Here is a 58,051-nt window from a genome sequence, read left to right as displayed (position 1 = left end):
CCGAAATGATAAAATGAGCAGCAAATGGCCCGAGCAAAATGCGAAAATGCACCGAAGTCCTGTTTGGGCTAGCAGCGTCACGTTGTGTATGCAATACAACTACAGCAAGAGTTCAGAAATCCCCACCTCTTTCCACTTTAGCTTAGCGGACGCTGGAAAGGAGACGACCTTCTCTCCAGCGTCTGTTCTGTGAACTCTAAACCTGTTATAATTCCCTTAGCAGCAGACGTATGTCTTTGTTAACGAAAAAAAAAAAATAAACAACGGGCGTCTTCCATCGCCCAGGCACCTGGCTCACGTTTACGCTTCCAACCACCCTCGAATGGAAGCCGGGGAGTCATGCGGCAGCGACGATTTCCACGGAGACGGTGGAATAACCAATGGAGCAGCGTGGTACGCCGTTGCTGGAGGTAGGGCGTTGCTCCTTTGCATGGGAAACGCTACATCCATCGAATTCGTTGATTACCATAATTAACCTGTCGATCCATCGACCTTGTTGACTGTAATAGTCATTAATTCCGCCCGGTTTGAACTGGGGCGTTTCGGATAAAACACAGGTTTGAGCTGTATACAACCGGATGTACAAGGTCCGAGTTTTCGCTACGGACCTTGTACAGTACCAAAATCTGTAGCTTTCACACCGGATAAACCACGGAGATAAACCGCTGCTTTCTCGAACAAAGATTTTAAACGGGCACGAGCATTTTAGAAAACTGAAGTAGCGAGTAGATACGAACAAAGTGAACCGCGTCTTTCGTTTCGCAAAAACAAACGACGCATTCCCGAAAGCCCAGTCTCCACCAGAACGCAGTTGAAACCAAATTCTAAGATTGCAAGCAATTCTAAAAAATTCAAAAAAAAAAAAGAAAAGAAGAAAAGGGTACCTATTTTTAGAAGTAGGTGCTCCGCGCGTTGCGGGTCCACTGTTATTCCATCACGAAAACTTTTAGAAAATCACTAATAACTTTTTATTCGGGTAACGATAGGTTCTCAGACTTTAGCATCTGACCCCAACCGCGCTACATTTGAGTGGAGAATGCGCGTTCAGCGATGCATACTTAATTTTTGCGAACGCAACGAAAGTTAAATATTTAATATGTTGTTCAAGATTATGTCTTTCTTCTTGAAATGTGAAAACAAAATTAAAAGCTAATAATCTCAATCTCGGAGTAACTGAATTTATGCAGCAGAGCTGTTTATAAATTAAATTGATGCAATACAGAGAAACATCGTAACATATTTTAGATTCTGGAGATCAACATTCTTAGTAACTGCATGAGAATGTACCTATAGACCTAAAAGTGGAATAAATATGGGTTCTAAAATAGTGTACAACCTCGAACCTATCTCATAAAAAGTAATCTAAAAAATAAAAATAAAAGATTAGGAGAACAATGTTCTGCATTTGTTTTTATGAAGTTCACTGTACACAACTGCTTTCCAGGGATGCAAGATTTCAACTACCTGGCATCCAACGACTTCGAGATTACGGTAGAGCTTGGGTGTTCGAAGTACCCTCCTCCTTCCAAATTGGAAACCGAGTGGCAAGATAACAAGCAGTCGCTGTTGAGTCTCACGTGGCAGGTGAGAGATTCCCACATCTTCCTCTCTTCTATACTCTCTCTCACTGTTGCACGCAGCATAGTGAAATGGTGTTTAGGTATTCTTAAACAAACCCCTCCCCAGGCCTAAACTTCGTCCTTTAAGCATATTAGAAATTAAGCAGAAACCTATATGTCATCTAGCGCAATGTCCGACAAGCGCTATTTGGGTGTAAACAAATTAGTAGTATAATAAAGCCAGTGAACGAAATGCAATTAAACTTTACACAAAGATGTCTTTAGGTGGTGCATTTATCATACTCAAATTTCTTGAGTGTAAAAATCGAAAAAAAAACAAAAAAACAAGCTTAAAAAAAATTATGGTTAGGGAGGAAACAAAAACAATAAACCATCTGGTTGATGCCAACACAGATGGTACCACTTTTGGGTGCTCGTCTCAAAGAAGCCTTCAATGTTTTGTTAGATGTTGTGCCATCTGTGAATAGCAAAGTCAATATAATTAAAAATATCCTATTATATCTTTTCGTGTCCTATACCCGCTTCTTGCCGTTCTGAAGTCCTAGTTGTCTCTCAACTTTTTTGTTGTATTTTTAACTGACATCCTATCCTGTTCATATTTCCCGGTGTTGGCCAAGTGTCTTCCATTGCACCCCCTACTCAAATACTATTTTGCTGCTTGCTTCCCTGCCTTCAAAGGATGTACAGTACTGCACTACCAAGTCAGTTGTGGCACCATGACCCCCTGACCCCTACATACCTGCCAAAACTCGATCGCTCTACCCTTTATCATTGGCTCCCAAATAACCTTAATTGTATTTTTCTCATGCTCTGCAAGTCATTCAGTGCTTTCATTGTTCTATGCTCCCAAATACCTGTACTAATTCATTTTATAAGTGATCTGTGCAGAAGTTGTCTTGTTTATCATTCTCTTTCCCGACCACAGGAAAGATAGCCATTTTGAAAGGATCCATGAAAATATTTTTTTTTCTTAACTAATCTGCATATACAGTAATATGACACATTGGTATGTGGCCAATTAGGTGCTCTTTCAAAGGAAACAGAGGTTGGCATATTGTGAAAAAAAAAAAAAAAGATTTAGATTTGTATTTCTTGAAAACACAATGTACATGCAGAAGGCGTATAAACATCGAAACTTCTACAGATATGCCGAATTAAATGACACATGAAAGTAAATCAGAATATACGAAATGTGTCCCACACCTGCAACTATTACTTCTGAAAGTTAGTGTCTATTTTTGGTTCGCTGGACTGTTAGCCTCCGCAACACGTGTGCTTTTCTATGAAGGAATGCTTATATTGGTGAAACACACATAGTACACCTCACATCCCCAGCAGAATGCTTTCTTTGTGTTCTACCTTGGTTTTGTCATAGCCTTGATTGCAGTGTTTATATTTAGCATTTTTGTCCACCTTTTTGGAAGAAACGTGCATGCAGGCTCAGGACAGCGCTGGAAATTATAGTGATGGTTATCAACAACCGACCCCTCCAACACCATTTAAAGCTTCCCCGGGCTCTTGAGGTCTAAAAAATATGCCACAATTTCGTGGAATTATGTAAATAATCCCATCTTTGTTAGGAAGACTGATGCAAGCAATGGACCTTTTTCGAGTGATGAGCGCTGTCTGGGGGAGTTGTCTGCGAACTACAAATGAAGAGAAGCCCAACATGCCTCCGCCCGTCAAAACACATTGGCATCGTGCCGTTGTATCAGTTTTCAGTACTTATACCCTACACTACCGATACTAAAAAACAAAGCGTCAAAATAGACAAAATACATGTAAAGATAGATGCTGACAATGCTGCTGTCGCCATTTTCGCAGGGCACCGCGACGGTGCTCTGCGAAAATGGCGACAGCGGGAGTGTACGCATGCACAGAAGCTTACTGGAAAAATATCCACTAGCCGTGTTAAGGGGTGTCCAAACAGGACACTACAAAACGCACGACACCGACAAATGGTAAAAATTGAAGCGGACGCGCCCGCTACGCGCCCGCTTCAATTTTCACGATTTGTCGGAGTCGTGCGTTTTGTAGTGTCCTGTTTGGACACCCCTTTAGACAAGTGAAACCACACTCCCGGGACTATTTTTGACAGCCACATGAAGGTCAAACCTACGCTGAAACCGAAACTAGTTCTTCGGCTATTCGGGAGATCGTTGAACATAATTCTCTGCACTAAATTTAATTTCTTGACAGCGTTTGGAAACAATTGATCACCGGTGATCGATGTCCTATGTACACTGTCAGGAAAGAGTTGAATCTCATAGCTCCCAACTTTTTATTGCAGAACTTGAATACCACATTGTCTGCCCATGTTCACTGAATTCTCAGCCACCTTCGCTCAAAGCCATCAAAGCAACATCATCTGCGCTGCTGCACATCATCAGCAATATCATCTGCATCTGTTCCATGCTCTGTCCAATCTTTAATAGCACTTTCACGGTGCAGAAATTGTTTGATTAATGATTTGATGGGTGCCATACACCAACCAGGACATTAAACGAGATCCACTTGTGTGTGCTTTCAGGCACACATTGGAATCAAGGGGATTGTTACAGACAACCTGGCAGGAATGCCGGTCACTGATGCAGCGGTGGAGGTTTTCAACATCACCGGGGGGCAGGGCCAGCCAATCCGCCACAATGTCCTCACAGGTAATATATGCACTTCAACAACCGTGCAGCAGTTTTAAACAAAAGATGCTGCTAAACATCCACATGCTTTTCTTTTTTTCAAGTAAAAAGTAGGTCATTCAAGTATCACTTGTATAAATGAGAACCAGGCTTTCGTGTGGTAGGCACAAGGAGAAATAGTAGAAATTGCTTTACCCTCTAGCATCATTCCCCTGCATTTTGGACCAATAATTGCAGACTACTCAGAGTCACTAGTTGCGTACAGTGCAGGCAAAGGCAATGCCAGCCGAAGAGGGAAAGGGCGAACGTTAGAAAGCCGGGACGGAAGAGGAGGGAAATGGAGGGCGAGGGGAGAAAGGAAGGTTACTAGGAATGTTAGAGAGGAAAGGAGGTTTTTGTCCTACTCCCCAGCCTTTCTAGTGCTTGCCTTTCTCCCCACGCCTGGCGTTGCCTTTGCCTGTACTGCACGCAACTAGTGACATTAAGTATAGGGTGTCTGCTCTAGGATGGTCACAAATGTACTACAAGCAAGGAATGAAACGCAAGGCCTTTGGTACATGCTGCGCTATCTGGAAGTGATAAAACTGTGCAGAGGAAAGAGGTGCTCCAAGGGTGTGGGCCTCAGAAAGCATACATCCTGGCAGCCTCCTCTCCACTCTGCAGTTTTATCAGTCACTAGGTAGTGCAACATGTACCAAAGGCCATGCGTTCCATGCCCTGCTAATCGTACACCAATATTTCACAGACAAAGTTAGAAAACATTCGTGGATTTTCCCCAAAATGAAAATTATAAATCTATCAACAAATATTGTTGAGATGCCCACTTGTCATACGCTATCAGCATTAAAATACTGTAAAGCCTGTCTGCACAACAAGTACCATAGTTACAAGAACCAAGCTTCTGCCTAAACTACAAGCGAACAAATGTTGGCACTACAAGTGCTGTTTATAGCACTTGTAGTGCTATAAATGCAAAGAACTATAAAATGCAAGTCCAGAAAAGTGTGAAACTTCATGTCCGAGTATTTTACCGCCCCTCTTTCTAGACAAGTATGGTGAATACTGGAGACTTCTCATCCCTGGAAACTACACAGTGAGGGTGTCGAAGGATGGCTTCGTGCCCCAAGAGAAGAATGTCACTGTTGTAAATAAGCCGAAAACAGAAGCCATGAGGTTGGACTTTCAACTCAAACCAAAAGTTGCAACTGCAATGGTAAGAAGCCATCAGCACAAAATGGTAACTGCGGGGAGTCTTATTTTCCGGGTGCCCAGTCTCCAACACACACTTGTGCTGCGTAAAACTTTGGCTGCGTGTGCATGCTCGAGTATCGCGAGGCGCCGAAGCATCATTGACATGTTTTTATCACTTTTAATGACAATAATTAACGAGCAACTTAAGAAGCTGCACAACTTGCGGCAGCATTGTGGAGAGCTTTGGGGCCAAGACGGCACTGTCCAATGTGCCTACCCAGATATGCGGATAGGCCAAGAACAAGTTACCAAAGATAGGAAGCCTGCACAGGAGTCGGGACAACTGAGACACCTCGCTGCCATTCTTACCCTGAAAGCAACAACAGTAGTAGTAGCACAACTGGCAACCAGTTTTTTTCTAGAGACAATGCTGAACTGTACTGTGTGCCCAAACCAATTTCTTTGTTAGCCTTTTCCTCAATCATAACACAGGATGAAAGACAATACAGAATGTAAAAAAGGAAGTTTAAGTTTTTGTCTACATATGTCGAACAAGGTTGGTTCAAGTGAATTTCGTTGAATTTCATAAGGTTCCGGCAATCCTTGTAAGCCAAACTCTGCTTTCTGCAAGGTTCATAGATGAATTGTTGCATTCATTTTATTTCTTTTACGAAAGAGTTTGACGCCTTGACATTGCTGATATGTATTGGCACTTGATGGCCCACCCGGGTTAGCAATGTTCTACAAATGATAAAGTTGTAACTTTCTTCCATTTCTAGAAAATGGTTCTCCAGGCTGAAAACTTCCTGAACGAAAATGCCCAAGCAAGGCTCCCCAGTCTTCCGGAATACATGCAGCAGCATGACTAACTGGCAGCTAGCACATCAGAGCTGAGAACTGACATACAGGGAAACAAACAGGATATGCAGTACTTTTATTTTGTTTACCACTGAAAATATTTAACTACTTTGAAAGAATTCAAAACATATTTAACTCAATACAATACAAATTTCACATATCTCTGACCCTTCCAAACTCGTGAAAGACCATTGCCACCTTGCAAGCTCTCGGAGAGCTCGGGCAGAAAACACAATGTACAAAGCACAAGTGGGATCGACACAACCCACAAAAACACCACAAATCTCCCCTCTACGACTGTATTACTATTGTTAGTATATCCGTGCACTGTAATCTACAACTCCCTGCACAAAAATACTACACACACGATGGAAACTTGTGTCATAAAGAGTTGAACAAACTGTCCAGTATTCACAAACAAACAATTCTGTAATACTGCAGAAGAGATTTATTAATAAACATGATTGTTTTGTCACTTTTATGGAGTCTGAAGTTACACAACGAAGCAGCAAAAGATGGAAGGGGGGGGGGGAGAGAGAGAGAGAGAGAGAGAGAGAGAGAGGCTTTAAAAACTTGAATACCATCTCTTGGCATGATACCCAATAAAACTTTTTAACTATTTTTAGAAAAAATTAAAGAGGAAGGAAAAATTTTGTTCATCCCATATATGAAGAGGAAGCTAAAACAAACAAAAATGGATGATTTAAAACTACAAGGCAGAAGTTACACAAAATACAAAAAAAACCAAAAAAAAAACCCCACACCCATAAATCACTAAAAGCCGTTCCTCACAGATGTAGCACGAGGAAGTCATGGATTAAAAATAGATGTTGAAGTCTCGTTTAGTCGTTCAAGTATGGATGATCCAAGCAGTCCTTTGCAGAGATCCGCCTGACCGGGTCATACACCAGCATTTTCTGCAAGTCATGTACAATCGGATTAATTCTCGCTTGCAATTAGCCAGCTGGTACTCTCGCATTTAATCCTCACCCTCATATTTGTGCCGGTTTGAGGGATTTCTGAACCAAAAATATCTTTAAAGGTGGGGTGCAACGATTTTAAGATTAAAACAATTCGCATCTCGTCATTTTTACGTTATTGTATCCAGGAGGATAGAGAAAACATCATTGAAAAAGTTGCGATTCCGCTGCATAATCGCAAAGCAAAAGTCCAGCTTTTTCCCCCACCTGCAGCCACGAGGTGGCAGCCGAAGGAACCATGGCGAGAAGCTAATGTGACCTCACTCGACTCTAAGCTGCAGCCTAACGCCCGCTAATGTCAGCAGAGAGGGAGAGGAAGCGTCCTCCGAGAGAGCACACGGGAACCTACACCGCACCCTGAATTACATCACTAGAAGTGCGACCAGGTGTGACCCTGATGACTGCGAGTTACTTGAGGGGTGCTAGAATGCCAATATTTATCTTTTTTTTTAACACAACTAGGACACGCAAGCCAAAATCTGTTTTCTCTTCTCTACTTCAGTTGTGGAAGTTGCCCTCTGACATCCACAAAATTCCCCAACTTCCACAAATTTTTTACCGAATTCCAGACTCGGCATCCTAATATTTTTGCCGTTTTAACAAGCCTAGTTTGCCTGTACTCCACTCAACATGTTGGCAAGAGCTTTAGGCACGGAAAAAAAACCCTCTACCATAACCATAACTAACATAACTCAATTATATATAATTGAGTGGTGGAAGCACCTTGAACACAGTTTCACTAAAAGGGGTAAACAGCACTCAAAGAACGCACGTATAGGGCTAAATTATGTGCTGCCTACCATAGTGAGAGCAAACCACTAGACGATTTGGTTTTGAAGTGCACGGGGCTTCGCCCTGCACCCCCTGAGCGGGTAACGAATTGGGCCGCAGCCTTGTGTTTTGCTGGCAAGGATGGAGGGATGGAAGAGAAAAGGATTATAGTCACAAAAAGGCGATTAGAAGATTGGTGGAAGTTATCTAGGAAAAATTGAATGATGCACAGCTAACTAGCCCAGCGGGGGGACAGGCGGGACAGAGGAAAATTGGGACTCCCTCCTGCGTGTCTTTTACCAAACGTCTCACCACGGTCCTTTAATGGGCCTGGTGTTGCGGTAATGCACACTAGGTTCGACCAGAGGAAAATTGGCGACTCCCTCGCCGAAGTGAGGCGGTGGGGGGTGGTGTTTTTAGTTTTTTTTTCCCCGATCCCGCAAGGGTCATCCTGGTGATATCCTACACTGCCCGGTGATAGTTGGGGGTAGAAAATTGGCTTAGAAGGGTGGGAGGAATTGTATATTTGTCTTTTTAGACTTCGGCTAGGTGGCGCAAGCTACTGCCTGTTACAAAGGGTACAGCCATTAACATCCATCCATTCATCCATCCATCCATAATGAAGACAAAGATTAAGGAATTAAACAGGACTAGTGCTGTGCCTCACGACCCTCAATCACTCATGGCCCTCACGCCACTCACCAACCTCACTCACTCATGGCCCTCACCGCCCCTCAATCACTCATGGCCCTCACGCACTCATATCCTTCACGCCCCTCACACACTCATGGCCCTCAAGCCAATCAGGTCCGCTCCAGATGGGGCGATTTCGCCCAGAAACTTACGTCGCAACACCAGCAACACGGGCCGCCCGCATTCACACACAGCAACCAATTGCTGCAAGTTGCCATCATCATCATGATATCTTATTTTTCCTGCACTATTTAGACACACAATTACATGCTATAAACATATTTTTACGCATTTAAATCTCATTGAGAATACTAATGCATCTTTCTGAAACAACTGATTTCCAAAAACAACTAATTTCAAACCAGAACCAAGTCTTTTTCTTGTCATCATCACCGGTACGAGGTATCACATGAAAATATTGCATCCCTGATTGGATGCAGCCGCTTCAAAAGTCTTCGAATTGCTCCAAGTTGCTCGCTTGTTTCGAGCCGGACCCGACCTCAGCAATTCGTGTCGATCTAGGGAAAGCTAGGGAACAACCCGCCAGCAACACCAAAATAGCTGAGAAAGTTGCTCCATCTGAAAGGGGCCTCACGCACTCATGGCCCTCACACCCCTCACCGCCCTCATGCCACTCGCACACTCACCGCCCTCCTGCCTCTCACGCACTCATGGCCCTCACACCCCTCACGCTACTCACCACCCTCATGGCCTTCACACCCCTCACACACTCACCACCCTCACTCACCCTCACACTCATGAATTTTCCTGGTTCAGAAACTCACTCACCCTCACCTCACCTGTGAAGGTGAGGGCAGGCCCTCATGAGTGAGGTTTGCCGAGGTATGGAGACCAGGCTAAGTGAAAGAGGCAACTGCTTCTTTGATTACTGGGCAAAGAGCACGGGTGAAAACCTCCTGGGCAATGGGACAGCGGTGAAAGACTCACCTCAAGCAAGTCAATGCCATCATCATCCATATTCTTCAGTAGACTGCGCAGGATGTTCTCCGACCAGTTGGGGAAGGAGGACTTGTAATCTGGCAGCTTGGTCACACCTGGCCACGTGTCCTCGGTCGGAGTGCCCAGAGTCCTAAGGGAGGGCACAAACAGTTACCTAATCCCTCACCTGCGCTAGCACCTGTTAGTCCACTAAGGACAATGAAACTAAAGCTGGATTCAGAGAACAAGATAAGCCTTCTCTCTCACGTTACACAGTGCCCGAATAAATTCTTCAGTCGGGCATTATGCCCGACCGAATGGACATAGCCCATTCGTCACTAGTAAAAAATTCCGCATCTGCTTGTTTTAGTAGAGGCAACCTCCACAGCGTTCAACAGGCAGCATACACACACGACCATCCCTTTACAGCAATGAAAAGCAATCGAGGACAGAAAAAGCTTAAAGGGGCCCTGCAATCATATTTAAGTGTGTACCTTTTTTTGCGGTTTCCACGTCTTTTGGGGTTCGGGCAAGCCAGCAGGCACGGAGAGAGTAACTAAATATCAGTGAGTCACAGTTTAACAGGGCGATGCGGAAACCTCCTCCACCTATGGGGGCAACCCGAGGTGCCGAAAGCGCGCGATATGTGAAGTCTTTGGGCCTGGCGGTCAGAGCCGCTAAAAGCTTCTTTTTGTCGAAATACAAAATTGAAGTGGCGCGAACCGTCTCAATCACTTATGAACATAGTTTTTGTTCACTATTTTAGATCAGAAAAGAAACAAATGCAGTTTAGAAAGTACAGAAACAAGAAATAACCCGTTGAAATACCCGCCACCAAGCGGTGAAAAAGGCGGCGCATACTAGAAAGGTGTAGTGGGATCAGGCACCAACAAGCGGCGAGTGTAGAAGAGTCCCAGATGTATGCGCGGCGCTGCAGTCGTATAGACTGGAGGATCCGACCGTTCCGAGCGTTCCCAAGGCCACAAGCAAAGGTGCTCGCCGAAGGCCTTGGGAACGCTCGGAACCAGTCGGTTTGGCCTTTTGGCGGTATGGCAGCGCTAAGTGGCTCCCGTTGTGAACTGATCTTCACCTCGTATTTGTTGTCGTTTGTGGCCAATGAAGTGTCATGCCGAATTAGTGTTTAATCGCGCAGCAAATGCAATGCAAGCCACCCTGGCTGCCCGCTTCATACAGCCTAGCCAGAACATGCTTTAGTAGCGCCCTCTTTAGCCGTCGACATGGGAGTGCCGCAGCCGAGAGCGCTCGCTGAGCTCATTACTTCTCTAGTTCACGGCCACTCAAGCGACCAAGGACGTCATGAAGCAGGTTATTTTTGCTTGTTTTTGTAATTTTAATTAGCCTTAACTATTAAAATAAAGCGAAATTCGAGAAATTAAAAGTTTCATTAAGTTACTACGTTTAGTGCGCTATGGTACGGTGCAAATTAAAAACCAGTAAAAAAAGTCCTTGCAGGGCCCCTTTAACACCAATTCCTTCTACACAAAAACTACTAAAGCGTTAAAGGAGAAAAGAAAAAACAGCAGACACCCAGTAATTTTAACTACAACAGCGAAAAAAGTGCCACCTGAAGATGCGGAAAAGCTGGTCGATCTCCGAGTCGCCGTGGAAGAGCGGCCTCTTGTTGATCATCTCGACAAAGATGCATGCGATGCTCCAAATGTCGATGGGGGTGGAGTAGCGTGGCGAGCCGAGCAGGACCTCCGGGGCCCGGTACCAGAGCGTGACAATCTCGTGGGTGTACACCCGGATCGGAATGCCGAAAGCCCTGGCCAACCCAAAGTCGGCCAGCTTAATGTTGCCCTTCTGGTCAATGAGAAGGTTCTGCGGCTTCAGATCTCGGTGGAGCACCCGCCGCCGGTGGCAGAACAGGATCCCTTCCAGGATCTGCTTCAGGTAGCTCTGCAGTAAGACACCAAGAGGGATCAGATAACAGGGTGGAGCACAACACAATATTGGGTTCAAAGGGCCCGGGATATTGAACTGGAATGTTCCTCACTTTATGCAAGCTTATTGGCACTAGTGGGACCCAAGTACGCTCGCACACCATGCCGCCGACCAAGAATCTTTTTTGCCACAGTGTAATTTCAAGAATAAAAAAACTTTGTTTCAATCTCTCTCTGGCAAAATGCGACGATGCGGTCATTGAGAATGTGGCATTGCAGTTTATATGGATTCCATACTGTACCCCACTACTGAACTAAACACCGGAGCTAACAATTGAATCTATAATAGATAGGCAGGCGATTGAAGATCAGCTCTGAGCACGGGATGCCCAATAGAGGCCAGTGATTACGAAATCTGTGACGTGGTGGAGAGACCAACCCAGGAGGATAGCAGTAACGGTCCCGGACGTTGGTTTTAGAAGGGCCAAATTACACTTATCGGTTCCGAGTTAAGTGGGGGGCACTAATCCAGGCAGCAGGAGAGACCGGGAGGGTCAGTCATGGCAGACGGCACTAAGGAGATTATGCCGGCCATTGCCGTCGTGTCACATGGGGCTGCCTAAACCAAAATGGCCTCAGAGCGACGACTAACATTGTCCTTTAAAGAGAGATGATAGAACTTGGAAAAATTCCATGAGGTGTGGCTGGCGTACATCATTAAAGTCAACTGGCTAATTCCAGAAATTTTTGTTCTTGTTCTTGAGGGGGGTGGGGTGACAGCCCCTTTAGGATTGGCCACTGGAGGATTTTTACAACAATTGATCCTTACTGGGTATCTCAGTGGGCACATAGCCCAGAAAAAATAAGGCCCATGAAACGAGTAGCTGATGGGTGCTTAGACTACTGACGCCAGCCCTGAAGATGAACAGCTGAAATGAAAGATGCAAGGTGCAATGGGCAAGCCATACCTTGACTGTCTTTGTGTCCATACTTTGGTTCTTGGGAAGCGTGTCAAGATGCTTTTTGAGATCCATCGAAAGAAACTCGAACACCAGGTACACCTTGTTCTCTTGCATTATTACATCCTGTAACCTGAATTAAAAAAGTGCACATCATTAGTTGAGCACAATGAAAACATATGACTGGAGCTTGTCAGGCAAAGGTTTATCTGCCTTTCGTCCGAGTAAAACCAATAGCATGTGCCATAGCAAAAGTAGAAGTCATTTGTTTGTAGTACGCGAAAAAACAAAAAAAAAAAAAACACGAAAAAACAGGATTTACCTTACAATGTTCCGGTGGTTGAGTTCTTTCAAAAGCGTGATTTCCCGAATTGCGGTGGACGGTACACCGTCGTCTTCGCTTTCGAGGCGGATTTTTTTCATGGCTACGATTTGCCCGCTTTTTTTGTTTTTTCCCTTGTAGACTACACCGTACGTTCCTGTAAAAGATACAAAACAGGCTTTAACTCAATACGTCTAACAACAAAACCGTGCACTCGAGTAAAAGAAGCCGAACACCAACCTTCACCGATTTTTTCGACCTTTGTGTAGTCTTCCATCGTCATTCAGGCTAAAAAAAAAAGAAAAGGGAAATTATTTTTTTTAAATGAATTCGGCATGTTTGTAGTTTGTTTGAGAGTTAAGGGCCACCCACACTAGCGAGAAAACGCGCCCGGCGCGCCGATAAATCGGTTAAGCGGGAAGATAAAGGGCGTGTCTCTGCACGCGCTCGTGGCGCTGACTGTGCTTCGGCGACATTTTGTTACTTGCCGCGATCGGCGTGCCACGCGCGTTTTCTCGCTAGTGTGGGCGGCCCTTTACACAGCCAGGGGCGCAAAATACAAAATTGGAAAGAGACAACTCTAACGTAAAAACAAGAATCTGCGTTCAATGCCCTGCGTAGGAGGCACCGTGGTAGGAGCGAAGCACAGGATACTCTTATTTCAGACAAAAAGCAAGGTTTGCAAACGCTTCCCTTTTCCGTTGGGTGCGAGGCTAAAAAAAAAGCATTAAACGTAAATGCAATTTACTTACATTACTGCGCTTGGTGACGACGACGGACTTCGGAAGATTGTGTAGGCAGTGAACTCCTAATCTAACCGTCGCCTTTTTGAAAAGCGGCCAAAGCGGCAGCACATCCAATGCCTCTCGTCGCGGTTACTGGTGGTCACTGGTGGTTGCTTGAGAAATAGGAAAAGCTTTCAGAAAAGCGGCTTCGTTTCAAAATCGTGTAACGTTCCTGACGTCACAAACAACAATGGCTAGATATAAAAACGTAAAACTCACTAGATAAGGAAATAAAAATCTACTCAACTGAGTAAGGGTGTGTCTTGCGCCCCCTATGTAACGGACATAGGCTGGTGAAAGATTTTTGTTTTTGTAAGCACTGAATATAGGAAAAAAAAGAAAAGCTCAGTAATTTCTAAACGCCTTTGAACATATGTATGGCAGGTCGGCGCTTTCACAGGCAGTGTAATGAGCGTCAGGAGAATAAATGAGTGTTAATGTGCTATGCAGAAAGCCAAGTGAGGCGACAGTTGGCACCGCCATTTCTAACAGCATGCTTTTTCATAGAATCTGGGACTGAGAATCTGGTCACTAGAGCACTATATAGCTCCTACGGAGCAGAGTAGCGCAATCCTTTGAACCCCGTGTTTTGCCGACAACATGGCCGACAGAGCGGCTCGGCGCGAGTCACGTGGTACTCAGGGTTCCAGGAGGCGGCCCGCTCTATGGGATAATACATGGAGATCGACATAACGCGGCTGATTAAAAAACTAACGGCGAGTTCATATTTTTCAAAACTAGCCTGTCGTGAAGTTAGTAAAGCGCTAAACACTTTATCAAAGTTTTAATAATATCGGATGCGTGTGCAAATTTTGAGAAGGCAATTTCCAAGGCAATGGCGTTTGGAGCAGACGATTTTTGCTCGCAGCGGAGATGGGCTTTTCGGGTTGGCCAGAGCGGGTCACGTGAATGGTGTGACGTCGCCGTGTCGTCTGCTGCATGACGCCGCTCAGGCAATTTTTAAAAAAAAAGTTACGTCCTTGTATGGCACAAAACTTATCGCATATTATTCCAAAATGTTTCATTATTATGTCAAAAATGATTTCCATTCCGCACATCCCCACAAAACTGAAGAAACAACGATTTTCTCACGTTCTCCATGCATTTCTGACCGCAGTTGGAACCTCCGGGCGTTCGCCGCTAGTCGCCGAAAGACGACGTTCTAGATTGCGCTACTCTGCTCCGAAGGAGCTATATAGTGCTCTAGTCTGTACCAGCGGTGCAATAAAGATTACTTGAAGAATATGGGATAGCTTTCCTGCAACTAAAGAAATCAAATTGTTGGGGTCCATATCAGAAGAGCGAATGACATTTTAGCGAACGGCGACATTTGAGCGAATGGTCGTTTTAGCGAATAACGGGGGCGCGCGTTAACCCATCCGTCGCGCTGCGCTTTACGCCGCTTCGCGGCGAGTCTACGGCAACTCATTACAAAAATATGAACTCACTTGGCCCACCCGAAAACGCCGCTTCGCGGCATCCGACTATTCGCTAAAGTGTCGTTCGATGAAACGTGGGCGTTCGCTAAAACGTCATTCGATCAAGTGAGTGCCTCCCATCTTTCTTTCTTTAACAAACAGAAATATGCAGTGGATTACTTTCCGCGCGTCATCGAAACTTCCATTATTGTGTGTTGTAACTCAGCGTGCGTGAACTACAGGGGCTCTTCTCTAGCTATCATCATCATTATCATTTGTGACGTCACGGGTAGGACAGAAGGAGACAGGCCGCGCATATCTGGGATTCCTCGGCTCGTCAGTTCGCCTCATGCGCTGTTTGCGTAACGCACGGCGAAGCCTGTTTCACGCGTTACATATATTTGGGGTAGTGATCTTTGTGGGACATTTTACCAAAGCTTGAAACTACGGCACGCGTAGTCGTGCTAACAAACACTTTTGGCGCTGAGCCGTTGAATTGCTGGTATGGTGGTGTGCTGTTCTCTACCCCAGCACAAAAAGCTGTATGATATATATAAAAGATGTATGTATATCCAGTGCCTTACCCCACAACATCTACCATGGGAAATAGGGCATATTTTTTTATTATGATTCGGGCAGAAGTAAAATGGGGAAGTAAAACTTGATAACCTCTTACACGCTTCCTCAAAATAACTGTCAGTAAGAGGCAGTGGCTGGCCTTCCGGAGCCCTTTCAATTAAATCCCTGCTTATTCACCAAGTTGACGCGAAATGTCAACTTCGTGAAAAAAAAGTGGGAAAAACCTGTTATGAATTACTACTGTTTGCAAGTTTAAATTTGCGGACCCAAATGTGCATAATGCACGATATGCTTCTCAGCGAGCAATTTTAAATTTGTAAACAATTCTTAGTAAAAATTGGATAGAACAAAATCAATCGCCTGAATTACGGGCCATGTCCGACAATTCAATAATTTATGAAAATTTCTGCTTTTGCAGCATATTCAATGCAGGAAGAGCTAAAAGCCAGTTGCGCATTTGCTTGTCAGCAACTGTTGAGCCACACTTGGATAGAAGCTTCGGTATCGGCAAGCTCAATGTAGCTAGACCAAGTGTGCAGCACCTTGCAACACAACTGTGCATGCATGCACAGCTAAAAAGACAGCACATCATTTACTCTGGCAAATGCAAAACCCTTTTCTACAACAGCCTCCCCAGATTCGAAAATAAAAACAAACGAGAATTAGGCTGTAAATAGCCGTAATGCACGCAGCCCAAGCTGTAAGCTGAAGCTCCAGGCTTGTTTTTATTAATTTTAAAGCTTGTTTACTATAAAAGCAATGAAAGGTAACTCACAAAAACGTCATACATGTTTCTTTAATAAATAGACCGTTTTTAATCAGCACAGATGCAAATTAACCTAGCCACTCTGTGCTTTGACATAGCGCGTAGTGTGCTTCCATCCTACAAGCCCCGTCACAGGAAGATGCCTGCGAAGCAATGCCACTAAAATATCTCGTCACCAATATAAGCATCCCGGTGTCGACCTTCACCTTGCATCATCACCGAGCTACTTATGATCAGACAAAGAAACAAGTGCACATCACAAGACTCCCAGAGTTGCACATCCATTTTATTCAGCTGAATGAATGAAATTGAGGCTTTTAGAAATGCTCATCTTTATTGTATGGCCCAGTTTTATTAGATGCTCATTACCCACTCAGCCTGACTAACAGTATAATATCAACCCCTGAAAAAAAAAAAATATATATATATATCCATATCCCCGACACACACAAAAAAAAAAAAAAAAAAAAAAAAGTATGCTTGTAGCAGTACTGCGTGAGGGGGAAAGGGCAAAAACGAGGAAAGCTGAAGTGGAGAGGCGATACCCCTTTTCGACGTTTTTTCTCGTGCAAGCTATTCCCCCTTGCACTGTCTTTTTTGTGTTCTATCCGGCTATAATTCCATCATTATGCATTGAACTATCCGAGTGGTTTCAGCTAAAGCCCCTTGATCTTTGCCTTACAATGCGCCAATGCACGAGACGCATGCCTCGTACAGCGCTTGAAAGCAAATGGCAGCGGAGCACCCTGTCAAGTGCTGGTTGGCAGTACGAAATGCAAAGCGCAAATTTAATAAAGGGACTTTTCAACTACTTGGGAAGGAAATTGTATGCACCTCTACTATTGGAAAGGAAAGATCCCAGCAGACATCGTAAATAATAAAATACAGGATGTCCCTCAAATAAAAAAATACATGGTTGCTTCATCGCAAAAATAAACTATGCATCGCCTAACGCTCATTCTTCCCCCAATCGAAGTGCTAAAGGTCCAAACCAGACTGCAAATTGTCAGCACTTATTCAGAAGTTATTGATTTTCTTAAAATTTTGAATGGGAAAATGGCAGCCAACAGAGCTCCAATACATGGAGCTCTATGGCGCCAGTTACCGAAAATGGATGAGAACGGGCCCCATTTTCTCGCTGAAAATTTCAGAAAATCACCAACTTTTTAATAAATTAACCGTTAGTGCTAAAACTTTGGCATGTGGTTCGGACCTCTAGTGCTATAATCGGGTAGACAATGAGCAATTGGCGATGCACAGTTTACTTTTGCGGTTAAGAAACGCAACCGCTGTAATACTGCAAAGGAATATCAACAAGCAAAATTGCTAGTCACGTTTATTGAGCTGGAGGTTATAGACTTGTATAAAAGATGGACTTTTAAAATTTGCACACGAGTTGGATATCATATGACATTCGATAAAACTGTTTAAAAACATACCCAAAATTAAGCGAGGGAGCGGTTCAATATAAAGATTGATAGAAGACACTAGGAAATGAAGTACTTGTTTGTTTTTGCATCTAAAAACAATTTCACAATGGACACTTTTTTTTCTTTTTTTGTCGAGCAGAAAAGAAAGATTAATAGAACAAAGTGTGCCATCTGTTTTAAAACCTGAACTGTTTCTGCATTTCTGCTCTTACGAGACAGTTGGACAAAATGTAGTTACTTCACGTTTTCGAAAATATGCACAACTAGGCAGCAGATCTCTTCTTTTTTTCTATTGGCAATTTAAGTCCCAACTTTTCTGGCCTCCTTCCACAGCCTTGCATTTTGGTCACAAGCTGCTGCAAATATCTTGTGCATTGCAAACAAATTGCCGTACCTACTCTCATAAGCACCCGAGCTTTCGCCACACGTTCCTCCAACTTAATGCGCAAAGACGTGAAAATAGGTACAGCCATTCATGCACGACAGCATAAAACATTCACGCCACTTCATCTAAAGCATAAAGCTGCACGAGCAGTTAGGAAAAAGAAAAGCCTACAGAGAATGTCCTCCATAGGGCCACTGCGAGTCTACATCAAATTCTGTCCAATACATATCTCTGGAACACTAAAAAAAAATCTCATACAGACATAAAAAAAAAAATCTCGTACGCAGACAAAAAATACATTAAAATCAGACAAGCATCTTTCACCGACGGGCCCTCAGCGGAGTAGAAGTTGTCAATACTAAAAAATAGGGGGGAAGACCCCTATTGGAGGAGCGGGGCTTTTGCCATTCATTTGGCAAGGTATGGATGTTGTAGGCAGCCCCGTGCAGAAATGCGCTGCAGTGGATTGTAGACCAGCATTTTCTGGAAGGAAACAGAGCAAATTAGATGCCATGCGGCGACAAAAATAATGGGCGTTTGGGAGAATAAAAGAACCATATTTTTTGGCCCGTGTAAAAAAACTATGCATTTCAGAAAACCGTAACTCTGTGAGAATGTAACACTAGCAGTCGTGATAGAACGCAAAGGTTTGAGAACATGGCATTCCCTAAATCATTAAAAAAAAAGGAAGACTAAATTTCCCTACAAGCCGACATCCACTTAGGCCTAATGCTGTCACAACAAGAAACGACACTGTGGGTGCATGCTGCATTTATATCAGTGAATAACACTTGGAAGCAAGAAAGAGTATTATTTTCTTTCTTGCTGACAGGTTATGTTTGCTGAAAAAAATACTACAGGTGCCCACAATGTCATGTCTTATTTTGTCAATACAAGGCTTAGGTGGAAGGCTGCTCATAAAGAAATATTGTCTCTCTTTTATCTTTTGATCCAGGTAACATCTTGTTCTCCAACTTGAGCACTCTATCACCACCGCTAGCGTCACATTCTCACGAAGTTTCAGCCTTCTGCGATGCATAGCTTATATATTTAGGTCGATAAACACAGTCATTTTTTTCTGCCGGACACTGGCGAGAATCTGACCATATCTAAATTTGAAATCTTGGCGGTCTTACCTCAATGAGGTCGATGGCCTTGGTGTCCACATTTCCAAGCAGGCTGTGGAGGATGTTCTCCTTCCAGTTGGGAAATGAGGGCTTGTAGTCTGGCAGCTTGGCCACTCCCGGCCACGTTTCCTCTGTCGGCGTTCCGAGGGTCCTGGAGAGATGCAAGCTGTGAGCACTGGCATCCACTCTACACCCTCTTTTGTTTTCCATTCGCCCTCTGAATTTAAAGCTTACAGTGCCTTCGAACTCAGTAAGTGAAAAACAGTCTGCTTATGTAGCACCGACGTCTAATGATCTTTACCGACTTTTGTGATTTACGCTTTATGAGGTCATGAGGTCTACCCAGAAATTTTCGAGATGTGGACATCTGACAATTTTTCGGTGGTTGGCCTGGAGGCGGCAATTAATGTGTGCAACAACTTTTTGGTTTTGTTTTATTCAATGCAGCAATGATTTTGTTCACCAGGATTTGTATTTGTCTTGAGTCACGGGAGTTTGGCAAACATGACGACATGGGGCATTATGCATTTGCGAAATCTGTGTCATCTCATTCGGGGTTGGCAAAATATTGAGGTAGGCGACACACCATAGAGAAGGACGGCCAGCTGGACTGGCGGGCGACAAAACCACTGCCACCTACAGTGCGGAGAACCCCTGGGATGTCACAAACATTTGTTGAATGTTGAAAATGACTGATCCGAAGCCTCTGAACTTTTGGTAAAATTCAATAAAGTTTGACTTTTGAACACTGTTGCCTGACTTCCACATAAAAATTTCAAATTTATGAAAAAAAAAACTTATTTTAGCAGTAGTTCTTTTATACATTTTAAGGAATAGTAGTGACCAATGTCCGTAGTCATGGTGCATTGGTTTGAAGATGAACCAGTGCATAAGCCTATGTCTTTAAATAAAAATAAACATTATTATTTTTGTAAAATATCAAGCATACACAAAAGTGATGATAAGTGTCCACCCACTGCTTTTGAGATGCTTGAAAACCAAGGACATATCAGCCCACACCAGATTTCTGAGCTCACCTAGCTGACCTGGGTGCTCCATAATCAGTCACTCTTCTCCAAGCATCATGGACCAAAGCAGTGAAGCACACCCTTCATGCCTGTCCCTCCCTTCATTTTTCAAGATTGCCCGCCAATTTTGGGTGGGGAGCTTGCTCAGCATTTTACAGTATTACTATTGCTATTGAGTGAACCAAAAGAAAAGATCTAACCTTAATTTCCAGGCAAAAGAAAGGAAAGCCAAAAACAGTTGCTAATTCGAACCAGCTGCAACATGTAGAAGGTGTCGCATGCACAGCCTGTGCGCTTGAATGCAACTAACCACAAAAATACAACATAAGAAACAACGCTTGGAGAAGCAAAAATCACAACATGCCAAGAACGAAGGGTTTTTGCTCGTGGACAAGTGGCTATCAGAGAAAGGGACGCGAGAGGGTAGCAATGTTGCAGTGAATGGAACAGTTATTCGGCACTTTCCGCATTTTCTTTTGCAAGTAGAGTCCACTTTCCATAGAATTAGAGGCAAGACTCGCAGAATATTAAAACAGGGTCTGCATTCGTGCGCTTCCTGGAAAGTTTGGAAGAGTCGACAGGCACACGGTCAGCACAAAGACGCCGGACATCGACGTGCCTCACGGACATGCCCCGAGATGGAGAAGAAAGACAAGGTAGAGGCAAAAATAAAAAATAAAAAAAAACTCGACAAAAAAAAAATGTTTTTTTTCACAAGTGTTAAAGCGTTAAACGAAACTCCTCTGAAGGGTGACTGCGAAAAAGGTACCTGAAGATGCGGAAGAGCTGGTCAATCTCCGAGTCGCCGTGGAAGAGGGGCTTCCTGTTGACCATCTCAGCGAAGATGCAGGCGATGCTCCAGATGTCGATGGGGGTGGAGTAGCGGGATGCACCGAGCAGCACCTCGGGCGCCCGGTACCACAGGGTGACCACCTCGTGGGTGTAGACGCGCATGGGGATGCCAAAGGCCCTGGCCAGCCCAAAGTCTGCGACCTTGATGTTGCCCCTCTGGTCGATGAGTAAGTTCTGCGGCTTCAGATCCCGGTGCAGCACCCGCCGCTGGTGGCAGAACAGAATCCCCTCCAGGATCTGCTTCAGGTAGCTCTGAGGGAGAGGCACCCCCGTCACAGCGTTTGGGGCTCAATAAAGCAAAGGAAAACCACGGTCACACCGCTCGTAAATCGTACAAACGACGCGGCGTTTGCCCTAGGCGCGAGAGCGGAACCATCTGTGGACGCATCTCACACGCATTCAAAGCGTGCTTGCTTTGTATATGTGTGCTTCCAGCACGTCTCCCGACAGTCTTTGTACAACCAAAGCGACAGGACCGTCGTACGAGAAAGAAACACGCATCATACAGAGTCTGCAGACTTTCTTTTACGATGAATGCGTGACTGCGGCTCAATATGTCGCATAGAAGACAGTCCTCAGACACTGACTTAGGCAGAGTCCTTGTTCATAAGGCACTAATGAATTTCTGACAACCGTAGAAAAGGCAAGGCAGTTATCGGTATCACTCACAGACGCCGTCGAAGATCGGCATCTTGACGCCAGGTCACCCTCTGTGCAAGGAGCGGACTAACTTCAGCCTCTGCGTGTACCCGCTATATCCTCCATTTGGAGCTCGCCGCCGTACCCCCGTGCAAGGGGCAGCCAAACTTGCTTGCCATATATATGAATCGACAAACGCCTATTTCCAGAAAAATATCTGATGAGCGTTTAAAGTTCAAATAACAAGCGAGAAGATAATATAAACTTAAAAGAGGAAACAAAGTGCAGGAAGTTTACCGTAAATAAATTTCCTTTTTGCCTGGGCTGCTAGAAAAACAAATTAAGAAGTCATTGGCGTGAGCCAATGACTTGAGTGGCATGAGCTACCACCCAATTAATGGGGTTCAGCTCCATTTACTTATCTATCCAGCCATGTGTAGGGTAATTTCAGCTCATTGACTGTGATAGTACACCATTGCCTGCTCCAGCCATGTGTAGGGTCATTTCAGCTCGTTGACTGCGATAGTACACCATTGCCTGCTGAGACTATATAGTCTGCTGCAACTCAAGAAGGTAGGGCGAGAGAAAGGAAGGTCAGGGAGGAGGAACACTGGAGAAGAGAGGGGGAAATTTTTTCTTCACTTTAGTGTTCATCTGCTTCTCATCCCGCGCCTTTTCTTTCCCTTGCACCATATTACTGAGTTGCAACGGACTATAGTAAGTTACAGCTCAAGAAGGTAGGGTGAGGGAAAGGAGGGCGGGGAAAAAGAAGCAGACTGAACGCTGGAGAGGAGAAAGAGAAACGTCCTCCTCTCTGCAGAGTTTTATCTGCTTCCTCCTCCCCGGCCTTCCTTTACGTTGCCCTTTTATTCAGTGGTGGTCTATTTACATATTATTTACAAGAGAAGACTGCAGAGATCGGTGGTGAAATACGAGCCCTGCGAACATGTCGCTAGCTCAACCAGGAGCAGTGCGCGAGGCGTGGCCCGTGCTGAGGCCACGCGTCTTGGCTATTGCAAAAATGAAGACGACGAAGTCCCATCGAAACACTTCCCCCTTCTCGATAAAACTAATCAGTTTCTCGAAAACGCACTGGTTTGTTTGTAACGCGCTTGGGGTGTGTTCTGGGTAGAGGAACCGGAACAGACAAGAAGGATGGTCCAGGAGAACTTTCTGATGTCGGTTCAGTATTCGGCATAGCAGAGCCCTGTCCCTTGATGATCGGTGTAGGCTCTGGAAGTGAAAACGCACCAGAGGTGTTCGCTGTTGAGAATTCCGTCTCTGAAGATGCCTGGCCTGAGGCACATACATCTTTTTGTTCATCGGGATCCGAGTCGAAAAGTGGACAACGTGAAATTCGAGAAGATGTTGAACTGCATTGTTCCAAATGTTGGGCTAACCGACTTCGCATGTCGTCAATGTGTCTTCTTTGTATTATCCCATCCTCGTCGCCAGTATTCAGTGGTGGTCTATTTACATGTAATTTACAAGAGAAGACTGCAGAGATCAGTGGTGAGCTACGAGCCCTGCGAACATGTCGCTAGCTCAACCAGGAACAGTGTGTGAGGCGTGGCCCGTGCTGAGGCCACGCGTCTTGGCTATTGCAAAAATGAAGACGACAAAGTCCCATCGTAACACCTACCTTCTTGAGTTGCAACAAACTATAGTAAACAGCTCTGCATCAACAACACCTCAAAATATAGTTATTATGAGGAGTAAAGAATGTCACAAGTGAAATCTATAGCACTGCCTTTCTGGGCATTATACCAGCCGAAATGACCCAACAAAAATAACTGACATCCTTAGCCCCAAAGAGAAGAGTCCCATTGCTTCTCAAAGCAAGTGGGGGGAGAGTAATACCTTCAGCAACTTCTTTTCTACATTCTGGCCCTTGGGAATGGTATCCAGGAACTTCTTCAGGTCCATGGAGAGGAACTCGAACACCAGGTAAAGCTTGCTCTCTTGCATGAGGACATCCTGCAAGCTATCAAAGCAGCGGTCAGTTTTCGCGTTGGCTTGGAAAGATAACGGCCAGAGCCGTGAATGTCCGAGAAATAGGGCACTTGTTGTCACAAATGGAGTGCCAAAGTAACAAACTGAAACAGCAGTACCACACATCTATGGAGACTGAAGAAAGGGGAATAAAAAAAGAACAGCCTTCTAGACTAGAATTTCTCAAACTGCGATCCGTGGACCATAGTTTGAGGTGATATCTGTGGAGATTGCCCGGTCGGTGTTGCGGCAATCGTCAATGAAGCATCAAACACAGTGGAGTCCGAGAAAAATGAAAGCACCAGTACTGAGCAGACTGAGTCTGCCTACTTTGCATGCAAAAGCAGGTGTACTCCATGCAGATACAAGTGTACAACTCTGTGTCTTGAGTTGATGTGCAGAATGACCCCCGAGTGCAGTAGGGAGCCCGAATTTGCAAAAAGGTTAGGGAAACGCAGCTCAAGATAAGTTTTTAATTCGTAGACTAACAAGGCAGAAAACACGTAATTCCCAGTTCATTATTAACCCCTTAAACATTTTGGACAAGCCTAGCTCATCAGTATAAAGACATCTCCAAACCGTTCGCAAAAAGGCTCGAGGTACACCTAAGCACTTCTTACGAGTTGTGAATGCGAAAGCATGCACACACTCTTCCGCTCCCTTCTTTCGTCTGCGACGTGCTTGCATCGACAGTCGAGCGCGCGCGCTGACCTTGGGCGTGGAGCGGTGGAGCCGCAGCCTCACGGGCACACAGTGCCATGGCAGTCGTTGAAACTGACAAGCAGCGGCCAATGGGAGGCTTGTCGACACACGCAAGCCAATGTAACTGAAGCCCATCAGCTTTACTCCGCTCCTTTGGGATCGGGAAAACTAGGTGCTGTTTGGCTAGGCTATTCGCATGGTTTCATAGCTGGGAGCTGGCTTCACTTGGAGGAAGGATTCAAGGTGCTGTTTGGCGCCGCTTCAAAGCTGATGACGTAGGCTCGCTCCAAAGAAATGTTAATGCTTTCGCATTAAAAAAAAACAATTTTTTTTTTTTTTGCGATTATTAATTTGGTTTTGAAAGAAACAAATCTGGTTTTGAAGACAATTACGCAGGTGACAACAATTACGCAGGTGACAATTACGCAGGCAAGGGTCAGAAATTTCGAAAAACTAGAAACGGTTAGGGGCGAATGCAAAATCTTCACACAGGAAAATCGACTAAGGTCAGTTACCTGACAATATTTTGGTGTTTGAGCTCCCTGAGAAGTGCGATCTCGCGGATGGCGGTGGACGGAACACCGTCGTCCTCGTTCTCGAGCCGAATCTTCTTGAGGGCCACGATCTGTCCACTCTTCTTGTTCTTGCCCTTGTAAACGACGCCATACGTACCTGCAACAGTAAACCTAAATAAAAACAAAAGAAGAAAGAAAAAAGGAAAGCCTCGCGCACGACAAAAATTAAGAATGAACAGACCTTCGCCGATTTTTTCCACTTTTGTGTAGTCGTCCATTCCCATTGCGACGCTGAAAACAAACCACGAAAAAATAAAATAAAGCAGTTGAAGTTTAAAGAAGAACAAAAGATGCATAGGATAACCAAAAAAAAAAAAAGAAAATGCCTGGATGAGGGCGAGCGTACACAAGACATCTCCCCAAAATTCGCGAAGCTCGTTGCTCTTCTAACCAGGGGAGCACCCAAGGGGATTGGGGGGGGGGGGGGGGGCACGACGGGGGCGGTTCCCCCCCCCCCTCCCGAACAAAGTCGACCCCCACCCCCCTTCTCGGAGAGCAATTTGACATGGGTGGACCCCCCCTCCCCCTCCCTCTCCTCTCCCCCCCCCCCCCCCCCCCCCTCGGTGCACACGAAACAATGGGAAAATAGTGTCCTTACAAAATTTTCCGCCCTCCGCTCCCCAAAACGGTGTTCTGGATCCGCCCCTGCTTCTAAGGGCGAAGAAGCCCGATATCGGAAAACAGAGAGACAACGCGACTTCCTAAGTTCGAGAAGCCTCGCTAAAATTCCAAAACGTTGCAAAATACAGCATACAAAATGAAAAGAAAAAAAAAAAGACGCACGAAAAAAAAAAAGGGGGGGGGAAAGATGCGCGTTAGCAGACAATGCAAAATTTTTGAAAGCCACAAAACGTGCCTGCACAGAGGGAACACTAGGGCGACCGGGAAACGTATTTTAGGCACCACCTTTGGAATCGCGCTTCTAAGAGCGCGCAAGCATATTACCCGAGTGAAATCAAATTCGGCAAACCGTCGTTCATTCAAAAATAGACGCTTGAATTCCGGCGCCACGCGTCGTTGCTGCTAGCAGGCTACAACTTACTACAACACGGCAAAAATACGCGAGAGAGAGAGCTCGAGATAGATAAGCTACTCACGCTGCTGTGTTCCTGTGAAAATTATAAGGCTAAAGTTATTAAAAATACGAGGGTAGAGCTAACACGCGTACCACTCGACAGCAACCGCCACTTTTCGAACCAAGCGCCCGCTCGTCTGAAATGTTTTCACAAAAATTTTGACTACTAGTATGACTAGATGAATAATATGTATATATATGCTCGGATCCTAGAGCATTGTACTCACTGAGACTTTCACTACCTATTGTGTTTATTGGTATTAGGGGGCAACTACCGCAATCTAGTGAGAAAAATGTAAGGCAATTTTGGTTTGGAAACGTACGTTTTTTTGTTTAGTTGTTTTTGAAAATATAAGTTTCGCAAAATATATGCGTAACCATTAAAACACAAAGACCTCTAAACAAAATTTAACAAATATTGTGTGAATTCAGAATATGACTCTTTTGGACCTTTTGGAGCGTTGGCTGCGTTGCGAAGGCTAATAGCATCCTCGATCATCCGCACCGGTGCGCACCGGGGCACTGAGGTGCGCCCCTTCATCTTCGATCAAGTGCACCGGTGCGCACCGTACGTCCTCGATCAATTCGATCAACGAAGCGCACCCTCCCGGTGCGGCTTTTCGTTGCCCCAACGTGCACCAAGAAAATCGGCGGTGCGCCGGGGGGCAGTCCCATCAGGCATTGCGGCCAGGAGCGGGAATCGAGAAGATGGCGGGAGTAGCAGACGCGCAGACTATCGAGATGGCGATCTTGCAAAAACGAACACGCCTTGCAGCTGCACTAGATGATTTCCTCGGGTCTTCTGACGGCGAGACGACGAGCTTCTCACCATCGCCGCGATTACTGGCGAGTGCTGCGGTGGCAAGGAGCGCCCGAAAAGCACGAACTTCGTGGAAAGCGGCGCGAGGCGTTTTGATGACAGCGAGGTACGGCTATTATCTGGTGTTTCGTTTTCTTGACCTAATAATGATGGCCAACATATACATGTGGAATTGTCACCCGCTTCGTGACCCCATCGACAATCACGTCCACGATGTTTATTTCTGTGGGACCGTCAAATCCGCGAGTAAAAAAATAGAAGAAATTGACAGCAGACGGACACCGTGCGCTGACCTACGCAAAATAAACGAACAAAACGCGAAGTGACGCAAGGTGGAGCTCGCCGCGGTGCACCGGCGCGGCGCAGTTTGTCCTCGATGTTGCACCGACATCGTGCTGCACTGGCTGCACGACTGAGGAGCGCTGTGCACTGTGCTGGTTTCAGGGCGATTTCGGTGCGAGTTGATCGAAGATGCTATAAGCGGAAGCAAGCTCCGTTTCACCTTCAGTCCGAGCGCAGTGGACGCCACGAGCCATCCCAGCCGATCTAGCGCCGGGAGAAAGTCGCGTGACCTGCCGGTGGGGCGGGGCGACACAGGGAGCTCAAGGTCGCATGACACTCCCTCAACGCCGCATTGGCTGGGATGGCTCCTAGCGTCCGCTGTGCTCGGGCGGATAGCCCCATAGGCTTGCCCTCTCGGCGACTAGCGGCGAACGCCCGGAGGTTCCAACTGCGGTCAGAAATGCATGGAGAACGTGAGAAAATCGTTGTTTCTTCAGTATTGTGGGGATGTACGGAATCGCAATCGTTTTTGACATAATAATGGAACATTTTAGAATAATTTGCGCTAAGTTTTGTGCCCCGCAAGGACGTGAGTTTTTTTAAAAAATTGCCTGAGCGGCATCATGCAGCAGACGACACGGCGACGTCACACCATTAACGTGACCCGCTCCGGGTCACGTTGAATGGTGTGCCAATGAAGTTGCTTACACAACTTCATTGGCACAATATGATCCAAGCTTTTGTTACACCATTAAACCCCAATTATCATCCTACACAACTTCCTAGCACAGAACATTTCTCTATCCCCCACCCGAGAATGCGCTTCCTAGTGCATTCTCGGGTGGCCGAGAACCTAGCCGAGAGGCCTAAATTAAATCAAAAAGATTAAATTTTCGGTTTTTATTTTTTAAAAATCCGGCATACTTTTTTCGGTGTTTATTTTAAAATTCAGTTTTCGGTTTTTTCGGTGTATATTTATGTCTACAAACGTTTTTCGGTGAATATTAAAGAAACCCCATCGGACACCGGATCAGATGATCCTTGTAGCTCTGATACTTGTGATCACTCTAAAAACAACGGCACAAATACATTGAAAAACAAAACAGCATCAACATATTATTTGGCAAATCTGTGCAACTGTAAAAAAAGAAACAAGAAAAAACAAGGAAAAGTACAAACAATTGTCAGTGCCCAAAAACACGGAACTTCACCTTCTGTACATCAGGATTATGGGATTTTCCCAGGTTCTCCTCGCTGACCCACGCTCATTCATTCCTGTTAATGACCCTGGGCTTCGAGAATGCCTTTTCAACGTTAACACTGGGCACTGGCAGGCTGGGGAGATGAAGCGCTGCCCGAGCCCAAATCGGCCAGTAAACCAAATGTGGCTACCAAAACAAACGCGATGCGACGTTTTGAAGCACGACATATTTCGTGTACTCTACGAAACTCTGGCAGCAGACCTTGCATGAAGCGAAAAACCTTATAGTAGCCCGCACTTAAACTTTTTTCTTTTTAGGACCAGGAAGGACAGAGATGTCCCGCAAAGGACAACCCAAGACCTCTTTTGTTGCATGTTGAGCCTTGGAAGAGGGCAATCATGAAAAGGTCACACAATGTCCAACCTTGCAACGCCCCCCCCTGCCCCCCCCATCTCGACGCGGCCATAAAAAACTGGCCATTTTCGGCTAAAACAGAAATTTAGAGAATTAATTCGGCATACTTTTATCGGATTACACCGAAAACGCCCAACCTAAAAACTGACCTTTCTCGGTTAAAACCGAATTTCCGAAAGGGATTCAGCGTACTTTTATCGGTTTAAACCGAAAACTCCGAACCCTAAATATAACTAATAAGGTGCTGAGACTACATGTATTTTTGCCTTTTCTTTCGCACTCTGTTTATTTGGCTGTTGCCCGCAGTGGAAATAAACCTTCAGTTGATATTCAGCACTGTCGTCTGTCTAGTCTTTCGTTTCTCCTTGTCTTGATGTGCTGTTTTAAACCAAGGTGCCAAGGAAGCTTTGATCACACCGCGAGCCCGACGAGACGCGTTTGAAGAGTGCGTCTTTTTCCTGCTGTGCTGCGCTTTGGTAAACCTACCGAAGGTCACCTTGGCTCACTTGCCTACTGGCCTGAACCGCCGCCGAACCTCCAAGACTCGTGCGGCGGATCAGGAGAGCACGTCGTCCTGAACACCATCAAACCGCCAAGGATTTCCCAACCGCACGGTGAAGCCTCCGAACAGCACCCTTTGCCCAGGCACTTATTACAGCTGGTAGAAGTGTCTTGGCAAACCCCGAACCTTCAAGCAACGGTGCTTGCGATGTTGAGAAGACTGCGTCGTCCTCCCCCTTGTATATATCATCTCATAATCATCATCACTAGACGTGGCACCGCGGGCCTCCATGGTACGGGCTCTCGCCTTTCCGCGGTGCCACGGCTCTCCTGAGCCAATAAGATTACAATTACGATTACAATGGCACGTGTTCTCAATGGTAATTTTCATAGTTTACAGAAGGTTTTAACACTTCTTCGGCGAATGACGACGAACGAGCAGAAAACATGTATTCAACACGCTGCTGCCCAGCCTCTGCAACAATCCAAACAGTTGATTTTTTTTTTTTTTTTGTCGCAAGATGGTTGCAATGGTTGTTCGTGCCCGTGGTTTCTCGATTTATTTCAGTTTCGTAGTCCAGCAGCAGACGACGTATGGCAGTGAAACTTTTTGAGCGTTCAATAAAAGGATAGTGGTTACAAAGCTTCTTCGAGAGCGACTGCTCTGTTACAGAAGGAGGTTGTTGTTACAAACTTTTATAAAGAAAATATAAAAAAAAAAAGCTCAGACTCGTACCTTAGGTCCAAAGTGTGACATTTGTCAAACTGGTAAAACCCGTCAAGCCCACTGGGGTTCAGCTGTTGTGAAACTACCACTCAACAAACACAAACGTTTTTAATAAAAATAGATCAGTTTTGTTCAGCAAGGTACGCAATAAGTCGCAGTAACGCATTCCTGTTGTGTTCCATTCTGTCCGAAAGGGCACAAAAGTCAGTCGTGAACTCTCCACGATGAAGACGTTGAGCACACACTTGCTGAAGATTATAGAGCACGTGGAGTCCGCAATCGTACGAATTATTCTGCTGCGTGCAGCTAACCTCTGTGACTTGCGCCGACTCCAGGCAAAGTAACGACTTCAGAGCTTCTGCGATGCGTCTGGCATGCACAGAATTTGAACCTTTGCAGGAATCGTAGTGCTCGAATATCTTCTTTTTCGCCTCATACACAAGAAGACTCCAATGGCAGCCACCAGGCAACTCAAATTCTGTGCAGTCGTTCACAGGCAATAGGATCAACGATCGGCATTTAAGTTCCAGCGACTTCAGCTGCTCCGAGACGTCCTGAAGCGCGCCGAGCTTGATGAACTGCACCACGTCAGGGGTGACGAATTCTACTTGGTTACGTTGCCCTTTGTAGACTTCTTTTTCTAGATACTGCATCCAGAAGCCGATGAGGTTGTCGTTAATCCAGTGAGGTCCTCCCAGAAACGCTACGTCCGATTCCCTTAACAGAACATCGTGGTAGCTCAGGACCTTCCCTCCTTTAGATGCCATTGCAAGTTGACGTGGAAGTGGCAGTTGTTGTACTAGCACCTGTAAGATACAAAACCCATTATTGTTCAGAACTGAGATACAATAATAAGAAAACCGGTGCTTTTGAGACGGCGGATGAAAGGAAGCATGGGTGTAGCGGATGCGGCAGAGGCAACAACAAAGGACGTTACAATGGTTGCAAACGTTGAATGGGCAGCTAACTTACTTGCTGAAGATTATAGAGCACGTGGAGTCCGCAATCGTACGAATTATTCTGTACAGTCAATATTCATCCATCATCCGTCCATCCATCGTTAGTTTTACAAGCTTTCAGGAAGACTACAGCGCAGCGGGCAGCGGGCTACAGAGGATAGGAAACTGCAGGAAACTGATGAAACCCTGAAAACACAATAATAGAGGCATAGACATATACGGCTCTGCTGTATCGCAGAGCCGTGCTGTATCGCACATGTAATCGCGGTATCGCATTCATAGAAGCAGTGGCGGGATAGAACCGATATGTGGATAGAACCGATAGAACTTAGTATGGACGTATGGATAGATAGAGGCAGCATCGCACAGAGCCGTATATGTAGAGAGTTTGGTCAATGGGAGGCGCGGGCAGAGCCAGGGCGTGCACCAGACTCGGAAAGAGGGCTTGGCGGCTTGGCGTGCTCTCTTGACCAACCAGAAGCCGAAAAGAATCCCCTAGCGGTGGTAGCGAGAAACAATTCTGAGCCGATCGATCATCGAAGGTCTATGTTCGTATATGGTTTTAATAAGTGCGTAAGAGTGAAGTATAGTAACTCTTTGTGGTTGAAAATAGGGTGCATGTGTTGTTTCATCATGATCATGCAGAAAGATGTAAGAAACGAATGCGCCGCTCAACTCTGTTTTGCGCGGACAGAGTGTGACCGCTCTGACGGCAGATTCTCGGCGCTCGGCGTTTGGCGTAAGGATTATGTCGATCTTTCCGCTAGTCGCACTCTTCCACCGCTTCCACCATCATTTCAGATGAGTGTGATTGAAACATCACGTGTACCATATTTTCAGCCATTGAGAGTTACTCCAATGCAGTTATCAGGTTTGTTTCTTGCGACCACCGCCAGGGTATTATTTCCGGCTTCTGGTTGGTCACATTCGAATTTCTGAAGACGCCCTGGAACACGGCCAACCCGCTTTCGGCCAATGGCGCCGCTTCATTTGTCTCCTATTCTTCCCAACAAATGGCCAAACTCTCTACATATACGGCTCTGGCATCGCACCAGTGCCGTATATGCATCGCACGTTAGATGTCACTGCGATCGCTTTTTGTTTTGTTTATTTTTTCTTTTACGGCGAGCTCGGAGTTCAGCAACATCGTCCGTGCTCGAACCGTTCGCGACTCTGGCTGATCGCCGGTGCGAGGTAAATCTCTGCCCTTTCGATGCATCAAACGTAAAATTAAATTATGCAGCGCGCCAGACCGTCGTTCCCTTTCGAACACCCCCTCCTCGCGCTGTAGCCACAGTGGGCAGGGCTCGATCGACGTCCCGAAGACCGGCTGCATGCAGCGTCCCCGAATTCCGTCACGGCAGCTCGGCGACCACCCAGCGACCCAACGAGCCGAATAAATGGATCAGCAGACCGGCGTGTTGGATATCCTAGCACAGTTCTTCCATCGCCTGTGGCACTGGGGTCCGCTGGTAGCTCTGCTCATTGTCAAGTTCATCTTCCTCACCTGTCTCTATGTGACGTCGATGTGGCTGTCGCCTTACAACTCGCTCGAAGGCACCGTCAACCACGCGATTTATATCGGCTGGGTCGGCACGCTGTTGTACAACTTCTTCATGGCTGTTGCTATGGGACCGGGGTTCGTGCCCCTGCGGTGGAGACCGGTAAGCTCGTTTCGCCGCCGTGCTTCTGTTTCCGAAGGCAGTACATACATCGCAGCCGTTGACTGCCTTCCCTCGGCTTATTTGTTTCGGTGGTTTGACGGACCGCGCTCGCTGTTGTATCGCACCCAGGAATTGCCGGAAGACGAACAGTTTCTGCAGTACTGCGCCAACTGTGATGGATTTAAGACTCCTCGCTCACATCACTGCCGGAGATGCGAGAGGTAAATATATCGTTTGCACATATCTCCGTACGCGCACGACTCACCCATCCTTTGTGCTCATTATTTTCTTGTAAATGCAAATTTATGTGGCGAAATTGCCACTCTATGAGATGCCTACATACTGTTTGAGCATGAACAGACACCCAAGCTTCTGCGAGCGATCCACTCGGCGAGCGCCATAGCAGCTTGGGTACATTTTACCGTTAGAAACCTAAGTTTAGACCTTGACTCTGAGTCCTGTAGTAATTTGAGGCATTGTACAGTTCCTGGGTGCAGTGTGAGCTTGCCTTTTATTCTGTAGCAGTGTACTGCATGTACGAAGTGCGCATCATAAACTTGGTTCTCGGTCCTGTCATGACAGCTGAAACTGATACCATTTTTTTACCCTCAAGCTACATAGGGTCATTATAACGTTACCAGTAACCATGCATATCTCACAAGTGCCACCAGTAATGTGTCAGTGTGACGTACAAATTTCGCGTATATTCAGTTTTATTCATGTATACCACTGCAGTCAATGCGATGGCCATGGGCACATTACTCTGAGCTTTTGTTGAGTGTTGTGCTTCATCTTTGTGGCCTGTTTAACACAGGTGTGTCCTCAAGATGGATCATCACTGCCCTTGGATCAACACGTGCTGTGGACACAGAAACCACGCAAACTTCACACTGTTTCTTCTGTTTGCTGTCTGCGGCAGCATCCACTCTTCTGGGCTCTTGATTATTGGCTTGTCCAAAGCATACAATCGGGTAGGTTCTGCATTTTTCACTGTGTGACATCTCGGTCTTTGAGAAGATTATGCGATCAATGTGTGGCACAATAGGAGGTTTGTAATTAAAGCCGTGTTTGTAAGCCATACAACAGTGAACACTTCAACAAAGAATAGAAAATAATAAAATCCTTTTTTTTAGTCTCCCCATTAATTAGATAAATTTAGTGTGCAAGAAGAATATTAAGCAATGAATACTAATTCTTAATGTCTTACAATATTTAGAATCACATGCTTGCAAGCAACATACCTGAAACAGTTAAACACATGGTTAGGGCACACTGGCGTCTTCATTGTTTACTTTTGCCATGCAGTTTATATACGTTCCTTCATAAACTGTAAGCTCATTTCATAGTACAGGCAAATGCCAGTGTCATTCCGTGTTCTGCACTATTGATCCATATGGAAACAAACGCATAAGCATCACCCAACTCGTAAAGCAGCACAAGCTGTGTTTGCTTGCATCAGCCTCTGGGCAATGGTTAGCCCACAGACAGCACGAAGGCGTGTGTGACAACTCTTTCCACAAAGTCTCTAAAGCCAGCATGGCAGAGGTATGATGGCTTCTGGCATGCTGGCTTCTAGAGGCTTTGTCCACCGATTCTAGGCTCCCATATTTTTCTTTGTGTGGATCAGAGGAGTACATTAAGGGTTGCTAATACATTACCTTATAGCCTGTGGAGATTCCTGTGGTCTCCCTTCCCTGATGGCAGTGATAACGGCCGCAGATTGGAATGCTCTGCCTTCTTCGCCGTGGGCTCAGACTTGTTCGTCAAGCGGAGGGTCCCCTGCCCCTCCCCTCACTCTCTCCCAAGGGGGGGGGGGGGACCACCCAATCATTAGCATCGATGGAGGCATTTGTTGAACCGACCCGCAGTAATGTGGTCCTAAAGGCCCGTTCAAACACATGCAACTGAGTACGACTAAGTGAGACAAGACCGGTTTTTAAGCCTCTTGCGACAGCATACAACCAGATGTGCTGCTGCGGAGCAGGTCCTATGCTGTCGCAAGAGGCTGAAAAACCGGTCTTGTCTCTCTCAGTCGTACTCGGTTGCACATGTGTGAACGGGCCTAAACCATCGTATACATTGCCGCGGAGATGTGGGAACTGTGCTACTAGGTTTGACGTCTCCTTCGAGATTGCCGTCCCTGTTGAGATAACTCTGATTACTCCTTGGTACCCCTGTTAATGGGCATTCCTGTGGTCCCGCTTCTCCGATGGCTTGGCCTCCTCCGCCGTGAGCTCTTACCTGTTCGTGAAGCGGAGGGTCCCCTGTGTTGGAGGGCCTTCCCCTCACACTCTCGTGGAGGGACCACCTTCCGTTCTTTCCTGCTCGGATGCGGCTCACAACCGACAGGCGAGGAGCTTTTACCTCGTCTTTTCCCACTTTCGGGAACGGGACTCGTTCGGTGATCGCAAAAGAGATAGGTCGTGTATCAGCGACCTTTCTGATGCTTTGCCGCCCTCTGGCTCTCCGGAGCACTGCATGTGGGAGGTAAGGACCTTCTCTTACCTTGCCGGTACGGGGAACATTTTGGATGGGGAGATAGCAGTTCTTTTAAAAGAGTGTTTTAATAAATGCTTTTGGACTCTGTCCTTACTTTGGTATGTGTGTCTTCTCTTTCGCTATATTCGAGAGAGTGAGACAAGGTAGTCGATCATTGGCACCGACAGAGGTATCTCTCGTACCAACCAGCGGTAGTGTAGCCCTAAATGTTGTTTATATTGTTGCGGAAATGTGTGAACCGGGGCTACTAGGTTTGACGTCTCCTTTGAGATCGCCGCCACTGTTGAGATAACCCTTTGGTTACTCTATCGGTACCTCTGTTACTAGCTAAAAATCTTGCATAAACTGGTGCCCCCCGTTGGGCACCAGAATATGTGGGATGATCACGGGTAGCAGTAAGCCAAAAGTTGAGCGGCAGTCTCAAATTGGGAGACGCCAAGCCTACTCCCACACCCTGCAGCTTTCCCTCAAGAACACCCCTATGGGCGGGTCTGAACGTCAGCCACACAACTGATTTCTTCCCTAAAAAGGAGGAGTATGTACCACAATAGGACCGGGTCCAACGGTGTTTACAGGGAAACACCAAAGACCTCTGTGCCGACAAGGTAAGCTGAAAGACTCACCCTGTTGTCACCATCCCGAGAGTGCAGTCCAGAGCAAGCAAAGAAAGACCTTCGCGACACGTCCAATTTCCATCAGGTCTGTGGGAGAAGTCGCTCTGTTCCCAAAGCAGGGAATGCATGTCGACTTCCTCCTATGCGGGCGTTGTCCCCACCCAAAACCACTGGCTTCCCAGATGAGCGGGGGGACGGAAAAAGGTCCGCCCAGGAGAAAGTGAAGAGGAGAGCCGCTCAAGCCAGGCGGCTCTGCTATGCTTCACGAACAGGTTGGAGCTCCCGGCAAAGCGTTCTGAACCACGGCCGTTGTACCGGCCATCAGGGAAGGGTGACCAACAGTCCCCACATGCCCTAGGGAAGTGAACAGGGGGTACCTTGATTGGTTAGCTGCTGGTCAGTGCTGCTGGTAGCTAAAAAGGGCAACGATGGGTCGTCGCATGTCACCAAACAATTGACATAGTTCAGCAAGGCGTTCAGATGTTTGAGCTCGAAATTGGGTCCCATGATTGCAGCCACGAACCACCTCAGAGTTACGAAAAATTTGCATGAGATGGCTCCGCCCGTCCAGCCGAACTTGATTGGCATTGAAGTTCTTCGTACACCTTCCCTCGCAGAAGTACTACATGCAGCAGGGCCACGACGAGGACCTGGTCTACCTGGGCTTCTTTCCCTTTGTGGCCACTGTGCTCAGCCTGGGGCTTTCAATCGGTGTGGTCGTTGCTCTGGGTAGTCTTCTTTTCATACAGGTAAGCTCCGTCGATCGGTTGTCGCAACCAACGTTACTATTATAGGCACTGACAAGGTGACAACAGCAGTGCGTCTCTTTCAAACACCGGGCTTCCAGCACGCGCTCGTTGCCTTTCGCTATGCTTCGGCTGCACATGCACGCTCGAGGGTCACGAGACGCCGAAGCATCATCGAAGGTAGAAGCTTTTGCTGGAGGCGGGACAACTGAAACCGCTACCTGCAGTTCTCATCCTGTCAATGACTGTAGATATACTTAGTTGTGGAACTATTAAATATCCTTGGTTGAGGGACTTCCCGTAGACTGTACCTGGGGTGGCATGTGAAGCTGAGTCCCATTTGTTTGCAACGGTGGCGCTGCTCAAGCATCGGGATATTTCTGTCCGGTAGAGAGCTGTCTCGGCAAACTCCAGCAGCTCTTGGCTTTAAAATTATACGAAGTGTACATATATTATTTTTGTGGAAACTAGGTACCACTTTAGAAGGTTGGAAAATTGGGCTGGTTGGTAGTTACTCATCCCGATTTGAAAGCGCACAGAAGACGACAGAGTAAGAAACACGTACGACAAACAAGCGCTTCTCTGTCGTACGTGCTTGTTACTCTGTCCTCGTCTTTTGTGCGCTTTCAAATCGGGATGACTAGGTACCACCTGCTGAATCTACTTTCAATGTATTGCATTCGCCGGGACACGGTGTTTGCTATGAAAGCAGATGGGCAGCTAAATTGTGTTTGGTACATTGTGCGGCAATAGTGTAGCGACAAGAGCCATGACGACAGCGATGGAGATGCAGCGCTCGTGCGCTTGTGATAGGGAGGCATTCCATTGCGCCGTTATGAAGACGCAGTGAGTGCGTGTTCGAGAAAGAGAGTGCATTCCATCGAGTGAGCTCAAGACTTTCGAACGCTATCGGCAGACACTGCCGACGTTCCATTTTCACAGTTCGAATTTTCTCTCAAAATGTAAATAAATTGTGAGCAACTGAAAACCCCTTGATACAATGTTATGAACTGGCAGAGTGGCGTGCCTTTGCCGGAGCTGCCTCTCTATTCTGTCATTTTAAATTACATTTTAACCGGTTTATCGCAATATTGAGAGATATTGAGGGCTATATCCGTCTTGTCCCCTGCAGTGATGCGATTGCTGCGCCAATTGCGCCAAGTCGCTAACCCTGCTATATCCTGCTACATTTTGCCAAAATATGGTAATACGTTCCAAGCCTGCACCAAAAAAACCCATTTCGGTCGCCTTTCAGAACCGATACTAAACCGAGTACCGTAATTGAGCATGCGTGTGTTAAGTGGCGCGAGTGGCCGCTTGACACAAAGTACCCTGCATCAATTGTCCATCCGGTCTTGCATGGTTTTCCCGCCATCTCGCGTTTCGCGCTCTCGTCGTCTGGTGGGTCTCGTCTTGTGTCTTTTTTTTTTAAATATTTTCAACAATAGACGCGGGTGTGTGCAAACGCTCCGACGCTAGCGTGACGGGTACCAGCCATGCCGTCATGTGTGAAACAAAACGTTTTTACGCGGTGGGAGTTACTTTGTGAGCTGAAGCACTCGCTCTTGAAAGCAATGGCCGTGGGAAAACAATATTTGGTCCCTGCCTTCGATTCACCATGGTCGCGCGACGTCGGGTGTAGCCGTCCCCACGTCGCTGCAGATATGGCGCATTGTGAAAATAAACTAAGTACTTGCATGTTCTTCAACGTTCCTGTTCTTGTATAAATCATACGTTACTACAAAAATCCCTCTTTAACTCAAAGACTGCTGTGTGGAAGCATTGATTACCTAGATTTCTCTCGGTGGGCTTTGTTTCGAGAGTGATTCCGGTACAAAAATCTGCCGCAAAAGAAAGTTAGTGAAGAGAAGTGAGCTAAAGCAAAGAAAGCAATGACTGCGCACTGAACCCGCACAGCGCGCTTGTTTGTCTCGAGTTCAGTCTTTGCACAAATCACTCCAAAAACTTTTTGACCCTGGCTCGCAATAATTGCATCAATGTTCTCAAGTTCTTTTTTTTGTGTGTGTGTGTGTGTTTAGCTTGTATCTTGTTTGCCGGCCTGGCAAGCATACGCGGCTCAACTGTTTTTTGTTGTATGCTCGACAGTCACCTTTTGCATACAATTTGTGGTGTGGTTTCGGTTTCGATCGAACAGCCGTTTTTTCCGCTCGCGCGACAAAGCACGCGCGGCTGCAAGCCTGCCGAAGTTGCCCTCATGTGCATGCAAGCATGATTGCACGACAGAGGCACCGGCCGGGATGCTTGCAATTCATTGTTTTACATTTGCTTACTTGTGAAAAAAATCTGGCACGTCGGGAACCAGTAAAACAGTGGCAAGCTGTTTTTGGGAATTGTTCGGCAATGCCTCACTGTACACTTGTGGGATGTCTCAGCACTACAAACACAAGAAGCAAGTTGTGTCACAACATGTCACATCAGAACACCACACAACACAAAGTGTCCTTCACTTGTATAGCACTTCAAACAAATAGTTTTATTTTTCTAAGAATATCTGCTCCAAAAGCCACTTTTGCTGCTCCGAAACACTGTCTTGGCTGTTCCAAAAGCCACTTTTGCTGCTCCAAAACACTGTTTTGGCTGCTCCGAAAGTTGCTCCGAAATGGCCTATGCTAATCACATCACTGCCCCTGCCTTTCGGATGAATATGATTTTCTCCTCGGCACCCCACAAGTTGCAGGCTTACTCAATTTCTTCTTTAGGTTGGTGGAGCGAGTGCAGTTACTAATTCGTGCAACAATCGATTTGGGAGGAAAAACAGCACCTCCGCCACTTCAACGGTGTTGCGAGACACAGTTGGCTACGGCTGCAGCACTGCCCTTGCGTAGGGCGCACGTCCTTACGGAAAACTTGTTACTCCGCCGCAGATGAAGATCATCGTGAGAAACGAGACGACGATTGAGAACTGGATCGTGTCAAAGGCCCAGATGAGGGAGAGAGATGACGATGAGGTGTTTGTGTACCCCTACAACCTGGGCGTGGCCGAGAATCTCAAACAGGTCTTTGTGTATCCACTGGGCGACGGCGTCACGTGGCCCGTCGTGCCAGGCTGCAATCAGTACACTCTTACCGTGAGTATCCCTCCTCTGAAGGAGCTCGATCATGTTAACCATTATTGCATTATTTTTTTGACATGCGGTTCCAAAGACCTGCACGCAGTTCTTAAATGCACAGAGTGCTAGGCAATTGGCGGTTACCTTTTTTCTTTTTGCGTCTCCGCATACGGGGTGTGGGAAATAAATACACACTTGCCAGCAAGCCGGCTCATATTATTGCAGGGAACAGCCAAGAACTTGATTTCCTGCTCCTGCTTATTGAACGTTCAGGTGACGTGAGGTCAATTATTGCTAACGGTAATACACAGGCTAACTATGGTGGCAAGCCTATGTCCTGTGCCACATGGCTCGCACATGCTCGCCGTTTCACACGCTCAGTAGCGTCGAAACAGAGGGGGCAAAAGGAATGATCGCAACAACAAATATTTAAGAGATTAAATGCAAACAATACGGGGGAAAATCACTACGTCCCCCCCTTCATTTTCCATACAGTTCCGACTCCTCTGCGCATGGTGTGATAATAATTGTATGTTGCATGTACAGTAATCCCTCGTTATAACAAAATTGCTTTTTTCAAACTATCGCTTTTATCGAAATTCAACGTGGTCCCGACCGAAATGCACACATTTTTAACTTGATTATTTTAAGTGCATCGGCGGCCGACCATGCTTATTACGAAGGGTGGGTGCCGAAAGTATGCAAGCCTACATGGAGGCGCACGGAGGCCCTTACCTTCCCTCTCCCTTCTCCACCGAGGCAAATGGCAAACTATGAAAACGGAGTAAACAGGTGACGAAGGGCAGAGGGCGCAGAGCTGGTAAAGCGCCACTTCCGATGCCGATGCGCCGACGCGGGCAGGGAGCAGCGTAAACATTACGAGGCTACTTACGGCACCCGCGGATGACGCTGCCCAACCGCTGTCGGAATCGGGTCAAGGGAGCGATAGAGCCCGGAGGAGATCATCCCTTTGGGAGACCCTGGCGTGCGAGCCTGCACAGGCGCACCTGCAGCATAATACATGCACACGTGCATTGTATGGGAGATTGGGAGTGTTTACCAAAAGTCACTTGGACCTGCGAGGTTGAGAAAAGTGGCTGGCGCAAGTCTGAAATCGCCAAAGAATTCGACAGTCTGGCATCGGCTGTTCGACACTGTCTCCCATTTTGCAGAAGAAGCAAGGCACATTGGGGGGGTTCGAGAAGTGTCTCATGTAGGAGAAAGAAAGCCCGCGACCCTAAGATGAAAGATCGCCAACTGCTTCGCGCACGTCAAATTTTCTCTTGCGAGCATGCTTGTCGAGCCTGGGCATGATTTTCATAGCTGCAACAATCTCTACAGGAGTGTGGGAAAACGTGTTGGCAAAGCCACCGAGGATAACTTTGATTCATTCGCACTTGTCGATGCGGACGTTCCCGTTGTTGCTCCTGCTACAGATGCTGTGATTGTAGACCTTGCATGGGGCCAAGGTAAACACAAAGCGACGTCAGAGAGGCACCTTGGGAAACGCCGACAAATGCGGAGACGCGAAACATCCTTAGGTGGTTTGGAAAAATGTGGAGTGCAGCAGCGGTGAAAGTGTTCTTGTGACGCCCGGAGCAATTTGAGGAAAATTGAAACCCGGATGAAATTATCGGCAAACTCCACTTAATTATTTCTTTACTTGGTAAAGCTGCTGCGAGATGTTCGTAACCAAGGTTTGTTTGATTAAATATATGGTCAGAGTGTTCCGCAGTGTTCCCGTGCACCTTTAAGGCTGCTGGCAGTTTTCTTTTCGCTTTATCGCTTTTATCGTATTACCGCTTATATAAAATTTTCTTACCGCCCCGTTGACTTCGTTATAACGAGAAATTACTCTATGTTTTTACAGCCCGAAGTTGGTCAGCCTCAAAGGGCAACTGGTGTTTCTACTGTAGATGAGCAATTTGCCAGCGCAGTACAGCCGCTAACCTGAAATCTTTAACATGCACCACACAGTAGTGATATATGACCGCACGTACGGCACTCATCCAGATCAAAACGGGCGGAGGTGGGGATTGAACTCGGGAGCTCTGGGTTTTGCGACACGAGCTTTCGCTTTATGTTCTCTAAGCTGCAATGCGCTAACACACTCGACTGCCGATACCCCCCCCCCCCCTCAGTCGGTCAAGGATTGTGCAGACAGAAACAAAAGCCCCAAGTCTGAATCTAAATGTTTCCAAGCACTTGAGCGGTTATCGATCGCAGCTCCAATGTGTGACTGACTACTGTTAATGGAGCTTAGAAGCCGCTCCTTTTCCCAGCTTGGTCGGGCAATTCAGTTAAAAAAGCTTGAGAGAAACGTGAGAGTGCCATTACGGTTGACGTCTTGACCGGGGAGTCCTCGTGGCGTATTAGAAATGCGAAGGCCAGGCCCTCGCTCATGCGCAGGTGGAACAGATCCTGCAGAAACAGGACAAGCGGCTGCGCACACGACTCTACACGGTGGTGCATCACTACGCGGGAAGCTTCTTCCCCATCACGTACGGCTGCAGAGTCTGCACGTCCACTCCGCTGACGGACGAGCCACGCATCGCAGTGGCTCCCGGCGACAGGGTGCTCGTCACACGCTGGAAAAAGTGAGTGCCCCTTCTTCCATCTTGAAGACTAAAAGTGTATGCGGTGCAAGCCTCCAGGTACCCGTAGGTTCAGACCAAAAACTGGCTCACATAAAAGAATAGGCACGAACGGAGTGGCATGTCCTGCGTTATGCGCTACGATCACTGTGAGGATGAGGACGGCGGGGAGGTTTTTCAGTGGTCTCTCCTCCAGCCTGCTATCTTTAATAACACTTGTGCATCTCTTGAGCTTTGGAAGTGCACGTGCGTGCACAGCAGAAGACAATGAGCATACGCTGGAGGTGTTTAAGTGAGGCTCCCTGCTGTTCTCATCCTGTCAGTGACCACAGCATTCTGCATGGTTTTGCTAAGAGCCAGTGCTGCCACTTGGGTCGGCGGCACCCAAAGCGGTGGCCCGCTGCGACCTTCTCCCCCCCCCACTCCCCCACACGTTGCCTGCCGCAACACTCCTCCCTCTCTGGTGGTCCGCTGCAACAACTTCCCGTCCCCCCAGCTCGTGACCCGCCGCGACACTCCCCTGAGCACTGCCCCCCCGGGGCGTCTGCCCCCCCCCCCCCCCTAGTGACGCCACTGATAAGAGCATGCATGACTAAAGCTTAACTCAAGTTGCTCAAAGCCGCCAGCCCAGTGTTCTTCCCCGAAACGTTCGGTTGGAGGCAGAAAGGAGGCTGTTGCATGTTTTTGGGCATGCAACGATTGGTTCCCGGAAGCTAATGTTTTACTACTTCTAGTAGATTACTTCGCGAGGCTGCTTCGGGAAATTTCAGTTTTACCTGAAACCGAAATTGAGCATTTCCCGACCTTTGCCGGTGGCTCTTTGTGACGCCTCAAATTAGCGGCGTGTCATGCCTTTTGTCTCTTTTTTCCTTCTCGCTTGCGAACGAGCATGCGCCTGCCAAATTGAGACTAGGAATTCATGGATACCATTCGTGGCATTTCCAGGCACTGGCTCTACGGCGAGCTGGAGAACACGAAGTTCAGCTCAAAGTCACGTGAGTTTTGGATTCGTCTACGACTTGTTTGTTGCCACACAAGATTGTCGGTCTGCGGCCGGGTCTGAAGGCTGGCCTGCAGTTTTTACTCCCCGCTTTCTCCCCCTTTCTTCTTTCCCATTGACCGAAAAAGAACCCCCATCGAATACTCTGAACATAGTTTTTTTTAACATACAAGGTTTACTTGATGGGACTGTTTGCTCTTCCATTGACAAGTTGGGTGAGAGAGAAAAGGTTTTATGCTTGTCTAAAGACACTAGATAGGGACATTGTAGTTGTATTTGAATGGTGGGGTGCAGAGAAACCGGTGACATTGAATTGTAGGGCAACCTATAGTACTTTGTTGGTGCAGTGTTTTGTTCAAAAATGCCTTTGGGGGAGTTCAGTGAAAACACTAGGGCTTTCGGGATTTTTGCTTGTCATTGAGTCAACACTTGCTAGGGCGACCAAACATATTACCTTTTATCCGTCATCCGCATGCCACGAGAGTCGCTTGCAGCTGCACTGGTATCATTGTAGCAGTTAGTGCGGGCTAATGAATGCAGTGAAACATGATCAGCACGTTTAAAGGGTTTGATTATTTGATGTTTAGGTATCGAGATTCGTGTGCAGCCACCTTGATAAGCATTTTATTTTCGGTCAGGATTGACATTGAATCCGTTCAGATTCTGGATATTTTTTTGTGTATTAATTCTATTAGAGTGCTATTATACTAAGTTTGCATATACCCTATTTGCTCGAGTAATAGCCATGGTGTTTATGAATAAAGCCTGTGGATCTGCTTTCCTGCAGAGCACAGGGATAACGAATCACTGCGATTGGCAGAAAAATGACGGGGATTTACAGGACAGAGATAGCTTCTTCACACAAAAGGGCTACCTGCGCAGATCGCATTTTTACAAAGAAACGTGTTCTCGACCGCATTATTTGCTGTGTTTTTTATGCAGAACACAATGGTTGGCTGTAAGTGTGTTCTGCAGAAAAGTTGACGCAAGGGCCTTGTTCATAAGAAGTGTGGCTGTTACTCGAGCAAATACGGCAAGCCTAACCCCTATAATTCCTTTTTATTGGCCTGACAATGCGTTTATTGGCAGGGAGCCGTGCATTATTGGCAGAGAGGATTCACACATGGTGCACGACAACAATCATCAGGCAGTTTCGAAACTGCTTTTTAAATTGATTGCAAGCGAGCCTACTGTCAAGAAATGACAATTATATAAGCGTTCCTGCTCAGTGTAAAATTATTATACTTGGGGACAACTTTCTCATACTATGCTCTCGAAGTTATCATCATCATCATCACATTTTTACTTATGTAGGTGTCTGCATGTTTAAGGGTCATTCAGTGATTTGCCTAAAACTGCTAAATACTGCTCAAAATGAATTCCCAACATTTATCTAGAGAAAAATGACCAGCGTTTACCCTGTCGACTCGCAATCGGAAAAGGCAACTCCGTGATCTGATGCCGATTATATGCCAGCAATGTGCACCGTAGCCATGAACTGGAATGAACAATGCACAGGGCATGTGGAGTGCTCTGGACATCCTTACAGTATGGATACTCCCATTGCGCTAGCAATTGTACTCGCAACACACCTTGAAAATCCATCAAGGTGTTGGTTGTAACCAATCGCTAGTCGGGCGATCACAGAGTGCTCGTGTCCAGTTCGTGAACTAAAGTAGACTATCATCACCCTAGGCTGTGCAAGGGAGAGACTGACCTTACATTGCAACAAGCAAGCTCCAGACTCAGTGGTGTTGTTTGCGAGTATACTTGTGTCACTCCTGTGTCAGTATGCTTGTGTATAGTGTGCGACATTAATATCCAATGTCGTTTCACGGATCCCTCAAGTTCTGGTCGAAGCTATATGCATGTGCTCTCTTTCCTTCTTGCAATCTGCCACGTGGAGCAAAAGCTCGTGCTGCAAAACTCGGGAATCCCAAGTTTAATTCCCAGTCCTGCCCGTTTCAATCTGGATGAGCGTTGTGCAGGTGTGCACTTGTGTAATTGCTACAGCGTGATGCATTTTAAAGACCCTAGTTGGACAGGAGTACCGCACTGGCCACTTTGCTCTATGGCATGCTGTCTAAATATCACACACCCTACAATTTCCTTTTTATGCATTGCCACAGAGTTGTTCCTGTGCCTATCCATGGTCACCAAAGTTGTCATTTCAACATAGAAAGGGCAACCCACCTTGCACTGTGTGTGTGGAGGGAGGCTGCAGTACAATGCTAGACAAATCTGTCATGTGATACTGGTGCCTCGATGGATTTTGCTCCGAAAGCTTAAAGATTTTTGGTAGCACTTGCATTGAGCTGTTTTTGGGGTTAAAGGTGTCTTCCAACCTGGAAAACAGGAGAAACCTGAAATTGTCGGGAAATTTGACGAGTCTAGAAAAACCGTGGAATTTTTTACCCAAATCGGCGTCGGTCAGAGGTATTGAGCTTTCCTTTCTTCGAGCGACGACAGAAGACGTGCATATTGTGATACAGATTGCAGGTGACTCTGTCAGGGTACCGACTCAAACTTCTGCTCGCAGTCTTGGCGAAACCCGAATCGCCTCCTTTTGAAATGTGCACCGAGACAAGCTTTTTTTCTTGGGCTCGCACTAATGTTTCTCCTGTGGCTTATTTAAAGCGGGACACTTATTAAAAAGAAAAAAATAAGTACCAAAGAATAGACTGACAATGTAATGGAGTTCAGTGCTTGGCCACAAAACTCCTAGAGAAAAACTGAAAATTTGTTTTTTCCCTAGGGCCATAATAGAATTGAATTGCTTAGAAAAAGACGCTGTTGATAGCCCTAGCCCTGATTCATTTTTTTTTAGAGATTTCAATGATATTTGCTATTTAGTGTCACTGTTGTGTTGAAGAATGTGTGTGTTTACGTCTCTGCCATCCCTTCCCCTTTCTTTTTTTCCCCCACTCCTTCCTGGGCCCTAACAGGGCCTGCAGTATTGTGAAATAAATAAATAAACTGGACTGGGGTGGAAGAAGAAATCTAGAGGAGGAGAGTGTTGCCAAAAATCACGTAACTGTGCAACTTTTTTTTTTTTTTTTCACTTAACGTGTTTAGAGTTTGTAAAGGCTACAAAAAAGTGGGGATCCTATTTCTGTTTCTATTTTTTTATATTAAGTGTGTGTTTTCGGTGACCCACGACTGATTATATTTGGTGGTTGTGTCTAAACCATAGAAAACGGCATGTGACCACAAAGGAGAGAGTGAGCGCGACTCAGACCGACCAATTCTCGATCGGCTGTTTTTGGGCAGAAAGAAAACGAATTTCGAGCCACAGATTATGTTCTGGGTAGTTGGGCTCTCGTGTGTCATGTACAAATAAAAACCTTGGCGAGCATAAATACCCTGTTAGTGTCCCTTTAAGCAAAAGGAATTGCCTGTACTTTTGCAAGGTTTCTGCAGACAGCATCCCACGAGCACTCAGTGGCATATTCGATTGCATAATGCCACACTGAATGGTATGCTCACGCCATCAGCCAACACCTTCTAGAGAATGAGGCCGCAGTCCTGAATCTTCTACAGCTAGCATGGGGCATTGCATCGGCGTTCAGCTTAGACACCAGTCCCAACTGAACGCTGATGCAGATTGTCATTCTGTGCCCCGCCCTGGGGTGTAGAAAATCCAGCCCTTTGCTACCTATTAGGCTTTGCATAATCTTGGCATTACATGTTGTATGGACTGGCTGTTTGGCAGCCTCGACGCACAGCCAGCATGGCAGACAAAAATGAATGCCCTGCAGCAATCTCCGAGGGTCGGAGCCCGAGAACTCACCCGAACACGTGCCTCTCGTGTGTCTCGCAGTGAAGAGAGCCAAGGGCTGGTTCCCACGGCAGTGTGCCATAGAGGTGTCCACCAGCAGGGGCAGCCGGAGCCTCTCGGAATCGTCGACGAGTGTTTCGCAGCGCAAGAAGACCAAGTGAATGTTTGCGGTCCGACCGTCTGTGATATTGAAATCCTGCTCGCGACCAGAGCGTGCGAGCACCCGCGATTATTTTTCTACTCAACATTGTGCCACCGCTAGCTGTCTCGTAAATATAACTAGTGAGAAAGAGAAGACTGTTTCGTCCTTTTTAATTGGACAGGAGTCACGTCCTTGATCCATTGTTTGTGCGGTGCCCGAATCCGATTCCATTCCTTCGAAAGTTTTGCTGCTGTGTGATCTCTTGAGGTGTATAAATCTGTTAATATTACGGTTATTTAGTAGTAATTACTTATATTTACGCCGGTCCCGAACGGCTTAACAAATGCATATTATGGTCCTGCACCTCGGTTTTGTGATTCATTCTTTGGTGTTCTTATTGGCTAATGCTGCGATCTCATTGGCTGCAAACAGATAATAAGCTGGCCGGGACTTACCACACCCTGCAGTTGTTAACTTGCCAGTGACTCTAGTACTGCAAGTCTGGCTCCTTGCTGAGCGTAAAGGTTTGGAAATGGTTCCAGTCTAGAGTATGACAGCTCTATAGATACCACGACAACTCCTTCAGGAACACGGCACCTTCGCTTGGAACAATTCCAGCCTTGCAAGTGAAGGGCTTCACTGTACATACTGAGCATTGTAAGCAGTTTCTCAGGGCAAGTGTTTGAGTAACTGAAGGCTTACATTTCAGGTCTTTTGGGGACATACAAAGAGCAGCTTGTTGACTGAATGATTTTGTTGTGTATACACAGCTTGCGCCGACGTCACTTGGCTAGACATGATGGGGGAAAGGCTGTGGATGGGGCAGCTTCTGCTGCGTTAACGAGGCACTTCTGGCCACCAGAAAGAGGGATGGACTGGCGTCGCATTGGACTTGTACATAATCTGTTACAAGTAACGAAATTACTTGTAATTCCTTACATTTATCGGTAATTTTGTAAGGGAATTATTACATATTTCAGGAAGTAATCGTAAAGTAATTTCCTTTTTTCTTTTACTTAAGGAAATGATTATAATCCGTTGCATTTTCGTTTTCATTCACGGGGGAAAAATGCAGGAACTTTGAATATTGACAAAAAAAATTGTAAAAGATATATATTCTTTTTTTGTAAAAGCAAGTTCTGCCGGAATCAAACTGTCACCTGCGTTTACGAAGCGCAAGGACTGGCATTCTTTAGATGCTCAAAGCCTTTGTTCACATCACCTAAAATCTTGACTCAAATATTTATCTTTGGTGGTTTGGTTGTTAGCAAATCGTAACTCGTCAGCTTGCTCGCCCACAACCAATTGGGAAGTACGCCGATACAAACACCAAACTCTCCGTGCAAAACAATAATAAGTAAACTCCCAAGTTCAAATTGTTTCCTTCCAACAAAAAACAAATACAAACAAAACAAAAAAATGTCGAAGTGCAGTGCGGGGGACATCTTCACATAGAAAGGAGGCAAGATGTCCGATGAGACTGTTAGGGCCAGATGATATTCAAGGTAACAAAAGCTTGAGTTGCAACAACGATAAACGCTTGTCTTGTTTCTTACCCTAGGACAGTAAGGTTAAAAGCAACGGTCACTTTTATGGAAGTGTAATTGTAACCGTAATTAGTTGCATTAAGCCATGAATAATTGTAAATTTAATTCCTTACTTTTTTTTTAGTAACATGTACAAGTCTGTGTCACGTGCGTGCTATGTATTGGGAGGGTACATGAGCTAAGTTAATTTTGGAGTCACAAGGGCTTGGAAGGAGCAATCCTCTTCTCTCTAATTTCGTCTTGCTTGATTGACCGTCGGAAAATAGATACCTCCCTTGTAAAAAAAGTTCAAAAATTGTTCAGCCCTCACTTTTAAAGGGATACTGAACGGAAATTTCGAGCTCACTAAACAAGGCCGGACGGATAGGCGGGAAGCTGCAAAACCAAAAAATATCACTCATACGGCGATGTATCTAACGGATCGCCATATTTTTTGGAAAACAAGTGCGCGATTGAACCCGGCCGCCGAGGCCGACGAGACAAGGTACGTCACGATTCCCATTCTCTCTCCTCCGCGCTACGTACCGTCAAGGTGGTGAACCGAAGCGAGGAGGAGAGAAGCGAGGCCGCTTCTCCTCGTTCTCATATTCGCCCGGAGGACAGTTACATCAAAGAACTCGCTGGATCGCGCCCTTCTTTTCCACAAGTATGGCCGTTCGGTTGAGATATCGATGTACGAGTGATGTTTTGGAGTTTGTAGCGTCCGGTTCAACACTTCTGCAGCTTTACTTTGCGAAATCCAAATTTCGGTTCAGTATCCCTTTAAAGAATGATTCAATGCTTGGAAAAAAAATAAATGTTTATGAAATCTAGTCACTTTTCCCCTCAACAAAAAGATTTCCCATAATGAAAGTTGGGGAGTTGTGAGAGTCAAGAAGCAGTCACAGAGAATGCATTACATGCTGGCAGGTAATGCACCCACTTGTATTTGGTTGTGTGCACATTCATTCTGTTCCTACATTTGAATTACTATTATGAAATGCATTCCTTTGGTATGTACATGCCATTCATCTCACAGGTATGAATTATATAGGAACTGTGCCAGTAGTACATTAATTCACCATTTGCAGGAAAAATGTTTATGTAGGTATGTTGTATGGAATACATGCAGAAAGTTTGTAAAAATTCTTTTGGCCACTGTATTGGAGTGGTTAAAAAGGAGACCTCACATTTAAAACATAGCCATTGCACAAACAAATGTGATGCACAATCTTAGGTGAAATCTTTTCATGTGATATACATACGGTTGGTTATGTGCACTAGTGAAATACTTGCAGCAAAGCTGACTGAGCAAGTTAAACGTGCTTATCAATGTTAATTGCTTTAACATGTACTTAGCCACTTGTACAAAATGTGAGCAACTAGTAACGATTGAGTGTCTGAAAGTTTTCATATTGCCTAAAGTTAATGCAGTTCATGCTCATTGGATTTGTTTACATTTGCCATGAAATTATAAATTGCATATATATTCCCCTTCCCATTCATTCAAGCTGTGCTTGTTTTTGTGTTCTACAATGTTACACAAATTTTTTTTTTATGTGGAACAATGTCTAGTAGTCTGATAGACCTTATAGTTCCAACAGTCATTATCAAGTATAATGGCTTGCAGAACACATGGTGTTTGTACACCTCAGAATCACAAAATTACCCTCTTACCCTTGCAAACAATTAGGAGTGATCTTGAAGCATGCCAAATGTTGCTTCAGGGATATGCCTTGCATTCAAAGTGAGCTACGTTTGTAAAACGAGTTCCAGTACTAGAAGGTGGCATGGACTGTCAGTGCACTTCAGAAAGAGCAGTTTTTGGGTGTTTGTTCCTCGAGTGCAACCCTGTTCGCCTTTATACAAATGTCGCACGCCCTTTTTTCTACTTCCTGTTCCTAGCGGAGCAGAGGTGTGTGTCACCCCAGAGGAATGTTGGCATCCAAGACTCGAATAATGTATGCTTACAAGGTGCCCAGAACCAAGCAAAGGGGACCGCGAGAAACAATGGCTGAAGGCTATTTCACGGGGCTGAATTTTCCACAGAAACGCTGCATCACGACCCCCAGGCATTTTCAGCATTGGTATCGAAGAAGGCTTTTGATTGCACGAAAATAAACGGCTTTCACGGTCGCACATTTCTGCCATGGACAGTTAAATAGGGATGCCATGTCAGCATTATGCACACAGAAAGCTGTGCCCCTCTGTTGTTTTTATTTTGTTTTCTAATCAATATAGGCAAACTTTTAAGAAAAAAAAAAGCTATATTTGCAAGGAGTAAAATAACATATTAGTTATGGCAGTCGATGAAACATTCTATTCTATCGCATCTATTGCCTAGATTTTAGGTATCCCGGTGAGGTTATCAGAGTATGAGCATACCAGGTTTTTCCAGGAGCTAATGCCGAGTGCAAGTTTGGTTGCTACCTGCACAGGGGTTGCGATGGTGTCTGAATGCCAAGGTCTTATTGGTCGATTGAAAAAAATAGTGGCTAGACCTCAAGGCATCTGGCATTGAGCTTTACCCACTACCTCTGTCCTTTCAATCAAAGCCCATCAGAGCTCAGCGTTGTTCCGACGTCGCCGCTACTCCTGCGCAAGAAGCAGACTTGCTCTCCGCATAGTTATGTCAACGCTACACTTGAACTGATTGAGTGTATTGCCACTATAGTAACGGGCATCGACAGTACTACTTGCAAAGCATCTCCCTTCTCAAAGGGAGACTGTTTCTAGGAACTTTTTTCAGGTGGCACTGTGCAGGCAACACAGCAGCCGATTTTCTTTCGATGTTAGGTGAGATATCTCGGGATAGCCCACCTAACATCGAGAGAAAATCGGCTGAAAATATGGAGTGCAGTGGCATCACTAGAATCAGTGGAACCCAGGGCGGTAGCCCTCCGCGACACCCTCCCACCCCCTACAGTCTCGTGGCCTGCCACGACACCCGCCCGAGCGCTCCACCCGAAGCGCTCTGCCCCACCCCCCTTGTGATGCCACTGATGGAGTGGGGACTTTCAATGTACAATGAAGAAAATTTTTGAAAAATTGCTATTTTTAGGTCATCTCCCTTCCAAGCTTATTATGGTGGTGAGGGGCAATGAAGCAAAGGCGACTGTACTTCCCAGTTGGCAACGTTCACTTATATCCCGCCATAGCGGACTAGCTGCATATACGTCGAGGCCATCATTGATCCCAACACTACTATTACTAGAAGTGGGCTATCTTTTGGTGTTTAAGAAAATATAGCAAATTAAGTCAAAAATGGGGTGGGCTATTTTTCGGGGGGTGGGACATCTCTCGGGATTTTACGGTATATTTATGCTATATAACACATGCTCTGAGCACAAAGACCTTGGGCTGTAATGTTTGACAGCAGAAAATAGCTTTATTCGAGAGAACATTTTGCTGATGACCTTTCATTTTCATTTCACAGCTGAATGCTTCCTAGACCATTTATTTCGAGACAAAAATGCTAGCAATCCACTTGCAGATCTGAATGGTAGTAACCTGCTGATGTGTGGCAAGCAATCTACAGTTAAAAAGCTGCACAGTCTCATGACCTCGAAGACTAGTGAATAAAACCAATTGAGCAGGACTGGTGGCTGGCGGGAATGCTTTTAACAATAGTAAATCTCACCTACACCTTGGTTCGTGTGCAATCGCAAAATGCCACAACGAGAAAAAAACATACAAATATCCGACGCTTCGCTAAACTAGTGAACATAGCTCTTGACGACAGCAACCAATCAATTTTCTTTTCGAGTAAACGAATGGACTTAATTCAGGCAGCATAATAAGGCCTCACCAAAAACAAGCAACTTGACGTTCTTCAACTTTGTTTCAAAGCACTCGTGCACTAACGCTGTTGGAGGGAAGGACACTAAAAATTTATTTTCCTTCAAACTCATTTGAGCTTTACACCCATGGGTAGCTTCCCTATAGTTTGCACTTTTGTTTCCTCTTTGCCAGCAGTTGTGCAAACAGCTTGCACTAACTGTGCGTCCCTACTTTGAGATATGCTTGCCGTCGACTGAACAATCGTCAGCTCGTTGAATAATCGCCAATGATTGAACAATTATTGGACAGGCCTTGCTAATAAAACCCGACAGCTCTTCACACCGATGTGTACGAGGTTGGTGCCGTACCCTGCTCGGAGCTTGGTGCATCTAGGAAGTCTAAATATTCTTTGCCAATGGTGAGAAAGCACGCTGACGTGGAGACGGCAAAGATGGAGCGCACCAGGTGGGACTGTGGAAGCAGCGACTTGGTCACTGCCCAGAGAAGTACAGAGCCGAAGTTGAAGAGCACGGCCTGGTAGGCGCTGTACATGACGCGGTGGTACGGCTGTGCCTTCCTCATGTGGGGCCTGAAGTAGACGTACAGCCCTGTGCCGACGTGGGAGTTGAACAGCAGGCAGTTGGCCACCATCACGCTCTGGTCTGGATATAACCTGGAAGTGGGAAACACGATTAGTGGGCAAACACTGCCTCTTTTTTTCATTATCTGGAGCATCACGCTGCAGGAGAAATGAGAATAGTTAAGGCAGTTTAAATTTATCTTAGCCTGAAGGTATGAACCTCATGTGGACAACATAGCATGTAATCGAGATGCTGCATAGCAACTTGAAACCTGCACCATCATTCCAGGCTTTCAGCATGGAAAGCTGGGAGTGTATCCCTGCTGACTCAACAAATAGTAAGAAAACAACTAATTTGAGGGAAAGGGCTAGTTGTCATCTGTTCGTGGAAGATTTTATTGTGTTTACACTTTCTAATGTATATGAAAAACTCACTAAAATATGCTTGTGTTGTTTCTTATATTATGTGTTTATCCTTTCTTATGTTCAATGAATCGTCACCTTATATTTCAAGTGCAATCTCAGCCTGAGGAAGTCTGGTCGAGTACTTTGTTACAAACTGCAAAGAACTACCTATGCATGTTGCTTGCTTAAAGCAACTTATACAAGCTCTGACAACAACTTCAAGGGCAAAGCCGGAGAGAATTTGAAGGATACATATGCTGATTCTGGCGCTTAGATGACTTGGATGAGTATCACTGGAAGCGCCGATTTAAAAGTGGAAGGGTTACCGCACCGAGACCTGACACTTCTTTGGTTGTAAGTTATTGGTTGCAGTTGCTTATATCAACAATAAGCTAGCAACACGTGCCCCTAGGCGACCGTCCTGGCTGAAATATGGACCGAGATGAGTTTGTCGCAAATATCGCCGTGAAACACCCACAGGGAAGATGCTGAGCCGAGTTGACTGCTTTCTCCGCAATCCGCGTCAAAACATCGTAAAAACTTGCGTTAAAGAAAAAGAGAAAAAGTTAGTACGCGGAATTAGTGCAAAAGCCTTTGGCGGTAACCAAAGCCAAGGCTTTATCGACTCTCGACCACCGGCATTGCATAGCCATAGGTCATCGGGGGCTCAAGCCCTCGAGTCTGAACCTCTCGCCGGTCGTACGCTGCGACGTATCTAGTTGCCGGTTAGCAGTCCAAGGATAGCTCTTTAATTTGAGGACGGTTAGAGCACGTGAATTAACTCACCTTGAGAGAAATTCTGGTATAAAAACGGTTACCGAAAACGTGCAGTAGCTGACTGCACCCGCGATCGGCAGGTAGATCCTGTAGATGTTGTCTGCTGTAAACGGCGGTAAACGTGATATCCAGTTACGGAAACTGAACCCCCCTTCGTGCTCTCCTTCGCTCGGCGATGGCATAATTAACTAGGGGAATTAAACGAGATTTAACGCAGCTATAACGCCAAGTGACGACGTTTATGGCAGCGTCAAGGTTAGTTGGCACGCCCGTGCACTCTCGATTTCTTGGACAAAAGACACGTTGCGCCACCTGGCACTCTGTATGCTTGAGCAGAATTAGTTTCGGTTTAGAAGGGCATAGGCTTAGGAGAGCTCATTTGGATCCACTTTGGCTTAGGCCGTGTTCCAAAACTTACTCGATCCTCCTCCAGGGTAAAAGTTTTGTACCTTGGCGTTTCAAAACCTACCTACCCGCGTCCAGCACTTTTCAATCTGCGTTGTCACGTGACACGACCCGCCGGAGTAACTCGGATCCCTTTGGGTGAGATTTGGAAACTTTGGAACACAGCCGTGGACTCTGTGGACTCTGTAGCTCAATTTTCTTGGGTAGTTTCGGTTTTGTTTTTCGTGGTAGATGACGTGCGCCCAAACGTCGCTTATTTTCCTGTCCCCTTCCTTTCGCACGTCTTATCTCTCGCGCTTTTAGTTTCGTGCCCGACAAACGCGAGGAGACATTCAATCCTTGGGGTTAGGGCGATCAGCGTTGTACGGTATTTCTCGCCAACTGTAGATTAACATCTCTGAGCACGGTATTTTATCATAGCAAGGACAATATTTACAAGATACAACTTTTTTGTTTACCATTTTTGACCACCTGAGACTGGGTAGAAAAAACACGACGACGTCTCAAAGACGTCGTCGTGTTTCTTCCACCCACCCAAAAAGACCACGTTTTTTTTTTTTGTGTTTGTCCTAGTTGCTTGTGTGTGCATGGTGAAAAAGGTGGGCTAGGATACCTCCCTGGATAGTTGATCGTGTTGATGACGAGAATACGAATACCGCCGGTGACAAGTCAAGAACGAAGTGGAAGCTCCTCCCACCCCTTTCCACTTCAGCGGAGCGAACGGTGAAGAGGAGGTCGCCTCCTCTCCAACGTTCGTTCTACTAAAGTGGAAAGGTGTGGGAGGAGCTTCCACTTCGTTCGTGTTCGCAGCCCGTTTACGTGAGAAGCCACGGTAAACGCCGCGGCAGAGGCGACTGTGGATGTTGATACCTAAATGAAATAAGGAGGATGGCAAGTTAATATTCCCCGTCACTATTTTTTTTTTTTTTTTGCGTATTGACACAACGCAACGCATCGCAGCGGAACGAAAAAAAAAAAGAAAGAAAACACAGTCGGTCAGACTCGAGCGTAAATGACTGCATTTGTTTCAGTACTGACCTTTTATTCATTTATTTATTTATTATCACAGAAATTATGTTTTGTTTCTTCGGTCTTGACGATTCCGGACAGTGGTTCCTGAGTTATGTTCGGCATGCCCATCATGTTGAGTATAGTTATTCCGACCGGGTCATCTCCGCCTGTGCGCGCACGGATGTATACCTGCGCCTGTGTTTTTGAGTGTGTTTTTAAATTTTTATTTATAATAATTAGGCTGCTAGCCAATCGATCAAAAATCACAAATGTAAACTATTAGTCATACAAAGAGTCCATCAAGCAACGCAGCCTAATCGCTCTGTACTTTCGACATCTCGCTCGATCCATTGCTCTTTGTGCTTTGCCGCAATCATGCACTCGAAGCACCAGGTGGGTCGAGTGGAGATCAAGCAGTTTCCAACGTTGAAACCCACGAGTTACGCGCACGACGTCCGAGCGCGATGGAAGGTCCACGAGGGCCGTTCCTATACACAAACGGAGAGGCATGCACCCTCGCTTGCACCTGCGAGTTGCAAGCAAGGCCTCCAGAGTCTTCCTTTTGCCAGCCGCCGCGTGCTTGCTGCTGCGGGCAGGAGGGCATTTTTTGATGGTCTTTCGCTTCATCCTTGGCTCTCGAGAGCGAGGGCGTCGGCCGGTCACGACTTTGGGCGCAGGTGCTAAGGGACGGCCGGTCCGGAGTCTGTATCTCACGCGCTGCCTGCCTCCGAGGCCCAGTGCTCGGCTGCTCAACTACGTGGGGGCCTCTGGTTTGACATCCGAAAAATAATAAACTCGACTCTTCTTTTTTTTTTTTTTTTTCTTTTTTTTTTTTTTATGGAAGGTTTGAAGACATTGGTGTACTTTGATCACTGAAGTCTGGTCAATAAAAAGAAGAAAACCGAAAAAAGTGCGAATTTAATTTTGTATTTGCGTTCAGAAAGGCCATGCGCCGTCCATTGAAAACGCTTATATTTCTGCATTTCGCAAGTTGCGTGCTATTGTTCTCAAAGCGCGTACAGTCGGCGGCCTGCAAGAAAACAGGTAGCCAAAAAAAGGACTTACCGGCATGCCATCGATGGCGAGACGTAAGTACGCACTGACTTTGTGTGACGTGCTTGCCATTCTCATTTCTTTGATATTTAACTTTACTGGCTTCCTTTCTCTTCGTGACGCGCGCTTTGGGAGATGGAGCAGCTCACGATTTAGTCTATTGCGCCGTGCGCCGCGTAGCTCACAAAAATCTTTTTTTTTATATATGATTGCAGCCGCTTTAGACAGGCGCGTGGGAAGGGTCTGACAGCTTGGGGGAGCGGAGAAAGTGGGAGGGGGCGTTAGGAGAGCGTTGTACGGGTACGTATGAGCAGAGAAGAAAGGGAGTCTACAACATGCATAGCTGTGGCTACCTCAGGATGAGAGTGGACGAGCAAACTCTCTTAACTTGGTCCCGCGTGACCTTACCTATGTTCACTTTTATAGATTCAAAGGTCATGTTTGTTCGATGACTTCCAATTATTACGAAGAACAGTTCGTATGAGTGGGAATGTAACCGACCCCTTCCTTTCTTCCGTCCCCTAACTTTTCTCCGGCCTTACGCCACTGATTTTATTCGGAATATTAAAACATACTCGACAAGCGACACATAAAAGCGCATAGGGCCTTTGTGGCTCTGTCCCAAACTTCCTTCACCAGGCACGCTTCCCACATCTGGTGCAGAGCATACGCCGTCGCTACGAATGAAAAGTCCACGGAATGAAAAGGAAGCCAGTCCGATTGAAGGCTATAATAGAGAGAGCTTACGCATCACTGCGGAGAGCAATATTGTCCAAGGCGTGTTTGCGTTGTTTAGGGCATGCGCACCTGTACACCTGAGCGGCGTATGCGATCACACTGCTAATGCGTCATACAAAAGACAGTCTGTAGGCACTGTCTGAGGTCTTCCTTGTGGGACGGTCATGCAAAAACTCTCTGCAGACATACTCAAAGAAAGAATACATATCTATGAGCAGGGGCGGACGCAGGTATTTCTTGAGGGTGAGGGTCAGGTGTTGGTCAGCGTATCAAATGTTTAAGACCCCACCCTTATCCGTTTCCACGCCCTAAATTTTTACACACGCAGAACTCAAGAGGGGGGTCAGGACATCCGGACCCCCCCTCTGAATCCGCCTTTGTCTATGAGGGGGGTCAGGACATCCGGACCAACCATCTGAATCCGCCTTTGTCTATGAGGGAGGTCAGGACACCCGGACCTACCCTCTGAATCCGCCTTTGTCTATGAGGGGGGTTAGGACATCCGGACCTACGCTCTGAATCCGCCTTCGTCTATGAGGGGGGTCAGGACATCCGGACCTACCCTCTGAATCCGCCT

General features: G+C 46.1%; 6 protein-coding genes across 6 annotated transcripts in view; 2 read left to right on the top strand and 4 right to left on the bottom strand.

Moving 5' to 3' along the window:
• The window catches only part of LOC115323048 (carboxypeptidase E), a 144,941-nt gene extending 138,199 nt beyond the window's left edge, over nt 1-6,742 (top strand). The window contains exons 5-9 of the mRNA XM_042292497.1: nt 286-410; nt 1,445-1,584; nt 4,111-4,237; nt 5,263-5,429; nt 6,187-6,742. Coding sequence (XP_042148431.1) covers nt 286-410; nt 1,445-1,584; nt 4,111-4,237; nt 5,263-5,429; nt 6,187-6,276 — 649 coding nt within the window. The 3' untranslated portion in view covers nt 6,277-6,742. The remainder of the gene's footprint in view (nt 1-285; nt 411-1,444; nt 1,585-4,110; nt 4,238-5,262; nt 5,430-6,186) is intronic.
• Nucleotides 6,696-13,891, bottom strand: LOC120836108 (cyclin-dependent kinase 1). The gene is made up of 7 exons (XM_040216150.3): nt 13,586-13,891; nt 13,074-13,121; nt 12,834-12,990; nt 12,521-12,644; nt 11,234-11,568; nt 9,658-9,799; nt 6,696-7,182 (listed from the first exon to the last, which is right to left on the bottom strand). Exons 2-7 carry the CDS (start codon nt 13,114-13,116, stop codon nt 7,108-7,110), a joined length of 876 nt encoding a protein of 291 aa, XP_040072084.1. The 5' UTR covers nt 13,117-13,121; nt 13,586-13,891; the 3' UTR covers nt 6,696-7,107.
• Nucleotides 13,892-16,646: 2,755 nt separating this feature from the next.
• On the bottom strand, nt 16,647-26,411 carry LOC8041986 (cyclin-dependent kinase 1). The gene is made up of 7 exons (XM_040216151.2): nt 26,209-26,411; nt 25,293-25,342; nt 25,052-25,208; nt 23,703-23,826; nt 21,121-21,455; nt 19,333-19,474; nt 16,647-18,679 (listed from the first exon to the last, which is right to left on the bottom strand). The coding sequence occupies exons 2-7, from the start codon at nt 25,333-25,335 to the stop codon at nt 18,605-18,607; spliced, it is 876 nt and encodes a 291-aa protein (XP_040072085.1). The 5' UTR covers nt 25,336-25,342; nt 26,209-26,411; the 3' UTR covers nt 16,647-18,604.
• A 3,491-nt stretch (nt 26,412-29,902) lies between these two features.
• LOC8041985 (sentrin-specific protease 8) lies at nt 29,903-31,433 on the bottom strand. Its single transcript, XM_029983435.3, has 2 exons — nt 31,105-31,433; nt 29,903-30,938 (listed from the first exon to the last, which is right to left on the bottom strand). The coding sequence occupies exon 2, from the start codon at nt 30,897-30,899 to the stop codon at nt 30,255-30,257; it is 645 nt and encodes a 214-aa protein (XP_029839295.2). The 5' UTR covers nt 30,900-30,938; nt 31,105-31,433; the 3' UTR covers nt 29,903-30,254.
• Nucleotides 31,434-32,119: 686 nt separating this feature from the next.
• LOC8041983 (palmitoyltransferase ZDHHC6) lies at nt 32,120-50,864 on the top strand. Its single transcript, XM_002415129.5, has 8 exons — nt 32,120-32,755; nt 32,885-32,976; nt 33,570-33,726; nt 36,486-36,617; nt 39,500-39,703; nt 42,095-42,282; nt 43,225-43,274; nt 47,100-50,864. Exons 1-8 carry the CDS (start codon nt 32,492-32,494, stop codon nt 47,216-47,218), a joined length of 1,206 nt encoding a protein of 401 aa, XP_002415174.3. The 5' UTR covers nt 32,120-32,491; the 3' UTR covers nt 47,219-50,864.
• Nucleotides 50,865-52,093: 1,229 nt separating this feature from the next.
• Nucleotides 52,094-54,618, bottom strand: LOC8041984. Its single transcript, XM_002415130.5, has 2 exons — nt 54,277-54,618; nt 52,094-53,178 (listed from the first exon to the last, which is right to left on the bottom strand). The coding sequence occupies exons 1-2, from the start codon at nt 54,447-54,449 to the stop codon at nt 52,842-52,844; spliced, it is 510 nt and encodes a 169-aa protein (XP_002415175.1). The 5' UTR covers nt 54,450-54,618; the 3' UTR covers nt 52,094-52,841.
• Nucleotides 54,619-58,051: the final 3,433 nt, after the last annotated feature.

The sequence above is a fragment of the Ixodes scapularis genome, unplaced genomic scaffold (genome assembly GCF_016920785.2).
Source record: "Ixodes scapularis isolate PalLabHiFi unplaced genomic scaffold, ASM1692078v2 PGA_scaffold3__209_contigs__length_174095766, whole genome shotgun sequence".
Taxonomy (NCBI): Eukaryota; Metazoa; Arthropoda; class Arachnida; order Ixodida; family Ixodidae; genus Ixodes; species Ixodes scapularis.
This window is presented reverse-complemented; position numbering and strand designations above follow the sequence as displayed.

Bases quoted from the DNA above. Each gene is read 5' to 3' on its own strand.
- LOC120836108 (XM_040216150.3), bottom strand. From the start codon at position 13,116: ATGACGATGGAAGACTACACAAAGGTCGAAAAAATCGGTGAAG. The intron at 12,991-13,073 runs GTTGGTGTTCGG...TATCTTTTACAG, and splicing joins GGTCGAAAAAATCGGTGAAG to GAACGTACGGTGTAGTCTAC. The intron at 11,569-12,520 runs GTATGGCTTGCC...GTCTTACTGCAG, and splicing joins TGGACACAAAGACAGTCAAG to AGCTACCTGAAGCAGATCCT.
- LOC8041985 (XM_029983435.3), bottom strand. From the start codon at position 30,899: ATGGCATCTAAAGGAGGGAAGGTCCTGAGCTACCACGATGTTCTGTTA.
- LOC8041983 (XM_002415129.5), top strand. From the start codon at position 32,492: ATGGATCAGCAGACCGGCGTGTTGGATATCCTAGCACAGTTCTTCCAT. The intron at 36,618-39,499 runs GTAAGCTCCGTC...ACTCCGCCGCAG, and splicing joins GTAGTCTTCTTTTCATACAG to ATGAAGATCATCGTGAGAAA. The intron at 39,704-42,094 runs GTGAGTATCCCT...GCTCATGCGCAG, and splicing joins GCAATCAGTACACTCTTACC to GTGGAACAGATCCTGCAGAA.
- LOC8041986 (XM_040216151.2), bottom strand. From the start codon at position 25,335: ATGGGAATGGACGACTACACAAAAGTGGAAAAAATCGGCGAAG. The intron at 25,209-25,292 runs GTCTGTTCATTC...TTACTGTTGCAG, and splicing joins AGTGGAAAAAATCGGCGAAG to GTACGTATGGCGTCGTTTAC. The intron at 23,827-25,051 runs GTAACTGACCTT...CTGCTTTGATAG, and splicing joins AAACACCAAAATATTGTCAG to CTTGCAGGATGTCCTCATGC.
- LOC8041984 (XM_002415130.5), bottom strand. From the start codon at position 54,449: ATGCCATCGCCGAGCGAAGGAGAGCACGAAGGGGGGTTCAGTTTCCGT. The intron at 53,179-54,276 runs GTGAGTTAATTC...TCCCACTTCCAG, and splicing joins ATACCAGAATTTCTCTCAAG to GTTATATCCAGACCAGAGCG.